The following is a 71,839-nucleotide window of genomic DNA, read 5'->3' as shown; positions in this document are numbered from 1 at the left end:
GTTATTAACTACAGATAGACTTATACAATGGGGAAAAGTTGTATCTCCCACGTGTTCATTATGCAATGACCTTATAGAGTCTAGAGACCATATATTTGTATCATATGTGTATGGAAGAAAACTATGGAGAATACTACAACAATGGATTCAAGCTAAGCCAAAACACTCCATATCATGGGACCAACACCTTACAGAGGTACTAGTAAATGCAAAAGGAAAGACGAGAGTTGCTCAATTACTCAAGATGGTATATACTAAGTTTGTGCACTGCTTGTGGATAGAACGAAACAAGAGAATTTTTTAAAACAAGTGAAGAGAGACTGAAGTCATAGCTAGGGATATTGCATTAGTGTGTTGTGTCAGAGCTCCAAATAGAATTCGATCTCTTATCTGTAGTTTCAAGCTAGATTAAACATGGGTGTTGTTATGATACATTTAGATAGCTGGTTGTGCTAGTCTGCTATGGTGGTTGTAATCGTTTTCCATTGGTGATTAATGAAAATGTTAGTTACCAAAACAAAATTGTGTCATTTTTATAATTTTTCAATAATATATATATATATATATATATATATATATATATATATATATATATTTATATTATTATTTACTTAATTATTTCATCTCACTATTATTCAAAAATTGTCTCAAAAAGATCTTGTTTTTAAGTAAATATTTTGTTAATTAGTTTGGTTTAATTAATAGATTTGTATTTTCTATTTAGTTAAAAATTAAATTTATTATTTTACTTTATCAAAAGTAAGAAGCTCGTTAATTGATTAATATTAATTTGTCCTATTTAATTTAGCCGAATTCCCTAATTAACTCATTTTAACTAAATTTTTAGTTCAATTTGGCTACAATTGACCTTATATGGCCATTTATTAAATTGCTAGCCCTTTAACCTATTTTTTCTAATGCCCAACCAACCCATACATTTAATATATTCCCTAAACTAACCATTTTCCAATTCTCTCAAACCCATTACAACACTATTACTCCAGCAAACATTCCAACCCACATTTCTCATTTTCCCTAAACCCAATTCCTTTCCAGTAAACCAATCAAAGCCCAATTACATAGTGTATTCCCATTACTTACAACTTCACACTACCACTGGCCCAACAATTTCCTAAACTTTAGCATAAAATACAAACCCATTACATTCAATACACACAATCCCAATACCCAATTCCCCAACTTAATTCCCAGCATACATACCCCCACACACGTATATCAACACCCGCGTACCCCTAAAGCATACATACGCGTCTTCTTCCTCACACACGCCCAAAGACAAACGCAACCTACAACACCAACAACTCTTTCCCTACAAAATCCCCTAAAATCTGTTGGATTTCAAGGTCATCCATGTAATATGCCGTGTCATCCATGTAATATGCCGTGTTATTCTACTCTAGACTAAGTCTGAGGACCATAAGAAAATATTGAGAAAAGTGAGTTGTGCCTATTTGTACGAGTCGACCAATGAGTCGTAGGAATTCCTACTGATCATAGGAGGGAATCATAGTGTTGGCATTGAGGTTTGAAAGATGGCCAAGTCTAGAAGTGAGTGTATGAGTCTATTGATGACTTGTAAGAATGAGTCGTGGGGTCAACGTCTAAATTCTAAAAAAATATAAGCCTCACTACTTTGGCTACGAGTCAACAGGATGAATCGTAGAAAGGATCACGAGTCGTAGAAACGACTCGTAGAGACCCTTGACACTTAGCCATAAATTCAAGACTCAAAGTCATTTCTACGAGTGAAGTCAATAACTCGTCAAAGAGTCTACAAGTCGTAGAAATGACTCGTAGAAGAAACTCAGAGATTCAGAGTCTGAGAATGTTGACAGGACGAGAAGGGTCTACGACCCGTAACACTTTCTACGAGTTGTAGACTTGACTCGTAGAAACGATTATAGACTATAACTCAGTTCTACTAATAATCTTCTACGATCCATAGAAGTTTCTATGAGTCGTAGAACTGATCCGTGGAAGGCCAGAGTGAATTTTATGAAGGGTATTCATGTATTTTCCCACCTTTTTCAAACTAAAACCCTGACATTTTAGGATTAAATTAAGTCCCTTATCAGTATCCTAAACACCTAAACTCTCATTAACACTTAGACTAATTGAGAGCGAGGATTTGGAGAAGAGGAGAAAGGCTAGGGTTCGATTTCTTCAAGAGAGGTCTTCAACTTCCAATTTTTCTTCAAGTTCTAGGTATGTAAGGCTACCCATAACGTGGATTGAGTTCATCCACATGCCCTACAACTTCAGTTTCTTTTGTTGAGATGAGTTTTGAAGTTTCATGGATCGAGTTCTTGAATTATCTATCATTCCTATTGAGTTTGTGTATAAATTTCATTGTGTTATTGTATATGTATTATGATATTCCTTGATGAGTTTTTTTAGTTGAGTCTGGCTGAGAGTGCGGATTTGTGTTTGCATTCAAATGAACCCTAAGTAAGATTTTATTGTACTTTATGATTGATGAAGTTTTAAAGAAGGAGTTATGAACGTTTTGCATTAAATACTTTATGTATTTTTTTAAGTTTAAAGAATGACAAGCGTCATCTTTGATTGAGAAGGAGTTTGAGCATGAGTTGAGAAATTTCTTGAGTAGTATCTTGAGCATGAGTATTCTAAGTATAAATGAGTTGAGCAATATTTCACTAAAACGTCTATTTTGAAATTGAGTTGAGACGTCAAATTATAAATTTAATTTTTAAATGCATTCTTTGAGTTGAGGTGAGTTGACTTTTGAGCTAAAGTCTAAAAGAGATTAATTGAGTAAATTGAGAAATTTTCTTACTTAATGTATATGAGCATAATAGAGTATTTTGGGAGTAGTATTGATCACCGATATGGGGTGAGCCCATAAACTACGTGGCCAGCGTAGGATAGAGGCCAAGTCTCTCTTGTCCCATAAGAGGACTTTTATATTTGATCTATGAGGTTGAGCGTCCTTTGCCCTAGCAAGGTATTGGACGGTTGTGGCAACGACAGTTTTAAGTGTTGTATCATCACTAGCTCATAAGTGATGGTTGTCGGTTAGAGAAACTCTCCAAAAGTAAAATATTATATTTTTATATATTGAGTTGCATTCACTTACTTATGTTTTATAAAGCATTCTTCTACACATATTGCATGGTTTATTGAGTAGAGCTATTTTCAGAGTTAAGTCGAGTTGAGAATCTTTGAATAAGTTTTCTTTCACCTATTATACATACTTGTACATTTCATGTAATGATGTCATTTGACTTGCATTGTTTTATGATGCAGATATAGCTTACAGAGGTCCTCAACAGGCGTATCGTTGAAGACTAAACCCCGTCCAGCTTTTGGTGAGGTCTCCTTGCATCCGGAGGACTTCATTTATATTTATTTCATTGATTCTTCTTTTGATAGTCGGTTGAGGTAGCCTTGGACTTATGTTGGCATCTTTCCAGTATTGAGTTAAAGACTTCATGGACAAAGTCAGAGTTGAGTTAGATGGATTTCTTTCAAAGTCTGTTTTTGAAAACTTAATTCTATTATTGAGTATATGACGTTGAGTCACATAATGCTTGGGTATTTTTTAGCAGATTATTTCACTATTCATGATGTTTTGAGTGCCCACTTGAATTATCTGTCTTTGGAGTCATATTAAACCTTCCGCTGAGAGTTTGGATGTGTGATTAGACCAAGTAATTCGCTTGGGGATCAGCAATGGTCTTTGAGTGCTGGCCATGCTTAGAGTATCCTCTCGGGCATCTCCCTAAAGTCAGTATGGGAGCAGGTAAACCCATCCCTTTGTCAGCCTTTTCTTCCTACTTTTCTTAATCTGTGGAATTTTGAATTCAAACAAGATCTTGAAGAAGATTTTCCCCTCTCTCAAACAGCTCTTTTGAAATTCAAGCACTATTTTCGGCTATAAATTATTCACTTGTTTCCATTGAAAAAGGGGGAACGGGAGAGAACTTGGAGAAGATTGGAGTTTTCATACTCTTTCTTTCACTAATTTATCTATTATTCTTTCCTCTGTTTTGATTTCCGACGTAATCACTCAGCTCTTATTATTTTTTTTATTTACTTTCACTCTAAATTGGTGTTGATCATCCTCGACCTCGTTGTTCTGGTTCGCTGCCCATAACCAGGTAATTTTCTTCCTCGACCTTACGTTTTTTAATTTTAGTTTTCAATTAGTTTGTGTATGCACTTTATAGTTGCGTTTGCAATTTTTAGTTTTAGGCATTTTTCACCCCGATTCTGTAAAGTCAGTGTTAAATGTTTGATGTTTGGTTATTATGTTTTCCTCTCATTTTGCTCATTTTGAATTATAACACCTTTTGTTAGTTATATATTCAGCTATTTGATTTCAGCATCAGTATTTTGGTAGTGGTGGTTAACACTTTAGTTCAAATGATTTAGGATTTATTGTTTGTAGATTGAATAGAATTTATATACATCTGTTATGCCCCATTACGCCTATATATGTTTATATGATGTCGAATAGAAGAAGTATCAGTTTAATTTTCTTGTAGCTATTCTATCATCGATTACTTGGTTTAGTTGTTAGTTTTGTTAGTTTTCCTTTCCTCCCTTTCATTTTTGGGTACTTCATTTCTTTGTTCTGCTTTCCGCTCAATGAAATTAGTTGATGTGCTTTAAGATTTCATATTCCGTTATGCCTATTAGTAATGCTCGTGTTCCTTTGTTTATCTAAATTCTGTCCAGTTTGTTCATGTTTAGTGTTTCACCCCATTATTTGTTAAAATTTAGTTAGTGAGCTTACCATAGTTCATTTTATTTCATTACAAAATGGTTCAACTTCAAGAATGCTATATCTTTTAAAAGTTATTGATTCCAATAATAAGCTTTAAGTTGTGTCTTTTTTATTTTCACTGTAGTATCAAATGGTTTAAATTCTCTCTATTGTTGTGTATACCTATAAATTTTAGTTTCTTATTTTTTATTTTTTGATTTGTTCATGGACTGATATAACTTGTTGCAATAAGTTCCCTCTGTTCTCAATATTTACTGCCTGCTGCTTAAGAATTAGAATTGATTTCTATCTGTCTTTAACTCTTTATGGTATGAGAATTTATGAGACTTTGGTTCCAACAAGTTTTCTAATCACTTTTATGTCCAGAAATGTTTGGTTTAGCTTCATAAGAATTGAAGGGGATTTAAATGATACTCTGAACTAGTAACTTGACAGTAAGGGTTGTCTTTCTCTAACTTTGTTGATTCAACTCATATGTTATTAATCTGTTTATTGTCAAGATGTTCAACTTAGTTTACTTTTCTATCAATACCAAGTCCTAGTCTTAGTGTTAGATTCCAATGTTAACATTTTGATTGCTCTTTTTAACATGTATTTGGTACAGCTGTAATGTTGTTCTTAAGTCGTTTGAAGCATGAATCTAGTAATCAGACTCGTTGTGTTCTCGTACCCCGCTCCTTTTTTAAATAATCTTCATGGTAAGATTACTAATTTAATTCTGATCGGATTCTCTCCCTGTTTATAGCAGTGATGTAAATTATGTATGGTTTGTGACTTGTTTAAAATTCAATAGCAGTGTCTAAGCTAGTCATTAGGATTAACATCATCTCTGATTCATGCTTGCATTGCCTTTAACCGAGTGTGGTACTGGTGCCACTTTGGGGTAGTAATATTTTTTGTTTGATTCAAAAGTTATCATTAGTTAAGTTTACTGATTGAGTGAATTAACTTATCTTTGAGAATTTAAGAGTATGTATTTTTTTCTTCCCTGTAGAATATTTGAAAGAATTTTTCTATACTAATTTGTGTACCTTCGAGTCCATTTGGACTCCCTATTCTCTTGCATACTCCTTTCTTCGAGTCAACCTTCATCATGTCGCTGAAAAGGAAGCTAGATATAGGCTGTCCCAAAGGGCTGGAAGCATGAATTTCGGACCGTGTAGCAGCAAAAAGAAATATTTTAGGCCAAGAGCCTGTAATTATATCAGCAGATTCCGAAAAATTTCAGTCCCAAGTGATTGAATGTGGACTAAAACTCCAGCTATATTTTGTTTTCCTGTTTCATATATATATTTTCTATCATTACTGTGATTATTAACTTTTTAATTAACTTAGATGAATCCTCGGGGGATTTTTATTTGTCACGTTTTCACTATTATGTTTAAATATTCAAATTGAAGAAGAAGAGAATTTACTATTCATTTAGCATCTCTTTTCATAGGTTTGTGGAGTCCTAATTATATAATTGAATAACTTTATCATGTTATTTTGTTCGAGGACAGATGGTGGTCCCGAAAAATCAAAAGAGGAGCTAAGTTAAGAAAAAGGATCAAAACTTGATGATGAGACAAACAAAACGGCCAAAATTATCTCCGCAGAGTAGGAATGCAATCTGCATTTCTTGCTCTCTGATCACAGAAAGTAACAGGAAGTTTGAAGTTGAAGGACCCATGGTGTGGTCTCGCAATGCAGTTTCTGCTTTTCTTGCTTTAACTAAAAAACTACCTTTAACTTTAATTAGGACTCTAAGAGCTTTACCTTTGAATGAGTTAGATTTCTTGTGTTAACAAGAAGGAATGGCGGGACGCTAAAGAGATGGCTAGGACCGCATTTCTTAAATATGGTTTTGTATTCCTTATATGCAGTCTGCAATCCTGGAATGTGACCAAGAATGGAATCGATCAAGATAATATTTTTTGCTCTTTGAAAATCCTTAATATTGACTGCATACCCATTTTGTGGTGAGTATGCGATTGCAAAATAATAACATGGTGCTAATTTTGTAATATTTTAGCTCCAAATTTTGAGTCTTTTAATAGACCTTTATAGGGTTCTGGATCATAATCTTTCATTATCTCCAAAATTCTAAATTCGTATATTGTTGGGATAAGAAATTTTGTACTCTGACATTGGAGAAAAGTATTATTTTTGCATGATCTCTCTTGCAAGTATTGATATTGAATCCTCGGATTAGATTGTTTCTCTTCATTATTATTTTTATGAGCTTTATGTTAATTAATTATTGCAATTCTCTTATTTTACGGTCCATAGTTATAAGCAACTTAACTCTATAACTAGGATTGGGGATCATGAATGAGAGTAATGATAATGGATTTTTCACACTAAATCTTTTCATAGAGGTGTTGTTCATTGTGAATTATCGATTCTATCGTAACATTAAAACTTTTCTGAATTCTAAATTTGATTAAAAAAAGTTAAGATTAAGAAAAAGAATTAATAACAGAGATTTGGGGATATCAATCATTGAGCTAGTAATAGAAAAGTTAGCTTGAAATATATAATAATGTTACTTAATACACACAAAAGTCAGAAGGACTTAGAGTGATTTTCTTCTAATTGGTTTGAAAGACTTTAGAATAAGTATAAAGTCATCAGTTTTGCATAGTGAGAACACCTGAACAAGTTGAGAAATGATTTATCTATTTGAAATTCAACTTCTAGAGAACCACAATTCTAGTTCTCTTTTATATATTAAAAACAAGTTAGTCATCATTTTAGATTACAAATCAATCTTAAATATTTCCCAAAAACCCATTGGAATAGTGATCATAAGGTTGAATTCTTATGCAAATTGTAATTCCTCACTACACTCTTTGTGAAATTTGATCCTAATCTTGTTGGGTTCTATATTTGACAGCGACTACATTATATCAAATAAATAGTCTCCTTCCAAACAACTTGACAATTATGGAGTCTTTTGCGTAACCACCTTTTCTGTCACTATAGGTGAGCTAATATAAAAGAAATTAGGTGAGAAGACTTGTTACCATTACCACTCCTCTACTGATTGGGCTCATGACCCACTGACTTTGCTTTCTTACTTTGATGTTCTTCCTCCTCCTACTGAGCATATACCATGAGTATGGGGATGTCCATATCGGAAATCAATAGTGTAGCCTTTCATTCCTTTTTCACATGTTTACCCAATCCAGAGACAAACTTCCTCATCCTAGATCTCATATCCGGGACGATCTCTAGAGCATAACGGGATAGTTGAATGAACTTGAGGTCATACTACTTCACACTCATCCCACTCTGCTTCGTATTCACGAACTCCTCCACTTGCGTCTCTTTCATCTTTTGGGGAAAGAAATGGTTTGGGAATGCTTCCTATAAATCATCCCAACTAACTAGTTCAGCATCCTTAGTACCCGAGTTGGTGTTTGAGGCCATGCAAAAGGTTAAGTTTATTAGAGAAAGGTTGAAGACCGTTCAAAGTCGATAAAAGTCTTATGCCGATGTGAGAAGAAGAGAACTTGAGTTCAAAGTTCATGATTGGGTTTATTTAAAAATTTCACCTATGAAGGGTGTGATACAATTTGTTAAGAAAGAGAAGCATAGTCCCCAATATATTGACCCCTATGAGATAGTGCGATGTGTTGGTAAAGTACCTTATGAGTTAGAATTGCCTTCGGAGTTGGGATTGGTGCATCTTGTGTTTTATATCTCATTGTTAAAGAAATGCATTGGAGATCCTAAGTCTATTGTTCCCTAGGAGAGTGTGGGTCTTAAGGAGAGTTTGACCTATGAAGAAGTCCCGGTTTAGATATTAGACCGGCAAGTCAGAAAGTTGAGGAATAAGGAAGTGGCATTCGTTAAAGCGCTATGGAGGAACCAAGAAGTTCAAGGTGCTACATGGGAGGCCGAGGCCGACATAATGACACGTTATCCTTATCTTTTTCCTTCCGTCCCCGACCAAGGTATTTAGTTTGCTCATGATCTACGTCTACAAAATTCCTACATTCCAACTTTTTCTATGTCATTCATATGCATATATGTTCATAGAGCCGATTTTAAAGTTATGTTTTATGCTAAGTTTGAAAGTCTCATAGTTTATGCATTTTTGATATGTCATTGAATTCATGTCTGGTTGTTAGTCCTCTTTTCGTGTCTTTACTATGCTAGTCGAATCTCATTCAAGGACGAATGATCCTAAGGGGAAGATATTGTAAGACCTCAGAAGTTCAAAAGTCAAAACAAGGGGAAACTCCATGGAAAGGAATATGCCTCATCTGTACGAAAGGACCTACGAGTCGTAGGAGTGACTTGTAGGGTCGACCCTGAAGCTTTAAAACTGGTTAAGTGAGAAAGTGAATCTACGAGTAAATGTACGACTCATAGAGGTGATGATAAATCGTAGAAATGAGTCGTAGGGACAGTGCCTGATTTCTGAAAAATAATAAGCCTCAGTACTTTTGAAATAACTTAACATGATGAGTGATAGGTGTCACGCCCCGGGAGGGTACCCTAGACGTGGCCGGCACTTGAAAGCCATTTCTGGCCTTCAAGCGAACCACTTGGTCCAGTCACACTTTTATTCAATCACATTCTATCGACGGAAGACTCTATTATAAGAATACTATTCATAATTTTAGGGCCAAAGGCCAAACAAATGCCCAATCAATAACTCGATAGGATAATACTAGACAAAACGAACAATTCGACACTTCCACACTCTAGTCTATGAAGCCTCTATCAACAATCCAGGAGGTGCCAATGGCAAGTCCATGGCTACCAACAATCAAAATAAAGGAAACAAAACAAAGTTAGAAAGATAATCTCGGTATCCTCCGAAAACTGAGAGGACTCACCAACTAGCTGGAAGTGGGGAGATCTTCAACGGTGCGTCAGTTGGTGATCTCAAGTACCTGTCTCTGCATCATGAAATGATGCAGGTCAAATGGCGTCAGTACATGAAATGTACGAGTATGTAAAATGGCCGAATGAAAACAACATCAGAAAGAATCAAATCAATTCGGAATCTCAACTCAGAAAGAAGAACAACTCAATCAAGTGTCCTAAGTCTAAACAAGAATATGGTTTAGACGGGACCATTCACATACAATTCAATTCAATCCGACTCAGAGTACTATCAAGACCTATATGGGAGTTTTTCTTATCCGACAACCATCACTTATGAGCCAGTGATAGTACAACAAACCGACGTTGTTGCCACGTCCGTTCATACTTTGCCAGGGTATGAACGAATCAACCAATCATGGATCCAATCCAACCAAGTCCTATAATGTCAGGACAATAATTTTGGAGAAGCATCTGACTTTAACGGTTCAATCCCCTCCTACGTTTGGCGACGTAGTTATTAGATTCGTGTTATTACTTACTCTTACCCAATTCGGTGCTCGATACTCCTTCCAAGACTCTATGCTCATAAAACTTCATCCAATCAACTCAATCAAATCATATCGACAATTCTCATTTAGAACCTTGTCAACTCATCAACTCTATCACAATCCAACCTCTCCTAATCATATTATCCGATCAATCCCAATCATATCTTTCAAGAGTAGATTAAATATGAATTTATAACAACATACAAACCTATCCAATTGTTCCACTATTCATTTAACAAATCTTTTGGGACTCATCACAACTCCAAGGTTTTAAATCAATAATTCAAGATAAGCAACATATTTAAGAAAATTAACATTCTTTATCATAATCAACATAGTTAAGAAATTAACAATATATGTTCAACCTCTCATCTCAATCAACTCATACCAACATGTAGCACATCACTTTCTGGACTCCACAACATCAACATAATAAAAATTAGATTAATAGATGAAAAGGACCTATATGGACCTAACTCTATCAATAAACTTCATTCTTATGAACAATCAATCTCAAAGAAGATGTAAGGCACATGGGTGGACTCAACCCATGCTTTGAGTAGCCTTACATACTTTAGTGAAGACTTTGAAGAAATCTTGATATTGGGTCTTCAATGGAAAGCTTGAATTCTTGAAGTTCTTGAAGGCAATCCTTGTTGGAGAAGGATTCGAAGGAGAAGAGAGGGGATTTATGGGGCTTTTAGAGAGAGAGTGGAACTGAAAAATGGTCCAAAAATATCCAAGGCTAGTGTATATATAATTTGAGAAATGCCCAATTTGCCCTTCCTCAAAAAAAATCTAGAAAAACGGGCTAAATTCCTCCTGGCGCGATAGTGGCGCATCGCGCCACTGCGGCGCCAAGTCGAATATAGTCTTAAAACCTGCACATCTGATAGTGGCGCGCCGTGCTAGGGACCAAACTATTGAGGTTGTTTTATGGCACTATAGTGGCGCATCGTGCCCTTACAGCGCCAAGCCTATACTTTCTGAGTTCTGGAAAATAGACTTGGAAACCCTACACATCTCATAGTGGCGTGCCGCGTCAGGGACCAAACTACTGAGGCTTGTTTCTGGCGCGATAGTGGCGCATCGCGCCACTGCGGCGCCAAGCCCAGGTTTCCAGCAGTTGCCACCCAGGCCTAAAATTTCTGCAGTACTAGTTCATCTTAGGATAGTTATAACTTTTGACTCTGAACTCTAAAAATTACAATCTTGGCGGCGTTGGAAAGAAGCCTCAAAGACCTTTAATTTAATAGGTCATGGGCCACCCATATCGCCATATTTCAAAAGGTATGGTCATTAGAAGTCGACCCCTTATACGGACTCATTCTAAAGCTTAGCCAAGATGAATTCTTTAGACTTAGCTTGGTTCTAGGGATCCTTTGTGGCCCCACATCACCTCTAACACTCTTCAATTACTTGGAAACTCATCCTAACTCATGCATACACTTCACAATAGTCGATTTCGATCCTACACATATACGAAGAAGGGTTTGAATCTTAGTGAAGAATTTGGGGGGTGTTACAATAGGGTTGCTTATGAATTGTAGATGGACTCATAGGGTTGAATCTTCAGAATTTGATTTCTGACTAAGTATGGATGAAGTTGATGAATCGTTGTTATGATCTATAGAAGAATTGATAACTTGTACACACGAGTCGTAAGGGTCAAAGACAGTTTCTAGTAGCTACTGGTTAGGGAAATTGGGTTTGGCGAATTGGGTCTACGTCCCGTAGAGGTGTTTACAATTCGTAGAAGGCCATCCGTAGGGTCTTCTAGCCAGTTTAATGAAGGGTATTGTTTTCCTTTTTTATTTTATGTTGAATAAATCTAGACACTTTTGGGAAAAGTTCAGAACCTATAACTACCCCAACCCTTTAAATTTCCCCCTACTCTTATTTATTCTCTTAAATTCTATAAGGCAAGGAAAATGCTCTTCCATGAACTTCACTTCACCAAGCTAGGGTTCTAAGAGTTTCATCATTCAAACTCCATTGTTAGGGCCTTGATAGCTAAGGTAAGTGGTTTTTTATCCATGGATTCCTTTCATCCATGGAGCCCAAAGGTTTTCTTTCAAATTCAATGTTAATTTTAAGTCTACAAATTTTAAGGTTTCTGTCAAATTGCATTGGTGTCACGACCTAAGCCTAGACGTGACACGACGAATGAGACACATAGAGGTACCTCACCCAAGCCTCTTAGCATTCATTAAGCATTTCATTAGTAATGATAAACAAATCAAGCGAAAAATAAAAGGGATGTATGGGACTAAGGGGCTTCACATTTAATAAGAGTCAAAGACCACATAACATCTTTTTCTATGTCCAACCATACGTTCTACATTAAAGACTTGGCGGAGGCTAAGACATGTCCCTAGCTCACTTTCAAAATAAGTGTCAAGAAATGCCTTAATAAAAGTCTTAATGTTCTACATAATATAAGCTAGCTTAGAATAAAAAGGATGTTATTCCCGAAACATGGGAACTCACCACAAGCAATCTTTAAACTAATCCGAGCTATCCACATGGAGGAGGTCAAGGAGCAACTTCGGTTCCTACATGGTGATATCATATAGGCAAAAATATGCGTTAGTACTTTGAATGTACAAAGTATGTGAGTATGCTATGAAATGAAGAATATAAGAGAGACATGAGTAAGCAATATGTATAAGTGAATGCATGCATTAGACATCATCATATGGAGCCTTAAAACATTCATTTTATGAGAAAGTGACCATATCCGACATTTAAGACCATGCGATCTATTACATGAAATCCAACATAACCCCCTACGTTGGCACGAGGAGACTACTTGTCGGGTAGAACTCCATCAACTTTGATCATTTCTTTAACTTTGACTTTAAGGGCTAATTGTGGATCCACTAGCCTAAATAGCTTATAAGGGCTCCTATGTTGGCTCATAGTTAATGCAACATAAGACTTTACTTAAGGACCCCTTAGGTCAAGTCTCCATCTACATGCTACATTCGGTGCTAGGTCAATCCCACAGAATAACATTTAAATATCATAATAACATAAGCATTGTATAGCTTTAGACATCAAATCATCATCGGTGGAATAGCTCATTAAAACATTTCATTTGATTCAATTATGTGAGAATTGTCCTTTCACATTGAATTCTTTCTTTGGCTAAAAGCCCTTTCATCATCATTCAATCATTTCACACAGACTCCCTTAAACATAAGCATTTGCTTCATAAACTTTTATTTAGAGTCAAAACTTTCAATTCAACTTCATTTCAACATAAGAAGACTAGATGGGTTCATTTCGTATAACTTTCAAACACATTTAATGCATGAGAGTGATGGAAATGCATCATATGAAACATCTTAAAACAACCCACCATATACACTTTAAAACTACCTTTCAAGCCTTCATATTAGAACCTTGATAAACCATCAAATTCATGTAAATAAGAATCAACATAAGCTAATATAGGTAAATAAACTTCAAATATTCAAGAATCTATGCATTTGAAATCGTAGTATAAAATTCCAAAAAACTCATCACTTGAAATTGAGGATCTATATACATATATATCAATAGGAGTAAATAAAGTCTAAATATACCATAATCTATGCATTTGGAACCATCATGTAAAATCCCATAAGATTTCATCATTTAAAATTAATATACTAAGTTGAGAAAAATATTTGGGCTCCATGGGTGAAAGAACCTATCGATGAAAACCCACATACCTTAGTGAGGAACTTGAAGAGGAATTGGAGAAGACTTGATGTTAGGCCTTCAATTGGGAAGCTTGAATCCTTGAATTTGAGAGAAAATGTGTTGGAGATGATTTGAGAGAGAAGAGGATAAATTTTAGGGTTTTGGAGATGCAAAACACAGCAAAAGTGATCCCAAAGTCATCCAAGTTCGTATATATGTTATTAGGTAATTGTTCAAGATGCCCTTCATCAAAAAAAATTATAAAACAAGCTCAAAACCCTGCAGGCGCGATAATGGCATGCCGCACCATAGGTCAAACTACTGCAGCTAGTTTCAGACGTACTGCTAGCGCGCTGCGCCAAGGGCCAAACTACTACAGCGGTAGTCTTTGGTAAGATGATCATAATTTTGACTCTGAATTCAGAATGAGGCAACTTGGTGGCGTTGGAAAGATAACTCAAAGACCTTTAATTTGATAAGTTAGGAAATACCAAATTCTTTATATAATAGGATATATGGGTATTTGAAGTTGACCCTATTTTGGACTCATACGAAAACTTAGCCGATGGAAATTCTTTGAATTTGTCTTGGTGTAGAAATATTTGGAGCATTACAATTAGGCTGCCTTGATTATGATTTTTGATGATTCCTGTGACTTGATTATGAAACTTCAATCTCAATTGCATGATTTTGATATGTTTTACAATTACTCATGCATGAAGTCTTGTTCATAGTCTAGCAATTCTTCTTTTTTAGTAGGCGTATTAGCACACTATAATTCCTTGTGGTCTGGTTTCTGTTACTATCTATTACTTTCTGTACTTTGATTGTTTAATTTTATCTGGTTTGCTTTCATTATTTGCTTTGCCATATCACTTTGAACTTCTTATCCTTATCTGACTTCTTTTTATGATTTTACTGAGCCGAGGGTCTTTCAGAAACAGCCATCCTACCTTGGTAAGAGTCAGGTCTGCGTACACTTTACCCTCTCCAGACCCCACATTGTGGAATTTTACTGAGTTGTTTTTGTTGTTGTTATTGTTGTTGAATTCAATTTTGGCTATGATTTCAATAAGCTATGATCTTGAATTTTAATGATTTTCAAAAAAGGTCTTTATAAATGATGTTTGAGACTTATAAATGATTTATGAAGATTATGATGATGTTTCAATGATGTTCAAGTAAATTCTTATGGTGTAATAAGGATAATTCTCACACAATCATATTAAAGAGGTGATAAGGACAATTCTCACCAAACTCATAAATTTTTACCAATCACTATGTTAATGAGCTACTCTTATGGTTATTTTCATGATAAGGTTATTGATGATGTTGTAATAAATTCTGTTAGGATATTGACTAAGCACTGAGAGGACTTATATGTGGGGTTCGGTCCGGTAACCAAAGGTTTGTTACCCAAAGAAATCCTAGTAGCAACCTAAAATCTCGCACTATGTTACCCCCATAGGTTCCATTTATGGACTAGCTAGTGGATCCATATATATCTTATGATATTTATGATGTTCTCACGGAGTCTACCTTGGCAAGTAGCCTCTCTCTTCTCGATGTGGGATTTACATCGGATTATATGTTATAGCTCGCATGGTTTTAGATGTCGTTAAAGGCCCTATCCTACACAAGGTATATGAAATAAAGTAAGTTTTACTATGATGTTTATGATGTATTGACCACAAGTTTTAATATGATTTCAAATGCTTTTCAAGCCTTATACATGCTTTTCATTACATTGGTCATGCATCCTATGTTCATATTGATTATGTTTGTATTCTCATTGTTCATGCATATCTCACATACTTAGTGCTTTATATGTACTAACACATATTTACCGACATTATATCAAAATGTAGGGACGGACGATCATATGACATATCATATTCATGGCTAGAGCTTGCTATTGTTTTCAAGTTGGTTGGTGAGTTCTCATTCATCGAGGACGAGACTTTCTTTCATGTTATTACTTTTGACTTCTTTTATGTTAAAGTGAGTTAGGAGTTTGTCCTAAGCCCTCGTCAAGTATATAGATGTAGTTTGTTTGGATATATCACTTGAGTTTTTCTTCATTCATATCTAGACTTCTATGACTGACTATTTTTTCACTTGATTTCATTATGCTTTATTAACCTTTTAAATGCAATGTATGCTAAGATAGCTTGGTTGGGATCCTTCGGATTTTCAATCGTTGTGTCACTCGTAGGGTCTAGCTTGGGGTATGACATAGGTAGATGCATGTTTCTTGAATTGGTTCCAACAGGAACCTCAGTACTCATGGCATTTATCTGGCTAGCAATACACTTTCGAGGGATGATCTGAAATACACAAACACATAAGTTAGAATAAACTTTTATAGAGATAAACTCTATCGCACGGGCTATAATATGAAAGAAGGGTGATGCTTCCTAATATCCTCTAACCTCCCTATTATAGATATGGCGTGCTTCACACCCATAAGAAGAACTCTACTAGACACGACTTCATAGACATTCTAGAATACTTAAACATTGTGCTCTGATACCAAGTTTGTCATGCCCCAAGCCTACACCCTAGAGATGGCCAACACTCAAAACCATTATTGGTCCCGAAAGAACCCTTGTCCTGACTGACTACTGAGTTAAGGAATAAATACATGTGAAAGCTTAAAGAGATTAGCATTTAAAAATACTTAAAGAACTTAAAACATTTCATTCACAATTTATGAAAAAGTTTGAAAATAACTTTGAATATAAATATTAATAATGTCTAAAATATCTGAATAATAAGACTGGCTGACTCACTAACTTATCCACGAAGCCACCAACAAGGATTGTGGTGGAGTGGTAAGTACTCCTTTATTCTTAACCAAGAGGTCTTGGGTTCGAGTCCCCTTGGGTACGGAGTCGCCTTTGTTAGGGAGCTCTTTACCCCCAATGCGGGACTTTTCGGTGTGAATCCAGATTTAGTCGAGCTCCAATGTGAGTATAAGACACCAGGTGGGAACAAAAAAAAACATATCCACAAAGCCTCTACTAAGCTAATATAGGTGCCTAAAAAGGACCCACGACTACCTAGATAAGAAACTAACTATCTACTAATACTAAAAGACATAAACAAATGGAGTTCTCCGAAAGTAAGGAGGTCTCACCAAAAGCTGATGGAGAAAAGATCCCAACGAAGAACATGTTGTCGATCCTGAACACTTATATCTACATTGTTAAAAGATGCAGCGTTGCATGACGTTGGTACATGGAATGTATGGTATGTAATATGGTTAAATGAAATAATAAGCTAAACTAAATACATGCTAAAAGGAAACTGAAAGTAACTCAATTGAATGTAAAGTATGTAAATGTGATGAAAATTAGTAAATTAAGCTTTACAATTGGGGTAATGCAACCTATCAAATACTAAAATAATAACTTTACTTTTCTTGGGGAGCTTCTCTAACAGACAACCATCACTATGAGCCTCGTGATGATACAATGTCTTACCCACATTACCAGATCCATCCAATACTTTGCTAGGGTAAAGGATGAACTGAACTTATGGATCCATATCTAAAACATTACCAATGGTTATGTGAGGAGTCGCCTGAACCAATTGCATGATCCTATCCTACGATGGCAATGCAGTTTATAAGGTTCAAGTTATCTAAACTATTACCCAACTCAGTGCTCAATACTACTCCCAAAACATGCAATACTGCTCATATTAGTCTTTGTGTTGAGTTGATACTCAAAAATACTTCTTTGTAATCATATTGAACTTTTCTTTAACTGACTTAAACATCTTTCTAAAATTGTTTATACTTTCTTTAAAATTAGTCATACTTTTACTGCGAAAATAAGCCATCTGGAACACTTAGTGTTCCCTTAAAACTCTTCTCAATTGAATAGCTTAAACCCTTAAAACGTACTTTGAATCAAAAAACAATGTGTTAAAGTAAAGATGCAAAAGTTTTCAGACAATGTTTTTCTAACTAGGGTTAATGTGATAAAATAGGCATGAACAAAAATCAAGGATTAGAAATACTTGAAGAATTACAATCTCAATGGTAAGAATCAAAATTCAATAATAAGAAATAAAGGCAAATTCGAAATCCATGAAACTAAGGGTAAAAACCCTAGGTCTGAATCTTGCTAACTAAATTCTAGGATGTTGGGTGTGAGGAAGAACGTATTCGTTCACTATGATAGTCTTACATACCTGGGAGAACAAAGTTCTTGAAAAAACTTGATCGAGGTGCTTGAAACCCTAGACTCCCCTTGATTCTTTGTTCTAAGCCTTGCGGAAGATTATGGGAGTAATTTTATCGAACTATAGTGATAAGAATCTTAATTTGGTGTAAAACCGTTGGGATTTTGTCTTAAAATGGGTCGAAAAAGAATAAAATAACCCCTCTTAAAAATGACAGAAGTCGTCTACAGGGGCAATTTACGGTCCATAGAAACTTTTACGGGCATAGAACCCTCTTGTAGAAGTCAGGCTGGATTTCTAAGGTTTCTGAACTTTTAGTTTATGGGCCCTTTTTATGGTTCGTAAACCTTTTCATGGGTCATCCCACGCGCTCGTGAAAATCAAGCTACTATGGAGTTTTAGTACTTGAGATCTATGAGTTGGTCTACGACCAATAGAGGTTTATGTACAAATTGTAATGTCATTCCGTAAAACTTAGGGTACTTTAGTGATCTCTGAACTTTTCCTATGGACACCATCTACGGTCTGTGGTTATTTTCACGAGCCGTAAACACCATCTGTAGAAGGTCTAAAGAGAATTTTCACTAACTCTGGGACTGATCTAGAGCCTCATCTACAGCCCTTAGTTCCATTTACGGTATGTAGATGCTGCTCGTAAATTTCAAAAATTGCAAAATTTTAGACTTCAGATATTCATTAAGCTCTAAGTGGGCTAGGACTTTTGGGGTATTACGTGAGTATAAAGAGAGGTAGAGGTAGACCGAAAAAGTCTTGGGGATAGGTGATTAGACAAGACATGAAGTACCTACAACTTACCGAGGATATGATCCTAGATAGAAAAATTTAGAGGTCGAGGATTAGGGTAGAAGATTAGTAGGTAGTCGAATGTTGTCTTATTCCCTTATTTGCTACTGTTATTGTATTATCCGTTATTGTTATTATTTTTCTCCTACTATCTTATTCTTAATTTTAATACTACTCATTGTTTCTTTTGTTGTAGTTACCATATTTTGTTCATTACTATTTGTTTTGTTCTTAATTGTTTTCAATATGATTTTGCTATTGTATTTGTTTTACAAGATTTTTGATATGCTTTGCTTAAACCGAGGGTCAAATAAAATCACTTATCTATCTTCACAAATTAAGGGGTAAAATAATATACACACCATTCTTCCCAAATCCTCATTCACTCGTGAAGCTAACAAAGAATCAAAGAGTCACATATGACTGTCACTGAGGTTATTGTAAGAGATATATGCCACCTTGGCAGCAACATGTTGTTCAGTTTTCCCTTCTTAATGTTCCTAATCAAGTTTTTCAATGGAACAACTGGATGATTTTCATAATTACGAGAGATTGTATTGGAGTTGGATTAATTCGAATGACTTGGAGAAAATAAAATATGTGGCATTACTTAATTGGATATTTTTTTTTAAAATCCTTTCAATGTTTGTCTAACATGTGTTGAATACTTATATTAGGTAAAAAAAAATATGTTTAAATGGTACATGAAAATGAAATTGAAGGATTAAAATGATATAAGATTAAGTTGGAGTATCAAAATAAAATTTAGGGACAAATTAAAATATTGTGTATATGTTTGACCTTTCCAATTAGATAAACAAAAATCAAAGTTAAGATAAGATGGGTATAGATGAGTAATTTAGCTAAGTTTATAGGAAAATTTAGGGTATACTAGATGTGCTTTTTAGTTTGATTTTTGCTAATATTTATGTCTTTCAATTTTGAGTGTACATAAGTAGACACTTAAAATTATATAAAGTCGAATATTTAGACACATGCATCTTACGTAACATATACAATCAATTTGAATATATCTCACGCAAATTTTCACGTTGCATGTGTTTATATGTTCAACTTTATACAAGTTTAATGACCAAACACATACACAACCCCTCTAACTTGCCCTCATTTTTCATTTTGGCACTCTATCTTAGCCTTATTCCATTTAAACCATTCAAACCCATTTTTGTATGTACTATTTAAACACAAAATATTAGTTTTATAATTTTTTTTAATTCTTATATATGCTCTTAAACTACAATTTTTTATATTTTACAAATAAACGTACGTTCGTTAGTTTTCGTAAAAAAAATAACAAAAATTGATGGACAAACATCAATTTTTAAAAAATAATAATTTTTTAAGAATTTTTATGTATTTTTGCGGAAAAATAACTGATAAAAGTACGTCAATTTTTTTTAAATAGTCAATTAAATTAAATAACACCACATGTTTTTTTGGGAAAACTATATAAAATAAACCCAATTGTGAAATTATTTACCCAAATTAGACCCAACCCAAACTATTTACCCTTAATTAGGGGTGTCAAAATGAGCTCAAATATAAGTAACCCTCCCAAACTTTTATGGATTGGGCTCAAGATAATTTTTATTGGGTTGAATTTCAACCCATTCAAGTCTTAACCCATTTTAAAAGAATCTTCAATTGAGCCCAATTTAATCTTCAATTTCAACCCGTTTTAAGGCTCTTTATTTGCATTGTTATAATGTATGTTCTCATAATAAATGTATGAATTACTATCTTTTTTATATTTTTTAGGATTAATCTAACTATTTATAATTTTTTTATTTTCTTAAGTTGAAATTCAAATTGTGGTTAGAAAAGGTAAATAATAATATGTTAAAATTATTGAGATTAAGCGGGTTAAATTGGGCGGGTCATGACCCAACCCAAATTTTAGCCTTATTAAGCCCAACCGATTTGAACCCAAAGTAAATTTGGGCGGGTCATTGACCCAACCCAATTTTTATTTCAACCCATTTTAATATTCTCAATTTCAACTCAACCCGTCCATTTGACACTCCTACCCTTAATGGACCCATGACCAAATTATTTACCCTCTTATCCTACTTTCTCTTTTTTTTATTCCGCACATGATAGTAGCATGACATCAGCATCACTGCTATGAATTAATCATCTATGATACTCCATCAGTACATTGATACCATATTGGTATCATATAGGACTGGGCTTAATTTTTTATGATACCCCATTGGTATATTGATACCCTATCGGTATCATATAGAATCAGGCTCATTTTTTAAGAAATAAAAATGAAACAATTAAGAGAAAATCATTAAATTCACAATCTTATTTATTAAACTCAAAATTAGTAAAAAAATATGTTATTTGTGATACTCTGTCGGTATATTGATACTATATCGGTATCATACAGGACTGAGTTTAATCCTCTGTGATACTTCATCGATATATTGATACCCTATCGGTATCACATAGCGTGGGCACTGATGTCAGCATGATGTCAGGGCGCGAATTATAAAATAAATCTATGTCATTTTAAAATAAAAAGGGGTATGAAAGTAATAAGACATTTAAGAGCAAATACTTTCCTTTTTGGGGTATAAGTGTTCTTTTCCCTATTTTTTTCATGTCCATGCTATCTGGATTTAACTCAAATACTAGCTTTTTAATTTTTAATTCAACTCAATACAAGTAAAAAAAGTAAATTTTACCTAAATTTCATAGTGATTTTTTTCATTTACACTTTATCCCTACTATTTTAAAAATTATCTGAAATCTCTTCTTTTTGGTCACTTTTGGATACATCACAAACGTCCTGATACATCACGTAAAGTGTTGTATCCGACGTCTTGATACATCGTGTAAAGTGATGTATCCGACCGATACATCATGTACAATGATATATTAGAGAATAAGAGAGTAGGGATTTTTGTAATTTTTTCAAATGATAGAAAATTTTAGAGAATATGGTAAAATAAGTTGTGTATTTAGGTAACTTTTCCTAAAAATAACCCATCTTTAATACGAGTAAAAAATGACTCTTGTTCATTGCTAATAATACTACTAAAAAAAGGTTAAAATTCGACAGACTTTGTTGGGCTGTCATTGATTTCTTTAAGAAGACAAACGACTAAGGTTGTTCAAAATCGAGGTAACTTGAACCAAAAAAAAAGTTATTGACTTATCAATAATGCGTTATTGGTTTAACGGTTTCGATAATAATTTTGATTTTTTTTATTATCGAGTTATCAGTTTTTAACAGTTTAAAATTTTTTTCTTAATAAATTAATCAATAATTTAATAATAAATTAATAAATTATATTAATAAATCAAAACTCAAATCGATAAAATTTGAAATCGAAGCAAGTGAATATGGAGCCAATATTTAGACTTTTCAAGTCTTGCTTGTTTAAGTCACTTAAGTGGCAATTTGTTCATGGCCGTTCCAACATCTGAATTGTCCACTTCTACAGACATAAACCCGAAAGTCCCTCTTCTTCCCCACTGAACTTCACCACTTTGCTTATCCTATACTCTCGGATCAGCCCCTTTTCCATCAAAACCAGATTGCTCAAAGATGAGATAAAACCCAACATTCTCAAAGCAATAATCTTTACAGGAGCGGCATTTTGATTTACAGCCGTTCCTGCTGTACAATTATTCCCCAAATTTTGCTTCTAGTGTGTTGTAGTATAGAAGAACGAACGAACTGGAGTCAATACAAGATACCCAGTCCAAGAAACCACCGGGTAACGGTCAGATCCGATACCGATCACCATCAGCAGCAGAACTTTTAGAGCATATGCAACAGGAAGACCCACTTCAAATGGAGCATGAGAAAATGTTGAAACGTAATAGGCAACAACATGGGGATTCATTTTCTGATAAGATCCATAGATACCGTGGAGTGATTCTAGTGATTTCGGTTCCTATGTTGCTTATTTGTTTTGTGCTTTTTGTAATGCCGACGAGTTACCCTTCTGATTCAATGGGGTCAGTTAATAGGAAGTTTTCTCCTAAGTTTGGATCTAGAAATTATGCAGTTATATTTGATGCGGGTAGTTCTGGTAGTAGGGTTCATGTTTTCTGTTTTGATCAGCATTTGGATCTTGTTCCCATTGGCAATGACCTCGAGCTCTTCCTGCAGGTAATTTTTTTTTTTTTTTAGTTTATTTTTGTTCTTCAAAATGCTGCTCAAATGGAGCCCATAATTGCAAGTTATACTTTTTGGGTGTATTTGGTGTGGCAAAATTGTTATGCAGAAAATACAGGAAGTGGGAAAAATTACTCTTTTCACTTAGACTTCTGCCACTTCAACAATTGTTGTTAACCTTTACCACTTAATAGTATCATCAAGACATTATACTTATAATCTTATTCCTCATTGTTAATTAGCATTTTCCATGGTAAAACATTTCCACAAAAACATTAATCATAGAAAAATTTTCTTCATACTGAATGTACCCTGTAAGTTTGTTGCAAATGAGCACCTATATCGTGTAAAGGCTTTCTCTTGGCACCAATTGTGAATCTATAGTTGGCTTTGTCACTACAGAAAAAACCAGGTTTGAGTGCATTTGCTAGTGACCCTGCAGCAGCTGCAAAATCTCTTCAGTCACTTCTGGAGAAAGCAGAGGATGTAGTTCCAATGGATTTGTGCAGTAACACACCAGTCAGAGTTGGGGTGAGTGGATACAGTTATTAGAATTATTTCAGAGATTGAAATTTAGATTCTTTAGTCTGCTAAATATACTGATATGGAGTATATCTAGGCAACTGCAGGTTTGAGGCAGTTGGGAGGTAATACATCTGACAAGATTCTTCAAGCGGTAAAATTGATTCCTTTCTTAGACCATCATTCGTAACAGGCTTTCTTTCCGCTTGGGCATGTTTTATATTAGAATTTTAACTTATCCTTTTCTATTTTGGATTTCTGAATGCTTTGAATAACTGAATCACTAAAATCTCATTTGAAGGTGAGGGATTTTCTAAAGAGCAAAAGCAGCCTCAAGTCAAAGGGGAGTTGGGTTACTGTTCTTGACGGGAGGCAGGAAGGTGCTTACCAATGGGTATGTAATGTGAATTTCAACTTGTTCTGTTCTTCTTTGTACTTGGAACTACCATACCATTCAAAGTTAGAGGTGCTTGCTTAATTTAAATTTGAGGTTCTTGAACTTTTCTTTTGAGCCGAGGGTCTACAGGAAACAACCTCTCTAGCCCACAAAGGTAGGGGTAAGGTCTGCGTACATCCTGCCCTCCCTAGACCCCACTTGTAGGATTACATGGGGTATGTTATTTTTTATTGTTGTTGTACAGACTAGAGAGAACAAAAAAGTGAAGCAGTGGTTATATCTCTTGTCAAGGATCCATTTTGTGGTAGTTTATCCTTCATGTGATGTTGATTAGTTAATTCAAAGTTATTTGTCTCTTTATGCTAAGATGTAGGGTAATTAGAATGAAAGGAGTGAATTCTAGCTCAGGTTAAAGGAGAGAACGACCAAAAGTAGAAAATGGCCGTCATGCCAATTTTTCAGTATTACCAATTAACATCTTGAAGCTGCCTTTGAAGAAGCTTCATATGAATAACAACTCAAGTTGGAGTTGTCGAACCAGAGAACAAGGACTCTATCATCCCATATACTTTCTTGTTGCATTTGCATCGTATCCCTATAATTTCCACAGAAGTATTTTGGTCTCCTTCAAGCCTTTAGTCTATGTTTAGTGACACTAGATCAGATTGCAGGAAAATAACTGATTCCATCTGAAAGATGATATTATTATCCTACTCATTTCAGGATAATCTTCACTTCCATGGAGTGGGGATAAAGGTTGAGCTTTTAAGGTTATTGGATAACTTGAGCCATCCTAAAGATGGGGGATGAGGGAAGAGCGTTAAGTTTATCCGTATTCCCATCCTATAGTGTTGGAAGCAAAAGGTAGAATAAGCAAATTGGAGAAGGCCCTATTTTACAGTGCAACTGTCTTTTCAATGAGCTTTACAGTCTTTTTGGGGATATTTGAGAGAAGACATCATGAATATCTTGCAATATTTCTACTCTCATTAAGTGGACTTTGCAATATTTCTACTCTCATTAAGTGTTTGAGAGAAGCTTCAATGCTACATATGTTACTCTGAACCCAAAGTAAATAGGTGCATCTGAATTAAGGGACTTTTCAGACCTACAAGTCTCACAAGTGGGGTGTATAAGATCATGGCAAAATTATTGGCAGAAAGATTGAAAAGGGTAGTTAGAAACCTAGTAAACAAAAATCAGATGACATTTAAAGGGGAGACAGATGATGGATGCAACACTCATAGCTAGTGAGTGTGTGAACTCAAGGTTGAGAGGGGAAGCCCCAGTAGTTATGGGCAAGCTAGACATGAAAAAGCATATGATCATCTAAACTTGTACTTCTTTCTGAGCATTCTTAGACAATGGAGTTTGGTGATAGGTGGCTGAATTGGATTAGTTTTTGTAGTAAAACTTTTAGGTTCTCAATCCCAATGAATAAAGAACTGTTTTTGTTTTTCAATCAGAAAGGAGACTCAGGCAAGGTGATCCTCTATCACCTTTCCTGATCATTCTAGCAAGGTAAGGCTTCAATAGTTTGATGAGGATTGCAAATTCTTATAAAAAAAGTATGATGAGGATTACAATGCAGAACAGGTGGTTAAGAGGGTCCAAGATGGGCAATAGGTTAAGAGAGGAAACGTTAATCTATCATTTGCTTAATGCAGCTGACACAATAATTTTTTGTGAAGCTGAGGCAGAACAAAATAAAAAATATCAGGATGATTCTACTAGTATTTGAAGCAACATCTGGTTTGAGTGTAAATCAGAGGAAAACAGTCTATTCCCTATAAAAGAGGTGGTACAAGTGCGACTCTGGCCAACATTATGTGATGCAGGGTGGAAAAAATGTCAACAGTCTACATTGACATCCCTTTGAACAATCTAAGTCACTCAGACTCTTCACTTTCAGTGTCGCACCTCGATCGACACGATGTGAGTGTGGGTATGAGATTCGTACCATATTTGGTCAATTGATTTTGGTTACTTTGACCGAAATTGTCGGAGAAATTCGTGATAAATACAATGATTTTTTTTTGTAATCAAAACAATAAGTTAATGTGAAATTAAAGAAAATGAAATACCTTGTACGTAGAAATTTCTATGTCAGTCCTTTTCCTTATATCTCCTTCTGAGATTCTCCTATTTATCAATATTTTCTCCTCAGAATACTTTGTTAGTTTCCACATAATGTCTTATAATTTAGACATATAACTCTATTTTTAGAGTTTGAATTATTTCTAGTTGAATCCTTGTACTTGTGTCCGTATCTGGATTCATACCTCTGAATCATAAAATTTAGATCATTATTTTTGGGTTCATAGGTAGTGTGGAGAAAAAATCTTGAGGATTACATTTCTTAATATGTATAACATCTCTTGTCAAAAGAAGATATTAGTCCATCAATTATGGAGTATGCAAGGGGGAGAAGTTCTTTGGGCTTTGAGGTTTAGGAGGAATCTTCAAGACTGGGATAGAGTGGCTCCCCCTGTCCTGAAAGGAGTTTAACATTCCGATCCATAGGAGTGTCAATGGGTCTACATCCCATCATTCCTGTCTCCTCAAGAATGTCTAAGGCATACTTGCGTTGAGAAATCACAATACCTGATCTAGACTGAGCAACCTCAATACCTAGAAAATACTTCAGTCTGCCGAGGTCCTTAGTCTGGAAGTGTTGAAAAAGTGGTCGGAAACACTGAAATCGCCGAAAATAATCATCGGATTCTAACGAAATCAGATCTGATTGCAAAACAAATGGTCGGAATCAGTCAATAATTGTATGGGTAGCCTCGAAATGGAGATGCGATCTTACTGGAAAAAGAAAAGCTGTCGGAAAGTGGCTGGAACTGATCTCACGCGCCGACGCGTGGTCAGATCTAGCTGGAAAAGTCGCACCTCTTATCAGCGTGTGAGGCAGTCTTTCCCCGTGGGTCTGATTAGGCTTTTGTCATCGGAGAGTGAGGGACCTAGTGGTGGTGTTGGTTTTCACACAACACCGATGGAAAAAGATGATGACACAAATCAACCTTGACAGTTGCCGAAAATTGACGCACGGTCACCTGTTGAAAGTTTCTCACCAATGCTTTGATATCATGTGAGAAATATAAGAGAAAAATATTATTGAATTGTATAAAAACAGTATTACACAAAAACCCTATTTATAGAAACTATAAAATAATCCTGTACCTAGTAGGATATTATAAACTATTCCTATTTCTATTCTTATTCCTATTCTAAGTAGGATTGTGTACACCTATTCCTATTCTAACAATTACATTGTCGGTTAACATCTTCTTTGTGGGGAGAAATTTTGAGATGGTTTGGAGTTGAGTGGGTGATGCCGGGCATTGTGAAAAACTCAATGATTAATTGGGCTCTTAGAAGATGGAAGAGAAGAAGTAAAGAATGAGATGTTGCTCGATTGGCACTCATGTGGACCGTATGAGAGAGAGGAACATAAGAGCTTCTAAGGGCATAGAGAAATATTTTACTTTTTTGAGAAATAGTCTCTTTGCTCTTATTTCTTTTTTGCATCCATGAAGTTCCTAAGGAGGTAGGGGTGCAGAGACAGCTAGGAGGTTTGCCTAGAAGCAACTAGGTATAGAGGATTGGGTGGCTTTTGTAGAAAACCTTTTTTGCTGTGAGGTTCTCTACTTTTTGGTATATGGGCAATTTTTACCCCTATTAATATGAAAATTATTACTTGATAAAAAAAAATCATAAAATTTAGATCATGAAAGATCCGACCTCTGGATATGCACCCGTATCGGACATCTGCACCCGAGTTTGAGCAACTTAGTGGACAATAAACTCAATGCACTGGAAATATGGGATGCTATTGTGGAGAAAATGGAGAAAAAAATTAGCAAAATGGAAGGCTCAGTACCCATTTTTAGGGGGTAGACTTATTTTGATTAACTCTGTACTAGATTCCCTCTCAACCTATATTATGTCTTTGTTTCGTATACCAACTAAGGTGGTGAAGAAACTAGACACATTGAGAAGAGACTTTCTGTGGAAGGGCCCTAAAGGTGGTAAGGGACATCATCTTGTTAATGGGAAAACTACTCAACTAAGAAGAGAACATGGAGGACTTGGCATTAGAAACATGAAGCTACAAGAGACGCGCCTAATAATGAAATGGTTTTCAAGAAAAGAATACCCATCTGTCCTTCTAGTTATGGTGGAGAATTATCACTCAATTGTGTGATTCAGAGCCATATGATACTATATATCTCTGTAAAAGGATCTCTTTGGTTCAAGGCAAACCTTTTATGTTTTGAGGGCTTGAGATGAAGGCATAGGTTCTGATTTGGCACTTGACTTTTTACTTAGGCATGCTGGCAAATCCTTTTTGAAGGCCGGAAATAAAGGGATAAGTCTAAAGTAGACATCTGCCTTCTGAACTAAGGCTTGCTTTTAGGTGACTTTGAGGAAGAGAAAAGAAATGATTGCTTATGAAAAGCAGACAAATATGTTGTATACCTAAATAAGTACGTAAAAGTGTTATCTTTCTAACAATTTAAGTTTTTACATAATCCAAAGTAGGTAGAGTTATTGTAGTGAACTCTTTTTTTTCTTTATCAGAGAAGTTCACTACAATATGTCAGCTAAATATTTCCAACTACGTGACACAACAAAAAGAATCCTTTAGTGAGAGAACGTGTTGTGGACCTGTAATAAACAAATAAAAGGTAAGTTTTTTTGATGAGGCAGTTTACATAATTCAACATGATAGAAGTGAACCACATGGATAGAAACTTGATCTTTCTTGTGATAGGAGGCTTGGATAGATAAAGAAGTGGATACGTACCTTAACTCTTGATTGGAGGTTATTTAGCGTTTCCTATCCTATTAGTTTGTCTACTTGTGTTGATGAATTTGGGCTGAATTAAGAAGCATCCTTCTCTTTGTTCTTCCTTAGAGCCTATTTGGATTGGCTTATTGCTTTTGGCTTATAAGCCAAAAGCCATAAGTTAGGATTTCTAACTTATGGCTTTTGGGTCATTTTTGCTATTTTGACTTGAAAATAACTCTTGATTGGAGGTTATTTAGCGTTTCCTATCCTATTAGTTTGTCTACTTGTGTTGATGAATTTGGGCTGAATTAAGAAGCATCCTTCTCTTTGTTCTTCCTTAGAGCCTATTTGGATTGGCTTATTGCTTTTGGCTTATAAGCCAAAAGCCATAAGTTAGGATTTCTAACTTATGGCTTTTGGGTCATTTTTGCTATTTTGACTTGAAAACAAGTGCTTAAAAGAACCCTTTAATTTTATCCAAACACTACAAAAGTACTTGGAAACTAATTTTGTGCTGAAAAGCACCTAAAATAAGCCAATCCAAACAGGCTCTTAGCTTGATTCTCCCTACTCTTCAAATAGATGTCGATGTGTCGTTACCTTCTAATAGATTCATATGAATCAGAATTGTAAAAGGTATATGGCTTGCATTATTCAGAATCTAGGTCATCACTGATCTTTTGAGGCAATGGGTTTCTTTCTTTTATTTCACTTGCTACATCTCAAGTGGGCTGTGACTTATCCGGCATTTGTTGTGCTAAGATAAATGTAGCTTGTTACCAAATTCAATTCATTCTTTCTAATGACTCCCTCTCCCTCAAACGGTGGAATCTAATTTGTCCTATTCAGTAATGGTGGAAAATTTAGGGAATTCATTATAAAACGTTGAGGAGGCTTGCCTTCTTTCTTTTCCCCCTCTTTTTTCCTTTCTCCATTTTTGATAACTAACGGCAATCTTTATAGATACCAGAAACAGCACTAAGCTAGTGCAAGATATATAATGAGGCTTGGTTTACTAGTGAAACTTTCTATTTAAGATCATTGCATATGTAGGTAAAATTGATCACATTTGTATTATCTTCTCTTGATCGTTAATCCAACCACATGGATTATATGACCCATCTAACCTTGTGTTCATCAACTGACAGCGGGATACACGAGACAACCAATTGATACAGTTAGATGAATTTGTATTACAAATGTCTGTGCAGGTCACCATCAATTATTTGCTAGGCAATTTGGGTAGGAAATATTCTGATACTGTTGGAGTGGTTGATCTTGGAGGTGGCTCAGTACAAATGGCATATGCCATCTCAGAGTCAGATGCTCAAAAGGCTCCAAAGCTATCAGATGGAGAGGATACGTACATGCAAGAGATGTATCTCAAGGGGGCAAAATACTACCTCTATGTTCACAGGTCCGTCTCAATTCTCATCCTATATAAAGATGTATATGATCTCAGAAAATGTCAGGGTACCCAGTTAGCAGTCATTAAATTTACCTTGAATTTCTGGTCTGACTTATTTGCATTTCACTTGTTATCTGGACAAGTGGTTTTCCTTGTGTGTAGTGTTTAATCACCCTTTCGTTGCACATCTTTAATTTGATTTATCCATCTTGTTTGCAGTTATTTGCGCTATGGATTGCTAGCAGCTCGAGCCGAGATTCTGAAGGTGACTAAGGAATCTGGCAGTCCTTGCATCTTGACAGGGCATCATGGTATTTACTATTTTTCTCAATGCTGCTATATTCTGTCCCATAGTTGGTTCTTTTTGGTGTGATGGTCTTTTACAAAGCATCGCTTACCTCCATCTCTCCGTCTCTCAATGAATAAGTAAGAGAAAAAACCCTTTCTCTTAACAATCCACAAAAGCAGCAAGAAAAAATCCCTTCTCTGTGAATTTTCAACTTTTGTTTGCCCCAAAATCAAGGCTGGCCTTAAATGTTTAGTTATTCATAAAGCAAGTCACTCATCTTTATTGTCAAACCTTTTGACTACCCAGTTCAAAAATTTGCCAGAACTCATGTCACCAAGTGCAGATCACGTGAAATTTTACCCCTCCATATCTGAAATGTTTGAAATACGTATGGACGAAGAAAGGAAGAGATTTTTCTATTTACATAGAACTGAATTAGAATTTAATGGAATTTTGAGGAAAGAGTTCAAATATGGTACTGGAATTATTTCATTATATATATTTTCCTATAAAAGTATATTTGTCTTGACAATGTTTTCTCTACAAGGGTCCTACAAGTATGGAGGAAAGGTTTACCCAGCATCGGCTATGTCTCAGGGTTCAAGCATGACAAATTGTAGGTTGGTAGCCCTGAAGGCTCTGAAAGTTAATGAATCAACATGCACCCACATGAAATGCACCTTTGGTGGAGTGTGGAATGGTGGAGGTGGAGATGGTCAGAAGAATATGTTTGTTGCCTCATTTTTCTTTGATAGAGCTGCTGAGGTACGAGTCACCATTGAGTTAGATGCTTACCAAACTTAGATGGGCTTATAATTGTACCTTTTGCTGCTGTTCCGAGAATGGATAAATTCTCGTTTTCTATGGTGTTGCAACTAATATAACGTCTCGTGGGTACAGGTTGGTTTTGTTGATCCAAGTGTAGCTGTTGCTAAAGTTCGCCCAATTGATTTTGAGAGTGCAGCTAGACGTGCTTGTAATACTAGACTTGATGATGCCAAAGCTACATTTCCTCGTGTGGACCCAGATAACTTGCCATACTTGTGCATGGATCTTGTCTACCAGTACACACTACTTGTTGATGGATTTGGTAAGACTAGATTCACCCTTCAGGAAATACACGAATAACATATCATTTTTTGTATGTTTCAAGTTAGTCATTGAATACTTCATTGGACAGGACTTGATGCTCGTCAAGAAATGACATTGGTGAAAAAGGTGAAATACAAGAATTCCCTGGTTGAAGCAGCATGGCCATTAGGTAGTGCCATTGAAGTCGCGTCATCAATGAATTAACTTCAGAGATTCAAGATTTACACATCCAGTTTTGCCTTTTATTAGCTTGTGGTTATCAACTATCAGCTATCTCTGACCAGTAACTAGTCTGTTTGTGCTCGAGAAGATCATCCTTGCCATATAGTTGGATGCCTGGTCCAAGCAAATCGCGATTGTTTCCCCTCTTATTCGAAGGGGATGGGTGGTTAAGAATAATGATAAAATCTGTTTGTGATTATATTGTAGGGAACACTGATTTGTTTCACGAAATGAATGATAGATCCATATTTTTATCAACTTCCTCAGTATTAAAATCCATGCTGATGTGTTGTCAATATTAAAGAAAATTGTTTACTTATATGTTTGAGCACAGATAACGAAAGTAGATGAATAAATATTAGAAAAGTATACAAATTAAGATCAAAGTTAAGCTGGTGGATACCAAGGAGGCATCAAAAGAAGTTTTTGACAAGATCAACAGTAAGTAAAACAAATAGTATGTATTGAGGCATACAAAGTCTTTCCATCCTTGTCAAATTTTGTTCTTTCTTTACAAAGCAATGATTCACTTTTTAAAATTAATAATTTTGAAAATATATTAGTGCACTAGAATTTTATGCAGATCAATATTTTTTTTATATTGGATTAATCTAGGGCAAACAACATATAGTTTGAAGGTGATCAAAAAGATTCGACGAAAATCGGGCCCTAATTATTAGTATTCACAGTACTTTCGAATATTACTTCTTGTACCACATTTTACTGGTTGGATATATGTACATGTATCCGAGGAATTGACAAAGTAGGATACATGTTTAATTAAGGACTGTAACTAAAATGTTTAATTTAATGAGGAAATCACTCATTTAACAGCTTTTGAGTATATTTAGTCTAATAACTTCTAAAAAAAATTCTAACTTCTTCCATTTATTTTCTAGCAACAACAAAGTGAACAACTTTTCTTTCAAGAAATTCGAATTTGTTTCTCTGAATTTCGAGCTTCCTCTTCCAGATACACGTATCTGAGATATGCCAATAGTTAGATACATTACAAGCCTGTGTCTATTTATGTAGCATAACAGAATAGCTCAATTAGTGGGACAAATCACTCCTTTAACATCTTTTGATAATCTGTAGCATAACAACTTCCCAAAAGAATTTCAAAAATCTCGAAATCCTTTCCTTCCTTTTGTGAGAAACTGACTAAAACAATGTACATTTCATGTTTTTAAAATTTATATAATAATGTATCTCAAAATAAACACAATGCATCTGAGATAAATAAAAATTGAAAGAATAATCATAAAACTACTAAGTCAATGACCTACTAGGAGGGGGGCGCCTAACTAGCTTTCTTGATGATTCAGTTGTCTCGCCATCTGGAGTCATATAGCATCTCTTGGAAGGTTGAAGCAAAAGTGTAGAACTCATCAATTTTGCTGGTGTAGATGCAAGTTTTGCTGGAGTACTTTCAGCACTTGACAAACACGAACCATATCCATTTCATGTATCTACATGTACAAAACTAATAATACTAACAATGCATCTAAATTAAACACAATGTATATATGTAGATAAGATACATATGTAAATAGTCAGATATATTATAATAACATAACAAATACATATGATATTATTAAGATACATGATAGAAGGCCAGATATATATGACAAGATTCGGATACATAAAAGAACAAATTGTGTCAGATACATGTGTAAATCTCTAATAAATTTATTAGATATATACACACTTCATCAGATATACTGATAAAACCTAGATACATTGTACCTCAATAATGTGTCTGACACATCATTAATGTGTCAAATACATGCATAAATCTCCGCTTATTGAAATTTTTCGATTACGTTCGGGGCTGGTCAAGACATCTCACCGCGGTGGTGTTTGCTTCACCTTTGATTTGTCGATGTTCCTCGCTACATCTAGATCCGACAGACCTCCACCCAGGGGCGGAGCCAGCTTGGGCAAGGGGTGTCAAGCAATACCCCTTCGTCGTCGAAAAATTACATTATATATATCAAAATTTGATTTAATGAACATATATATATATATAATATATTGTTGACACTTCTCAACCCAAGTTGAAACTTTGGTTTAGTGGTTAAGGAATTGCAAAAATTGCTTGAGGTTATGTGTTCTATCCCTGATAATGTCCCTCCACCAGTGCCATCGAAAATTCCGTTTTTTCGTCCCTCTGACTAATAAAGGTTTGAAAAAGAAGAAGGCCTTCAAATCGTTAGAGATGAAATTTGAGTATTGTCGCAGATCGGCCACAAATTTCATCCAGGATACATTGATACATGGTTAGGCTCGCACTCGTTGTATCCTTCTTGCCAACAAATCCTAGTGATGACTAGATGTCATTAGTGCGGCGAGTTGTCGGTAGCAAGCTCATTGTCGAAGATTGGGGGAAGACTTGGGGGGTGGGGGAGAGATACTGATGGCCTTTGGGATTGGGGGTGGTTAATGAGAGAGAATGATATTTCATTCTTATTAAAACGCTAATTGTGGAGTTTAAATGTAAAGATAATTAATCAATCCTAACTTTAAGGGGTGTGGGTATCTGATTGTATCTTCAATAATATATGGTATAAAATATTAAAAGTGGTAATATTTGTAATTGTTTGAAAGTAGAGGTAAGGTTAGTATATATATGATAGTGATGTATGTCTAATAAAATAGTTTAGCCATTAATCTAGTTAAAGGAAATACATCAAATTCCCTGACAATAAAACTTAGCACTTCAATTATACGGGCCCTTTAACATCTTTCAAATAAATTAAATATCCCTCTAAAGGTGACGTGGCAAATAAATTTTTTCTCCGCGAGTTAATAACAAAAAACTGAATAGAAAAAGTAAGTGGGGCTCTCTTTGTCTTCTTTCCCGACACGCTCCATCTCTTCTTCATTCCCACCGCCTCCGAAACCCTTCCTCTCCAAAAAATGTTAATCATAATCGTGAATCCAATGAAGCTCAACCATGATGAACTTCACCCCAAACCCATTTATTCCTCCTTCATCACTGCTAAAAACTTTGAAAGTGACTAGCCTTCGTGAAACCAGCAGATCTCGTCGAAAAAAAATCATCACACCAGCGAGCATGGAGAAAATACTGTCCAACCCTTTTTCTTGAATGTCTTTCATTCTTTGTTATTTATTTATTTATTTTTATGTGTTTTCATAGTTTTTGATTTGTGTGGGGGGTTTAAGTTATTTGTTCGATTTAAGATATTTTTTTTTGTAATAGGATCCTGAATAGAAAAATAATTAAAGTGGGAGCAATATAATTATTCATCATGAAATTCACCATTTGATAGTAACAATTGAAAGAAGTTCATGTCTTTGAACTTTGGAAACAATATTTGGATTAACTCTTTATGGGTACCAAAGAAAATTTGAAGAGAATCTAATAAATGTGTTCTTCAATATGAGAAATGAAAGTTTGAAATGAAGCAAAGATCTGAATTTCTTTTAAAAAAGGAAGGATATTTTTTACTTTGTATTCTACTGAGATTATGAAGAAGATGGAGTGAGGAAGAAGATGGATGAATAGTAAAAATGAAATGAAAAGTCAAATTGTTCACTTTCTGACGTGTTGTCGACGTGTCGTTGAGATGGCGCTTATGTGGCGCGTGTGTATATCACCTTCCAATTGTGAAACTGGTATTGCATCTATAAGGTGTTATTTAATTCATTTGAAAGATGTTAAATTGGGTATTTAAACCTCATGTAGTTAAAGTACTAAAGTAAGTTATGATGTCAAGTTTTGGTGGGGGAGGATTTGATGTATTATCCCATCTACTTATACAAATATTATAGGAAAAATTACACCAGGTTTAGCCTATAACATTTGTTTACTATTTTTCTAGCCCAACTTTACAAAATTGTCCAAAATGGCTAAATTCGGATAAAAGAACCATATTTGATGTAACTACATTAGTCACGATTTATCGCTATTTAGCCACGGTTAAACCGTGGCAAAATAACGCTATTAAAAAATTATTTATATTTTTTGTTGATCTTTTTTTAAAATTTTTTTTTTCCTTTTCTAATTGTTTCACTTTTTTGTGGAAAAATAAATATTTATATCGTTATATTAGGTTTTGTTTATTTTTATTTATTAAGGTGAGTATGGATAATAGTCAAATAAATATCTATACATTACATAATTTTTTATGTAATTGGATACACAATTATACACATTTATATAATATTGATATATTACATATACACTACATAATTGTTTGTACATTGTATTTTCATATTTATATACCATTTATATGATATTGATACATTTTTATACATGATTTATACGATATCGATACATTACATATACACTACATAATTATCTATACACATTACATATACACTACAAAATTATTTATACAAATATTGGTACATTACATATACACTACATAACATTTATACAAATATTGATACATTACATATACACTATATAATTATTTATACATCATATATACATGTTCATACACCATTTATACAATACCCATACATATTTATACACTATACATTATGTATACACTACTTAACTGTTAATTATTAAAAAAAAATTAAAAAGTTAGTTATTTAGCCACGTTCATCGTTCAAATCGTAGCTAATAAAATAAAAGTAAACCGTTTATCGATTTTTAATTTTTAAATACTATAAACCAATAACAAACCAATAAGATATTTTTTATCGGTTTTCGTTTTATAGATTTTTGGTAGTTAACGGTTCGATTTTCGGTTTACCCAATAAGAAAATGCTCATAAAATAAATATATGACTTCTCACTTCTCTAATAATTGGGCGTGATACAGTAAAACAAGCAAATCAGTTGTAGGCCTGTAAATGTTTTGATATGCTGAAACAAGAAAGATAATAAGAAATTGCATCAATAAGAGAAGATGTAGTCCGAAAGCTACAATTACATGTTACAACCAAAACATAATATGTAATTTCTGATGTTAATCAAATTATAGACTTTTAAGAACTTGCAAAAGCTACAATTACAAAGTAAAACTAAAATCAAGCTGTCCAACAAGACAATCTTGAACAATTCTTAGTTCTTACTTTAATCTTTCGTTTTTGAGTAAAGACTAAAGAGGTCTAGTGGGAAGTAGAGGTATTATGAAGACTGTAGCGTACTGATATGGTGCCTAATTATGTTAAATTATTTCTAATATTTAATAATTATGAAGGGTAAAGTAGTACATTACTACTGTCTTAATGGGTTATCGGTTTATCCAATAACCTAATACTAAAAACTAATAACCCAATACTTTTTTTTATAAAACCATTAAAAACTTGTTAACCCCAATAACCCAATAACATTTTTTCGATTCAATTTATTTGTCGGTTCGGTTTTTGCACACCCCTAACTCTTATAATCTCTAGTATGTGTTTCATTCTCCTCTGCTTTTGGCAAGCTATGTGTAGTTCTATGGCAATCTTTTTCAGAACTATAGTTGGTTCTCTACATTTATGTTGGAACCTGCGATTGTTTCTCTCCATCCAAGTATGGTAGACAACGACAGCATACATGAATACTAGGATGGTGTGTTTTGGCGATTTGTTGCTTACAACCTTCGACAACCACGTGACCTCCTCTTCCCATGAGTGCTCCAGTCTTCTTATCCCTAACCAATTCAAGAATCTACGCTACATCTGAGTGGCATAGGTGCAATCAAACAACATGTGTGATAGGGTCTCAGCAGCCTGTGTATTGCACAGGACACAAGCAACATTAGTCTCTTTTGTAGCACTAACCACAGAATGAACTGATGTTTTGGGATCAGTCACTTTGCCATACTAAGTTTCTTCCATGCGACTTTAGGCAATTGTGGAAGAAATGACTTATATTAAGCCTTGTTCCAGTGTGAAAAGTTCAATATATTAAGACTTTCGTGGACTTGGCTATAGCCCATAATAATTTATAATTTCTTTGTTTTACTTATGAAAATATTAGATATTGTTATGAAATAATAATAATAATAATAATTTATAGATAATAAAGACAGAAAGTTTAATAAAGGAAGAAAGAGAGAAATTGCAAAGGAAGAGAGAGATAATTTTTTAGATTTGTCTGCTAAATTGCACACTTTCGTTGGCTATTTATAGTCAAAGATAAGTACGCCAATTTTGACAAACAAGGGGTAAGGGAAAAGTGGGGGTAGGGAAAAGAAAACTAAGGAAAGAGACATCCACCTTAAGACATTCCTCCTTGGATGTCTATGTAAAAGAAAAATAAATTTTAGTGAAAGAATAAATATATATCGTTATTCTCAATACGCATTGATTACTGGCTCATTAAAAGTCTTGCTAAGAAAATTTAGTGGGACAAAATCTAGATTAAGAAAAAAAGAGTGCAGTGAGTAGTATACTCCCCCTGATGAAGACATCATTTAATATATCGAAAATGACGCATTCCAATCTTGTATCTTAATTTCTCAAAGGTTGAAGTTGGTAATACCTTGGTGAACATATCTGCTAAATTATCACTTGAACGAACTTGTTGAACATCTATTTCACCTTTCTTTTGAAGATCATGGGTAAAGAAGAATTTTGGTGAAATATGTTTTGTTCTGTCTCCTTTGATGCATCCTCCCTTTAATTGAACTATACATGCAGCATTGTCTTCGTACAATATTGTTGGAGTGTCTCTTGTCAAAGAAAGGTCACATGTTTCTTGAATGTGTTGAGTTATTGATCTTAACCAAACGCATTCTCAACTTACTCCATGAATGACTATTATCTCTGCATGATTTGAAGAGGTGGCAATCGTAGTTTGCTTCGTTGAACGTCATGATATAGTTGTACCACCACATGTAAATAAGTAGTCTATCAGCGATCGACCTTTGTGGGGATCAGATAAATATCTTGCATCTGCATAACCAATCAATTCTGACGTGGATTCATTTGATTAAAACAATCCCATATCGGTGGTACCTCAGAGGTATCTGAATATATGCTTAATTCCACTCCAGTGTCTTCGCGTTGGGGAAGAACTAAATCCCGCTAACAAGTTTATTGAGAAAACTATATCTGGTCTAGAATTATTGGCAAAATACTGACATGCAGCAATTGCACTAAGATATGGTATTTCGACACCAACAAGCTCTTCATCATTTTCATGAGGTCGAAATGGATCTTTATTAATATCAAGAGATCTCACAAACATTGGGGTACTCAGTGGGTGTGTTTTATCCATGTAAAATCTCCTTAAAATATTTTCTGTATATGTTGATTGATGGACAAATATCTCATTTGCAAAATGTTCAATTTGTATACCAAGACAAAATTTTATCTTTTCGAAATCTTTCATTTCAAATTCCTTTTTCAGACATTTTACTGCTTTTGAAAGTTCTTCAGGAGTTTTGATAATATTCAAATCATCAATATATACATCTATTATGACAAATTCAGATCCAGACCTTTTCATAAAGACACAAGGGCAAATTGGATCATTTTTATATCTTTTTTTTAGCAAATATTTGCTAAGACGATTGTACCACATTCATCCTGATTGTTTCAGCCCATATAAAGATTTTTGAAGTTTTATTGAATAAGTTTCTCGAGAATCTTTATATTTTTCAGGCATTTTAAATCCTTCAGGAATTTTCATAAAAATATCGTTATCTAGAGAACCATATAAATAGTCTGTAACGACATCCATCAAATGTATACTAAGTTTTTCATGAATTGCCAGATTTATAAGATACCTAAAAGTGATTGTATCCACCACAGGAGAATATGTTTTCATATAATCAATGCCAGGTCTTTGAGAAAATTCTTGTGCCACAAGTCGTGCTTTATATCTTACGACTTTATTTTTTTCATTTCGTTTTCACACAAATACCCATTTGTAACCCACTAATTTTATACCTTCAGGTGTTCGGACTATCGGTCCGAAAACTTCACTTTTTTCAAGCGAAGCTAATTTAATTTGAATTGCATCTTTCCATTTTGGCCAATCATTCATCTGTCTACATTCATCGACAGATTTTGATTCAAGATCCCCATTTTGTTGCATTATTTCAATAGCAACATTATAAGAAAAACTATTGTCGACAAGTACATTATTTCGATTCCATATTTTTTCTGATGAGACATAATTTATTGAAATTTTTTCATCATTTTCAGGCGCCTTAACCTCTTCTAAGGTTTTATGAATTGTTATGTCTCCTCGCTCTTCTTGAGCAGCTTCTTTCATATCATGACCATCTTGATTATTTGCTCTTTTTTTTTGAAGATTTTTATCTTTGAAACCAATTTTTCTACCACGTTTTAAATGTGATTTAGATTCATTTGTATTAATCAATTGTTCTACTGGGGCATCAATTCGAATTAGAGCATTAACAGCTGGAATATGAGATTTAATAACTCTTGATAGGTCAGTGAATGCATCTGACAGTTAATTTGCAATATTTTATAAATGAATTATCTTTTGAACTTTCAGTTCACATATATTTGTACGATGATCTAAATGAGATAGTGATAATGCATTCCAATCTATTTTTTTTTTCAACTGCCTATTTTCTCCCCCTAATACTGGATATACTGATTCATCAAAATGACAATCAACAAATCTTGCAGTAAATAAATTTCCAATCATAGGTTCTAAATATTTTATGATAGAGGGAGTTTCATACCCAACATATATCCCCAATTTTTTGGGGGGTCCCATCTTTGTGTGTTGTGGTGGATCAATTGGAACATATACTGCACATCCAAATATTCTAAGATGGGAAATGTTCGGCTCCTGACCAAAAGTCAATTGTAATGGGGAGACTTTATGATAACTTGTTGGTCTGATCCGCACAAGACTTGTTGCATGAAAATAACATGACCCCATAATGAAATGAGAAGTTTTGTTCTCATAAGCATTGATCTAGCAATTAATTGTAAATGTTTAATCAATGATTCTGCTAGACCATTTTGAGTATGAACATGAGCAGCCGGATGCTCAACTATTATTCCAGTGGACAAACAATAATCATTAAATAACTAAGATGTGAACTTACCAGCATTATCTAGACGAATTGTCTTTATTGCATAATTTGGAAATTGTGCTCTTAACTTAATTATTTGAGCAAGTAATCTCGCAAATGTCATATTACGAGTTGATAATAAGTACACATGTGACCATCTTGTAGATACATCTATTAAAACCATATAATATTTAAATGGTCCACATGATGGGTGAATGGACCCACATATATCACCATGTATACGTTCTAGAAATGATGGGGATTCAATTCCACTTTGATTACTGATGGTCTAGTAATCAATCTGCCTTGAGAACATGCAGCACAAGAAAATTTTTTAAATTGAAGAATCTTTTGGTTATTCAAAGAGTGTCCATATGAACTCTCAATTATTTTGTGCATCATATTAGAATCGGGATGGCCCAATCGGTCATGCCAAATAATAAAATCATTTGAGTTAGTAAACCAAAGGCTTACTATGGCATGTGTTTTAACCATGCTAATACTTGTGAAGTATAAGCCGGATGAAAGAGCGGGTAACTTTTTAAGTATAAACTTCTTGCCTGATATCATTGTAGTAATGTAAAGATATTCATTCTTTTCATTATTTGTAGTCTCAATATGATAATCATTTTGACGAATGTCTTTGAAACTTAATGAGTTTCTTTGAGACATACTACAATATAATAATTTATTAATTTTTAAATTTATTCCTCCGATAAGTACAACTTTAGCTTTTTTGGATCCTTCAATTAATCTTGTGCTATCAGATATTGTATTAACATTGCCTTTTTTCATACTCAAAGAAGAAAAAAAAATTATCTTTTAAAATAGTGTGTGTTGTGGCACTATCAATAAGATACATATCATTATAATTAATTTTGGATCCAACTGATGACTGGAGAATTTTCATATTCTTCATAAATAAAAAGATACATTATAAGAACGTGAAAAATTAACAACATAAGAAACTTTAAGAAATTGCACTGCCTTAAGGAACATTTTTTTTACGAAGGGCAACATAATATCAAACATAATAGAAAAATAATAACTATTTTATAATATTTATCCCAAGTTATATGATCAATTCTTCAGTCAATATTCATAAAGTCTTCAGTTTCCAAATGAGTAATGTTTGGTAGATCTTCAAAATTATCATCTTTATAAGCAAGATTTGCCTCAATATCTTCATATTTATTTGAGGGATTTGCTTCATTATCATCATTTCGAAAATTCAAGTGCGCCTCCACGTTATTATCTCCTCTTTTGAGAGAGACTTGATAAAGTTTCACAAAATGATCGAGCGTACGACATTCACGTACCCTATGACCTTTCATACCACACCGGTGACAAATATTGAATTTACCTCTAGAATGATTATTTTGAGGAACTTTATTGTTCCCATGTTTATTTTCATCATGATGACAATAATTATTTCGTCCTCGCCCACGTCTACGACCACGATCACGACCACAGGGGTATGACATTCACGGGCTTCATAATTTTTCATCAGCAAAGTATTATTTTACTTAGCCACAAGTAAGCATGTAATTAATTCAGAATATTTCTTAAACCTCTTTTCATGATATTGTTGTTGTAGCAACACATTTGAAGTGTGATAGTATCTCAGTGATACTTAAAAAGTTTTCTTAAGTAAGTCATCATCAGTGATAGTATCTCCATATAATTTTAAAATGGAACTTACCTTGTGAATAGCAGAATTATACTCTGTCACAGTTTTAAAATCTTGAAATCGAAGGTGTATCCAGTCATATCGAGCTTTTGGTAACGCCATAAATTTTAGGTGGTGATATCAATCCTTCAAATTAGTCCATAATTCAAGAGGGTATTTTACAATTAAATATTTTTAATCCTTCATTAATATAATGACGGAGAAAAATCAAGGTATTTGCTTTATCTTAGCTTGATGCTTTATTTTTATTTTTAATAGTATCACCAAGACCTTTAGCGTCAAGGTGAATTTCAGCATCAAGGATTCATGACAAATAATTTTTTTCGGTAATGTCAAGTACCACAGACTCAAGTTTTGATAAATTTGACATGATAAAAACTGAGATAGAAATTAATTTAGAAATAACAAAGACAATTAAAATTAAATTTCTTCTGCAGATATACCTGATATAGAAGTTAATTTGTCTGGAGAAAAATTAAAATTTCGTATTGATAACGTGTTATGAAATAATAATAATAATAATAATTTATAGATAGTAAAGACAGAAAGTTTAATAAAGGGAGAAAGAGAGAAATTGCAAAGGAAGAAAGAGATAATTTTTTAGATCTGTGTGCTAAATTGCACACTTTCGTTGGCTATTTATAGTCAAAGATAAGTACGCCAATTTTAACAAACAAGGGGTAAGGAAAAAGTGAGAGTAGGAAAAAAGAAAACTAAGGAAAGAGACATTCACGTTATGACAAATATATCATAGTTAAAGACAATATTATTTCTAAGAATACGAAATTCATTATTTTTTTAAAAAAAATATGGAGCTAATTGATTAAGATATGCTTATTAAATTAATATAAATAGATTTTTAATTATTTATAAAACTAACTTTATGTACGTATAGAGAAAATTCACTTTATTTTTTCGAGTCTCAATTTTTTTTTTATCTCAAGATTTTTGCAAAAAAATCATATAATGAAAGGAAAACTACCCAAAATAAATTCAATTGTGAAACTATTTATCCAAATTGAACTCAACCCAAACTATTTATTCTTAATGAATCAATGACTCAAACTATTTACCATCTTACCCCACTTTTTTTTTTAGTCAACATCACTGCTATAAATTAATCCTATGTAATAGTACATCTGTGTATTGATATATTTGTGATACTCCGTTAGTATATTGATACTCCGTCTGTATCATATAGGATTGGATTCTTTTTTATAAGAAATAAAAATTAAACAATTAAAAGAAAATTATTAAAGTCACAATCTTATTTATAAAACTCTAAATTAGTAGAAAATATATTCTTTGTGATATTCTATTGGTATGTTGATACCATATCGGTATTATATATGATTGGGCTTAATCCTTTGTAATACTCTATTGGTATATTGATACTTTATCGATGTTATATAGGGTGAGCGCTGACATCAGCACGATGTCAGCACACGATTTTAAAATAAATTTATATCATTTTAAAATTAAAAAGGATATGAAAGTAATGAGACATTTAAGAGTAAATATTTTTCTCGTTTTAGGTATAAATGTTCTTTTCCCTATAATGAATTTACTAATATTTCTAATAATCGCCATTCGCACAATCAAAATTATTAATATTATTTACCTGACATAATATTTTATGTTATACTACATATATGTTTAAAATATTTCCTAAATTTCATGTAATCCCCCCACATAATTAATTACCTCAAAACCAAAAGACCTTAATATAAATACGAATATTGAATTTATTTGATAGCAAGAAATAGAGTGCAGTTTTCTAAGCAGTATTTTCCTGACCTCATTAAAACCTCCGATTCCTTAATCTTCTCTCTACTTTTCATCGAAGGATGTCGAGAGAGAGAGTCAAACGTGCGACTCTGCCTCCAGCTCAAGAGGTACTCAAGATGCATTTTTTTTTTAGTTTAGTTGACTTCAAAATCTGAATTAACCCCTTATTATAAAATTTATGGAAACTTTTCTTGTATAAAAATTTCAGATTTACATGATTTATGATTTGCAGAATATTGACAAGTTGGAAAAGGTTGTAAAACAAGGAAATTACTATGGAGCTCAACAGATGTTCAAGTCTATTAGTGCTAGGTACAAACTATATAAACCCCTTCTTTCTTTTTTTTTATAATTTGAGATCAAGTCTAAAAGGGGTAGTCTTGAATTCAGTTTTTTTTTTTGTATATTTGATATGATTTCAGATATGTGTCTGCTGAGAGGTACTCTGAAGCCTTGGATATTCTCAAGTGTGGGGCTTGCTTACAATTGGAGAATGGACAGGTTATGATTGATCACACTCTTATGGAAATTTAAGCTGAAACTGCATACATATTTAATTGGACGGATAATTCCTCCTTCCCCGATTTTTTGTGGCGGTATTTCATTGGGTCCCAAGAGTTTAAGATGTTAATTAGAAGTCACGGATTAGGGTACAAGTTTAGCTGGTAGTTTAGCTTTTCTGCGGGATAGGCTTGGTGGTCCGTGGTCGTACTTGGATCTTCTTTCTTACTAGTGGTATTAGCACTATTCTCGTAGTTTCTTATTTTTCGATTTCGGTTATAACGTGTTTTTTTTGTGCTTGGGTTATCGCATATTTTGTTGCCATTACTATTCTTGCCGCGGTATGTTGTGCACTGTTCTCTATTTCACATTATTTTGTTGTTGTTAATGCTCTTATTTTTGTATTCCCTTTTTCATATTGCTTGGAAATGTTTTAGTTTAAGCCGAGGGTCTATCGGAAATAACCTCTCTTTATCCCTACCTACTAAGTAGGGGTAAGGTCTGCGTACACTTCTACTCTCAATAGACCCCACTTGTGGGATTACACGAGATATGTTGTTGATAGTAGAAGAAAATATTAGAGTGATGGTTGAAAAGTTAGCTTGATACTATAAAACATTATAGATTGAACACCTTAATATACTTGAATCTTGAAAGTTGTATAGAACTAAATCGTGCGAAACATTTTAGGGATGTTCTTAAATTAAAAGAGTACGTATAAAAAATTGGATTTGAGGAGGGGCGAGGGGTGTACATTTTTTCATTTCCCAGACATATTCCCGGTAGGAAGATTGCTTATTCATGTTGTGGACAATTCAGCAGATAAACTTATCACTTGCAACAAAGGTCTACTATGTGGAGTTGGTAATGACATTTAAATATACTTGAAACTTGAAACTCAAAGCAATTTGAGGTTATTCTTGTTGGAGACTAAAAAAGAACATCTTTTGCTTCTGTATTGATAAAAGACAATCTTGACAATTTGCAGGTTACCTGTGGGTCAGAGCTTGCTTTGTTGTTTGTTGAAACTCTTGTAAAAGGAAAAATTTCTTATAATGAAGAAACTCTTGGTAAGTCTGCTCTTATGTTTTTACGTTCTGATAAATTTTCCTTTTCAATACATTTATAATTTATCAAGCTGAGTTAGTTCATGAACTATCAGTTAGTCAGTTCCTTATACTTGTTTTGTTCTGTTAATTATCCTACTTTATCATTACTTCAAATCACTCCTGTCTTTCTAGTTCTCATGTCTGTTTTCAAACGTAATTTGCACTTACATACAGAATACTAATGAGTCTTTCTGTTCTCTCACCATCCAAGTTCAGTAACTTTGATGATCGAATTATCTTTCTTAGGTGCTTCACTTTGCCAATCACCTTGAAATGGGAAGTCACAGTATCACTTGTCGCCAAGAGAGTACAGAAGTTAAAAGAGAATTTGCTGACTGTTTTGCAGAATTAGATCGCTTTCCATATCTTTTTAGTCGTAAAATATAGAAGGATAAGAAAATTATCCAGCTCCTCCACCCAGACTCTTTTATGGATCTTCTAAATTGAATGTTTCAAAAGATTTGCCCATTTCCCATCTGGAAACCTCCCTTATGATAGCTTCCTTATTTAAGAAGCTGTTTTGGGATGCAAAGTGGAGAATATGCTAACAGCTTACTTAGGCATGCCCTTAGGGAATAACACATGGATATGGAAATTTGGGATGGCATTGTGGAGAAAACAAAAAGGAGATTAGCCAGATGGAAGGCCCAATATTTGTCTCTGGGAGGCAGACACACCCTCATCAAGTCAGTGCTAGACTCCCTACCTACTTATGTCATGTCATTATTTCCATTACTCTCCAAAGTTTTGAAGAAACTGGACAGATTAAGGAGGGACTTCCTTTGGCATGGATGCAAAGAAATTAAGGGTTATGACCTTAGATAGGAGGGTGTGGAGGACCCACGTTAGGGTAGAAGGCTAGTTCATAGTATCGTTATTCTTCCTCTTTAGTGGGCGTATTAGCGCTCTATAATTCCTTGTGGTCTGATTTCTGTTATTATCTATTACTTTCTGTACTTTGATTGCTCTATTTTATCTGGGTTGCTTTCGTTATTTGTTTTGCCATATCGCTTTGAACTTCTTATCCTTATCTGACTTCTTTTTATGATTTTACTGAGTCGAGGGTCTTTCGAAAACAGCCGTCCTACCTTGGTAGGAGTCAGGTCTGCGTACACTTTACCCTCCCTAGACCCACGTTGTGGGATTTCACTGGGTTGTTATTGTTGTTGTAACCTAGTCAAATGAGAGATAACCTTGAACAACAGAGACATAGGGGGTATGGGCATTAGAGATTTGCGGAAACAAAACAATAGCCTTTTGATGAAGTGGTCATGGAGATATAATGAAGAGGGGCAAGCCTTATGGAAGGATGTCATTCCAAGTATGGTGAGTACAATACTTGGTGCAGTAATGTTAGTGTTGATGCCTATGGGTTGGGGTTTTGGAGAACTATTAGAAACTTATGGCAAAAACATGAAGCTAATATATACATTGAAGTGGGAGATGGTAGGAGAACTAAGTTTTGGGCAAATGCGTGGAACAAACAGGTCCCTCTAAAGGAAGCCTTTCCAGATGTATTCTTGCTATGTAGTAATCTAAATGCAAATATCAATGAATGTTGGATAGCACAAGGGTGAATCTGAACTTTAGGAGGTTTTTGAATAACTGGGAAGTGGAGAGAGTGGCCAAATTGCTAGAGCTATTAGAAAAATTCTTTGGCACCACCAATGCTCCTGATTCTTTGAGATGGAAACATAGTAAACATAGGCCTTTCACTGTTAGCAAGGCATACAAAATGGAAAGCCCCTGGCAAGGCAACTCTAAGCAAAGTTTGTGGAGAAAGGTATGGAGAACCTTAGCACCAACTAAGATAAAGTGTTGTACATGGTTGGTTGCTAGAAGGGCTTGTCTGACACATGAAGTGTTGAAGAGAAAAGGAAAGATTATAGTATCTTGGTGTTCATTATGCGGGAAGGCAGAGGAGACCAAGCAACATCTATTCTTGCATTGCAACTTTATAACACAAATTTGGGCCATCTTCCTTAGTCTCACAAAGACAGATTGGACCATACCCGAGCATACTACAGACTTGTTGAGTTGTTGGACAAGAAGAGGGAGGGGGGAGCAAGAGACAGAAGGCACGGTGGAGGATAATTCCACATTGCATTTGGTGGACAATTTGGAAAGAAAGAAATTGTAGAAACTTCGAAGATATGTCCAATTCCATTCAGAAGGTTAAATGGAATTGTATTGTATCTTTTTTATTTTTGGTGTAAAGAGAAAAGTTTACGGGAAACAGAGCAGATTGTGGAATTATTAGGATCCTTGTAATTATTTTTTTCTTTTTTTTTCCTTTCATTTTTTCCTGTCAACAACATATCCTTAATGCTGAAAAATACAACATTACCATTTTAAAAAAAAACAATGTTGGAAGCTTCCTTTAGTGCTACATATCTTTATCAGCTATTTTCCCAGATTTAATTCTTTCCTCCCTGCATACGGCGCACTTATCTAAAAATCCTATCTACTTCATAATCTCTTTCGGAATGCTGTGTTATAAGAACCAGGGATGGCTAGAATTATCAATTGTTCTTCCACGCATATATTATCATTGAGACTATGAGACTCCTTCCCTCTTCAGGAAGGTAGTCTCTTTCTAAGTTGCTTGGACTCGGTTGTGGGTGTCCAATACCGGTGCAGATCTAGAGGTCAGATCCTCTATGATCTAAATTTTAAGATTCGGGGATACAGATCCATGCATGGAGACGGGTGCGGGGATTCAGCTAAAATTAATTCAAATATCTAAAAATAGAGTGATCAAACCTATGAGATATTATGTGGAATCCCTGAGAAAATATTGATCAAGAGAGAATCCCGGAAGGAGATAAAAGGAAAGGGAGTGACAATAGAAGTTATATATCAAAGGTATCCCATTTTCTTCAATTTCACCTTAGTTTTTGTTTTGATTACAGAAATCATTGAACCGGTTGACCAGATCGGGTAGGGATCCCACACCCACATCCACACCCACGTTGTGTCGGCACAGGTGTGGCACCGATAGTGAAGAGTCCGAGCAACTTAGGTCTCTTTGACAGCAAGCTACCTCTTCTCAACACCTACCTACAGATACCGAAGTACTATGTCCTTATAAGTTGCATATAAGAAAGGAGTCCTAGAAATTGGTAATAGCTTGATTGCATCCCAAGACTTATGCTAGCCGTTCGACATTTTGGACCTCACAGACTGGGATAGTGTCACAACAGTTTTTAGATCATTTTATACTAGATACCTCTTGAAGCCACAAGATGAATCTATAACTAAGGCTGGTCAAATATTCTTTAGGGTCACAGAAGATAAAGGAATCATCAGCAGTATACAGCCCCTTTAATTATCTCTGGCTAGGAGACCACATAGATGCCCTCTTCCAGGGCTCAGTCTATCACTATGGTAGTACCCTCCCTAAAGAAAATAAAACTGTATCTGACAATGGTCAACTTGTATTAAATATTAATCCCCTAGAACTTCCAAAAATACCTCATGACTAGCCTTTAATGTGGTAAGATATTGAATTATCAAGATTTGTCGCTTTTCTCGCTGCACGCTCCACAAAACACTATTAGAGGCAGACAAATAATGGATATTGTGTTGACAACTAATGAAGCAGTTAATCTGGAATCTGACAAAGAAAGCCTGGCACTTAAAGTAAACTTGAAACATATGATCATGTCAACTGACATTTCATCTTCAGAATGCTGAGACAGATGGAATTTGTGGAGAAGTGAATCAATTGGTTTTTCATCTTAACTGTGAAATTTTTTTTTTTTATTAATGGGCACCAGAAGTTTTTTCTGTACACATAGAGGGATAAGACAAGAGGAACCTTTATACCCTTTGTTAATTATTATTGCGATGGAGGGACTTAACAACATACTTAAGATTGGAAGGATCTAGGGTTTTGAAGTTTCCAGAATCTGAGAAAACAGACTAGAGATTACTCATATCTAGTATCCTGATGATACTCTAATTGTGAGGATAATATTGATATATTTTGAAGGTGTCTCTAGTCTTCACATTAATTGGAGTAAGAGCCGTCTATTCCCAATTAATTTGACATCCAATATGGAGCAGTTGACCCAGATTTTGGGTGGAGTAGTGGTACCTTGCCGTCAGTTATCTTGGCATGCCTTTGGGAGCATCATCAAGACCAAAGAGATTCCGAATCCAGTTTTGGTGATATGTGGGAAGCTGCCCAGATGGAGATCACAATATTTATCACTGGGAGATAGGCTTGCCTTGATAAATTCTGTCGTGGATGCTCTACCAGCATATATGATGTCCCTCTTTCGTATCCCCATGTTGTTATACAGAGGATAGACAAAATCAGGAGATCTTTTCCTTGGAAAAGTAATAAGGAGAAAAGAAGCTTCCATTGGTAAATGAAAAAATCTTATTAGAATTAGAAATCAAGGTTGGATAAGTATCAAAAACCTTAAGAACCAAAGTAAAGCTCTTAAGGTGAAATGGCTGTGGAGATATTTTCAGGAGCTCCAAACTCTGTGTAGTATTATCAAAACCAAATATGGAGAGTTGGATTTTTAGAGAAGTTACTACTCCTTATGGTGTAAGCCTATGGAGAACTATTAGGTCATTCTACTGTCAAGGTTCACAGTGGCACCAAGACACTGCTTTGGACGGACCAGTGGATGGGTTCTGCTAGCTTACGAGATTTATTCCCTGATTTATTTTCCCTAGGCCAACATTAACACGAGACAGTAGCTGAGACAGTTAGTCATCTTTTTTCTGTGCTTCATAGTCACTGACCAGCCGTGGAAGATTTTTATTAGTCTCAGAGGCATCTCATGGACAATGCCTAATAAGATTGTTGACTCTCTTTTAGCTGAGAGCAAGTTGGAATTGGTGCAAGAAACAGAGAAAGAGGGACGATTATCCCAGCATATATTTGGTGGATCATCTGGAGAGAAAGAAATGCCAGATGTTTTGAAGATAGAAATAGCAATGTGTAGAAGATCAAGCTTAACTGTATATTGTTATTTTGTTTTTGGTGTACAAAGGCTTAAAATGAAAATATTTCTGAAGCAATCCTAGATGTTTTGGAATTTGTCTAGGATTGCAGTCTCAGTTTAATATTTTTTTTCCTCTTCTTTTTTCTTTTGTTTGTAAATATGGTTTTTAGTACTACCTAACTGCTGGCTTTAATACAAATTGTTACCATTTTCAGAAAAAAAAACTACTGATTGCATTTTGAGTTATCGAGAGCTAATAAAACAGTCACTTCAAATGTATAATATTTCATTAAAGTTAAGGGATCTATACTTGTTCTTCTGTATATGATTTCTTCAAATGACTAGGAAAGAGATACAAAATGTTCTGAAAGTTAACCAGCATGAATTAAATCCTGATGTGACTTCATATTGCTATATCATAAGGGGTAATGTCACTATGCTGCTCTTCTTTTTCAAGTATTGATGCTTAATAATTAGTTTTGGTTCTTGCTTGATCATAATGCAATTCTGCTTAGACCATGTCAGGAAAATCTACGAGAAATTTCCTCGACCTTCGGTGCCACAAAATTTGGACCTCGCAGATGATGATGATGATGATGATATGCAAAAACTTTCAGAAGCCATTGCAGCAGCCAAAACCCGAGTAGAATGCTGTTCTTCTTTCTTAAAAGCTTCTATCAAGTTAGATACTCTCTCTCTCTCTCTCTCTCTCTCTGTCGTTCTTGCACATATTCTCTATGTTCATTTGTGAATTCTTAAAAAACATATCATTTTAGTTGCTTGAATTATGTATTTGTTGAACATTTTATATTACACTACCATGGATTTGCTATCGAGTTTGCTTTTAATTTTAAAGGGAATTGTTTTTTAGTTAACGTGTACCATACTTTTTGGGCAATTGATAAAAGAAGAAATAATGAACTCGGCAAAATGTACTTAGATCTCCAGAAGTAGTGCTTAACTTTTTACACAATTGGTTGGGTAATCTTCATTTAGACTGTTCCATACTTTTCTTCAAAACTTAATCTGTGCGACCTAATTGGATAGACCATGGATTGAGCAAAAGAAAGGCCTCACCTTCCTTGCCACTCCTCAAAACTTATTTGGTCTTCGTTTTTTATGGAAATCGGAGAAGTATCAATGTGTTCCCTAGAACTCAAACCTTCACTTTTGGAGTCCCTCTCAACACTTGACTGTCCATTCTGCAGTTGTCTCTGGAGGATCCACATTGCTGTGAAATCTTCCTGCAAGACATCTTCGAGTACTCTTTTCACCTCTTGTTACGGCATGTGAAACAGTAAAGATTACCTCATCTAGCGATCTTTTCTTGTAGAACTTTCTGTCAAGGGTTAGTATAAGCCGTGCCACTGTCTCTTTATAAGAGTTCATACACGATTATGTGTTCACAGGGGAGATCTTCCCCAGATACGAATTTGGAAGCAATTAGAAATTCTCTTTCCGTGTTGCCTACTTCGATCAAGCCCGCGAAGTGCAAGTTGTCGAAAGTGATTGTACCTGACAAATCAAAAGAAGGTGCCAGCAACACTACTGAAGGTGGTGGCCTAACGAGAACAAGAAGAAAAAAAGGTGGAAACCTCACGGAAATACAAAATGCACTCTTTGCAAGCAACATGTGCATCAAGATGCTAAGTATTGTCATACCTGTGCTTAAAGTAGGGAGTATGTGCAATGTGTGGAAATGAAGTTCTTGACACCGAGTTATACAAACAGAGCAATGTATGATGAGGACATGTTGACGATCTAACTTCTCTGTTAGCACTCTTATCCTATAGAATAATTCCTACTTTGTGAATGTGATCAGATGCGATGGTAGGCAGTTGATTCTATATTCATGATTCTGCAAAATACTTAAAGAGCTTCACCCAATGAGGTGCCGTAAATTGGTGGTCTTTTGAAATATTTTTTAAAAAGTTCACAGGGAAAATTATCTTGGTTGCTTTATTAAGTGGCGACATCTTGTCCTCCTCTTTCAATGTTTTATGACCTCATTTATCTATTAACATCTTCTGATGAGAAAATGCTGTTCTTTTATAGGTGGTCAGCAGAATTTGGTGCACTTAGGTACGGATCTCCAGAGCTGCATGAGATGCAGGCAGATTATATGTATTCTCAATCTCCTGAAGTGGTATGTTCTTCAGAAAGCTTGATGCTCTTTTATGCTTATTTAAAGAAATATGAAATGCCCGTTATGTTATTGAAGTGGTTCTTTCTTCATTTCTAGAAAGAAAGATTAGTTTCTAGCATGACTAAGAGTCTAAGACGATTCATAATATAAAGAACTGGCAATAAAATGAATGATTATCTTGTTTTAGAGTCCAACTGTTGCTAATGAAAGCCTTTTTTCACCTTACTCATACTAACATGCTATATGCAACTACAACTTGAAAGAGGGTAAAGCATATGATCATACTTATGGTCTAGGTTTCCATTTACTTGACCTACTTGTAGTAGCTGTTAAATATTTGTATATTATGACTCTAGTATCTTTACCAGCAGTGGTCTTTCTGTTTCCTCACAGTACTTTGCTATCTGAAATTGGAAGAAGGTAGTGACTTCTAGTAGCTGACAATTAATGAAATTGAATTCCAAGGCCTATCATTGGAAATGTAGTAGACCTCCTTACATTCTTATTACTTTGCAGGACATGGTTAAAGTATCTTTTCATTTTGTTAGAGGAAGGAATCTCAAGAAATTTGCTTCGACTATCATAAATTTCATGGGCAAGGTAAGCACTGATTCCTGTGATTTTTTTGCTATCTTAGATATCACAAGCAAATATTACTAGGTCCAAAAGTTGGATCTCCAGTTTCCTGTGGACAGATAGTTTTTTCTTCCATTTTAGGGTTTTGTTGCTTTTGTGAGGCAACAATTTCATGAAGGTTTTAGTGGCTATTGACTTAATGATGCTATATCATAAATATAATATAATTAATTCATAACATTTAACCTGCAGTGCTATCCAGGAGAGGATGATTTGGCTATTGCCCGGGCAATTTTGATGTAAGCAGAGTTATAATATGAATAATTGTCTTGCATTCAATTACTGTTCTTCTCAGTTTATCCCGTTTGTGCTGGTCCATATTAGGAACATTGTATTTCTGTAAATTATTTTACACTTTAGCTACTCCAAGATCAGTAAATATTTACAATTTTCTGAGCACTTGCATTAGTGTAGCTCTGCATATTATTGGCCCTTCCAATGTGATATTTGGTCTTTGTGCATATTTGTCAACCAGATTAATGACTTCCGGTTTGTTCCAGTATATGGAACACAAATGGGCTACTAGAATGCTAGCTGTGTGGAACATGGTGGCAAGGCATCTTAGAAAATAAATTTGGACACAACTTTATCTAAATTGAAACCTTCTTCTGATGCATATGCCTATCAAATTTTAATTTGAGTGTAAAATACATTTGGACACAACTTTATCTAAATTGAAACATTCTTCTGATGCATATTCCTATCAAATTTTAATTTGAGTGTAAAATGTTCCGCTGAGAGCCCTAAACTAGAATATGTTTCTCTAGCTGTTTGAAACTTTAAATTATTTATTTGTCCGATGTTCAATCAACAGTTCTTGTTATGCTTTTTTTAGTTTTTAGCTTGTGGGTCGAGCATATAGTTTCATTTTGTCATTCTACTTTGGCAGGTACTTGTCTCTGGGAAATCTGAGAGATGCCAACAAGCTCATGGATGAGATGGAAAAGGAAATGCAGTCAAGGCATCTTGACTTTTCTTGGTCAGAATTAATGCAGTTTGTCAACTACCTTTTGCTGACGTAAGTCTCAGTATGTTTTTTGAATACTTTACTTTTAATGTGTTTAAAAAGTATTTTTTTATATGCTGTTGCTGAAGCCTCTTTTCTCATTTTGATTCACTCTAATATTAGTAAGTTGTCTATTTTTCAAGAATTTTACAAATATCCCTCCCTCCCCTCTGTATGTCAGATCTTGCAAAATTTGGTGCCTTCTGCACCGGCATTGAGGCCTCGTGATCGTCCTCATGTCTTTTACTTCATTTAAGTCAATGAATTAACAGTTAGAAAATTTGTAATTCAGGTTGCAGAGAGATGCCTTACCTCTCTTTAATATGTTGAGACAGAACTACAAGTCTATTATAGATAGAGATCCTCTATTTAATGAGGTAAGCTCTTCATAAATGCGAGTAATGTGCCATTCTTTCAATCTTTGTGATGAATGACTCTCTTTGTAGTTTCTCTTCTGCTGTTTAATGACTCCATTCTCCATCCAGTTAGACTGATGGTTTTCCTCCTAACTCACATCTTCTACTGTTCTGTGACTTAGTTGCTAGATGAAGTTGCAAAGAAGTTCTATGGTGTACAACGTAAAAGTCCTCTTCAAGGCATGTTTGGTGATATCTTCAAGGTAATATAATATTGTCAAAGCTTAGCAATTTAAGAATTTACTGACCAAAAGCATTGTGCTCTTTTTAATTGTGGAACAGTACCCACCCTCTAGGGGCACTTGAAAAATTATAAAAACATATATGAATAACCTCCCTGAAGTTGCTGTGAAAAATGAAACAACTCTTTCTTTCAGTAATAAGAAGCATGCTTTACTTGCCAGTATGAACAACAAAATCTATCTTCATGCCAAAACCACTTATCCATTGATGAATTAGACTTTCCCGTTCAATATGAGTAACTTTCTCTTTTGTCTATTTGTATTTTTGGTGTAAGTTATCACATGCTATCGTTATTGTTCTTGTCTTGTAAAATTTGCATATCTTTTCGTTTTTTGCCATTATGCTATATATATTGTTTCTCTCTTACTTGGGACTGTGACTTTTGAGCCGAGGATCTTTCGGAAACAGTCCCTCTCTCTCCATGAGGTAGTGGTAAGGTCTGCGTTCATCTTACCCTCCCAGACCCCACTTGTGGGATTTCACTGGGTATGTTGTTGCTGTTGTATTTTTGGCGTAAGCAAGAGATTTGAGCTCCGAGTAGATGATTGACTAGACTTTTGGAGGCTCAAGTGTGCTTGTTTTATATATTTTGTAATAGATAGGTTAGATAGGTCTCAACAAGCGAATCAGTGCTTTATTACCAATCACAAGTTTCATGTTCAACGCACTATTAATATGGGAAATTATGATCAAAGAGTTCTTTATCAACCACCATCTACTACAGAGATCCCGACATGAATCTTTTTCAAGTACAATAATTCAGTTTTGTCCCCCAAATTAGTGAATTTGACAGGATTCCTTTGTCTAGAATAAGAAGTGGTGGGTCAATTTTCATAATTATATACACATGCACGCACGACTTGTCTATCCACTAGCTAGACGACCTAGTGGGTTTCACTCACTTAAATTAGTCTTCATTCTCGCGGACCCAAAATCTAAAATCTAAATAGTTTGTGCAGAAACAGAAAGCATTATTTAGAACTCAACCTTGTTTGGCCTATTTGTTGTTGGTTATCACATTACTCAAGTTCTTACCCTTCCAGCTGATGCTCACTCAAACAATCCTTATCGAGTAAGTTTCTATAGGTTAAAATGTACTTGCCACTAGTTAGGTAGAAAACAAATTGGCTTGCCACATTCCATAAATTCAAGGTAGTTATTTGTGATACTGTGAGAACATAAATTTGCCCTAACCAAACCTAGCATTTTCTTTTCTTTTAACCAGTTCTGGTGTTTGTTTTCAAAGTTCTCTCTCTCTCTATCTTTCTGTCCCTCTTGTTTTTTAGTTATTGCGTAATAACTTCTTCCGGTTTGCAGATGATGGGAGGCGAATAGGATGGGGAAGAAATTATTTCAACATGATCTCACATCAAAATAGTGTATCCTGATAAGACTAGTTTGTTCATTCAATACCAATCCAAGTAGTCCATGAAAGATTCTCTGCAGTCAAATGGATGTGCTTGCTATAATTATTTAGGTTTGATATCGTTTTATGAACATATGTTGCAGAATGGGGTGATGAATTCTCATTGATTGCTCAAAGTTCCCTGTTGTTGCCAATATGTGATCCCCTTGCAGATATTACTATTTGAAATCCAAATATCCTTTTCCTTTTGCCCATGTCTGTTCTCTTACTTTTAGATTGAACCTCAGATTTTATCTTGTATTATTAGTCTCTGGTGTTTTTTGAGAGGTACTATGGATTAGCATTTGAAGTTCAGGCTCTTGGTTGAAACATTTGCCAAATAAGAAAATGTATCCTTTTTCTTAAGGTCAACTAAAAAGGAAAGTTTGTCATATAAATTGACGTCCTTTTTGAAGGAGTTAACAAATATTATGATGATGGGAACAAAGAGATTGAAGTTGAATCAATACAATATACAAGCAAGCAAACAAACTAGAACACCTTGAGAGATTGTTCGCGAATTACTAAAGCTAAAACAGAAGGCAATTTCAAGTTTAAATATTGCAATAGAAACTTGATAGCTAGTTATTAGAATGATTTTGGTAATTTTATTTGCTATTACTCAAACAAGCATGAAACGTATCCTTGCATATTCCTTCATAGGCCAAAAATGGATTAGATGGATATATCTTGTTCATTATCAGACAAATACTTCTCCACAACCTTCGTGTGGGAAAATAATTGTTTTGAAACTAAGAAGATTATGTAAACAGTTACTCGGGAGCTCACTTATCAAATTCCATCATGAAAACATTTGGTGATTTTTTTTTACTAATATACAAGTTGAGTTCATCCCTCACATCTAGCAACAATATTATTATCACTTAGTTGCTTTTATATCTTCACTTCTTTTATATTTTTTATTTTTTTTTGCTTTGAACCCACAAATGCCCAACAATTTCGAGTTATTCAAAGTGTCGCGCAACCATTTATTTGCAGTCCTCAGATAGCCTCAAAAACAAACTTACTTCACTTTTAATTTGTTTATCTTAACTTGACTAGAGACAGTTTAAAAAAGTAGAAAATTCTTTGAATTTTGTAATTGTCAAGTGTCAACTATACATAATGTACCAAAATACTCATTAATCTTAAAGTTTGAAACATGCAAGGTGAAATTCTGAAATTAAAAAGTTAGAAAAAGACATTCTCTTTAAAACAGATTAAAAAGGGGAAAGAAACAAATTCAAATAGAGGATTTTCCTTGTGCCATGGAAAGTGGAAAGGGATAACTCAAAATTTTACTTCCCATTAAACCAAAGAAAGAGGTTGAAATTTTCTCCCACCTTATCTACCATTTTCACTCTTCCGCAACCCATGCTATAAGATATTTTTCAAGAACAGATCGTAACTATGAAGGTAGATAGAATAATCACAGGAGGAAGTTACAAAAAGCTTTATGAACTTTAGGATATCATTATGATATATTATTTTTTGATCAAAAAAAATCATTATGATATATTTGCATCTTTTAGAGATGGGCTGACCACCACACCTGTTGAAGCTCGCATACAATGCGTTCCTAGAGCAGCAACACATGCACCATCTGTTTTTAGATGTGGTTGTACTAGCTCCCAAATCTTTTTCTTCGCTACCTGCATAAGAACGGCGTCAACCCAAAGCCAAATAGAATACCTCGCTCCTCATCCAACAAAAACTAACTATACAAGGGATATTAGGGCAGCACTCTCGTTAATGAAATGAGTAAACAAACTCAATAGATGTACTTATTTCCCCTGCTTCATTCTATGCAATATACTGTAAAGCTTTTAATAACAAGTGCTACTAACATAAGATATCAGACAAGCTATATTGATCTTTTCGGACAACATTACCCTATTTGTAACAACTGAATGAGGTGCACATTCTGAATGCTTCTCCAAGAAATCAACATATAATCCATCTGAGCAGTAAAAATTCTTCGATCCAATTTTGAATTCAGGAAATGACAGATCTTTATAATTCTTCAATGAACATAAGAAGTTCCGCCCCAAAAATTCAAGAGGTAACTATTTAGTATAAGAAGTCAGTATTCAAGAGGTTACTATGGGTTTCATGAAATCTGTCTTACAGATGAGTATCCAGTTTCTAAATTATTTTTTTTTTCATTCTTGAAAAAGGATGTAGGAACTATGGATAAGAATCTGTAAGACAGATTGCAAGAAAATGCATGATAGACCACATTTATAATATTGCAAATAGAGTTTTGGAAAGGAGGATGTCTAGTCATAGATGGAATAACATGAGTAGAGATCCTTCAATTTCATCATCCTACTATGTGACGATTAATCGCTGCTTCTCATTTCTGATGTTCTTTTTACACCCAAAATTTGTCACAAATTGCTCGTGGAGAACATAAACAGGGCTATGAATGACTAAGGTGTCTATTTTACACATGGATCTCTTTAGAGATATGGATCGTCAATAGTACGTTAAAACTCCCCTGCACCCGGTGGGTAGACCAAACTAATGAATGCACGACATGTATTTTTCACACACATTTATCACTTAACTATAATTATATGGTTAGGTGATACCTACTCTCACTTTAATTTTTACTTGCTAAGGTTGAATTGCACAATTTGGTGTAAACACCAGGTGGGTAAGTATTTAATACCTAATCTTATTATGACTCTAAGCAATTAACAATACTCCATATTCTTCACAAATTTCACAAGGCAAATGAATGAATAGAGTTCGGTATAACATGAAAAAGGCTTTTAACTTTTGTCACCCCAAAAAGTAAAATAAATTAACCGGACCTTTGCTTCAAATTATAACTACTCAAAAATCAGCTTTCACACTTCTACGTGTTCTTTTAATTTCTTCAAATCTCTCTCTGTCTCTCTCTCTCTCTCTCTCTCTCTCTTATATTGCTTCTCAAAATAGTGAAACTCATATAAATAGTTTATTTTCAATAAAAAGAGCAAAAGAAAATCAAACTTTCTTCTTGAGAAATCTAATACTCCTAAACATAAAACATAGGAGGCATAAGGCAGCGATAGATGGGTAATAAACCTAACATTTCTTTTTTGTCTTCCCAAGTTTCTAGAATATATTAAATCTATATAGTTAGCATAAAGTAGGAGAAACAAGGAGTGTATCCAAAAAAACCATTAGTTTAATACAAGGGTAAGATATCACTTGGCTAATAGTCCTTTCCTGATGGTCCGGAAACACTAACAAGTGAGGTAAGTGTAACTTTTTTGAGGCAGTAGTGAGGTAAGTGTAACTTCTGAAAATAGAAAGATCTTTTTTTAATCCCGTGGTTGAACTAGGAAAGATAGATCTTAAAAAGGTAGGGCAGTACACACCTGTAGGTGCAGTCATTCTTCAAAATCTGAATCTCAAGTGCATGTAACCTTAACTACTTAACATAGTCAAAGACTTAACCTGGATAGCGGTCCTATTTCCTCACAGTCCAATGAGCAACAATAGAGGAAAGAACGAAAGCATTTCCCTTTCCTCCCAACTCAACTACCCTCACGCTCACTATAGCATAAACTAGTTGCTTCGAGTTAAATAAATAACACACAGAAGCCCCATGGCTTTCAGGCTAGTGCACTGCCTCTTATGGGCAATCAAACTTTACAACGGAGATGTTACCTGGTTGGGTGTTGCCACATCAGGTAGATTATCCTTTTCATCAGCAGAACCAAACCATATCCTTTCCCCAGGTACTGCATCTTCAGGTGGCTCAAGAAGTTCCACATTCTCATGAGATGCATCAGACGCTGCCATCAGCATTCCATTTGATTTGACACCACGCATATTCCTTGACTTTAAATTCGCAAGAACAATCACACTCCGTTCCTGCATTTTGCAGTATGCATCAAATGCTTACTTCAAATTATAAACTGTAAGAATCTTAAACATGTCACTACAGATGGACTTTAGAAGCTTAAGAAATGCTAATGTACACACAATAATCAAGTTTTATTAAATCTTAAGATGTGCTAAATACTAGCATATTATTAACTACAGAAAAAGAAACAAACAATCATAAATGAGTTGTCCCGAGGAAAAACTAATATATACAGTTCTATTTTCAAGTTTGACTAGAAATGTGCTCCAATAATACATGAAGCAAGAGGATTTTTTAAACCTAACCACTGGGATTTACGAAGATCCAAACTCCAATCCTAGAAACTTAAACTCATAACTATTTTAAAGGTTGTTGGATATCAACTATTTATTTAATTATTTATTTAGTTTTGCTTTAAAGGGCTAATTATATTATTAGAGAGTGATTAAACTTGAGTTCAAGAGAGTAGGCAGTACTTCTCGAAAGCAAAAAAAGTGCAAATAAGCATAATTTCAATGGAGCTTTAAGTGAAAAGAGAGCAGTGAAGCACACAGCTAATCAGTAACACAAGAATTTATCCAACATATATGAATTTAGGACTTCATCACATTGCAATTACAAATTACAACTTTAAGCATCCAATGTAGAACAATAATGCAAAAACTTAAATTACACATTAGTTAAGATGTAACTTCAACAAATCCAAACCAAAATAACTTCAATCATAAAATTGATTTTCAATTTCAGTTGATCCATACAGAAGATAATTAATAAAATATAACAACAACAAAAATGCCTCAATCATAAGCAAGTTAATGTAAATTATATGAATCCTTGCTCCAAATTGCTCCTTTGACCTTTCTCACTATAAAAGAGGACAAATTGGCAACATCAATTTCATAATTAATTACTTCAGTAAGAATACTAAGAGAGTACAAGAGAATCCTGCAGAAAGGATAAAGGAAGAAAAATAACAAGAAAGAAGTAAATCAAAGGATGAAGACAAATGGTAGTAGAAGAAGAGGGATTAGAAATTCGACAAGAAAAAAAATGACGAAAAAGACAATGTTGAAGTGTTCACGGACAGGACTTCGCATACTCAAAGAACAAAATGCCTTATTAACTTCCTCCTTTTTGTTTTCTTTCAAAGTTAGAGTTTTTAGGGTAAATTTCATAAAAGGTCACAACTATGCCTTTTTTCTCTAAAGTCACACAACTGTGTTTTGTAACTTAAAAGTCATAAGGTCCCAAGATGAAATACTTGAAAGCTCCCAAGGTCCCCAAACCATCAACCCCAGCACTATCAACTATGATAATTGGACTATGTTGTGGAATAACATTCACAAAAAGAAGTTCAACTCCATCCTGCCTTGGGGAACCTTGATTCCCTTCTGCTTATGGAACATCTGGCTCACTAGGAACAACAATCTTTTTAATAACAAAAAGGATAAGATCAGTGCTGGCAATGCCATTGACAGAGCAATAGAATACCATCTTATGGTAGTGCAACAGGAAAACAAAGAGGCCAGTAAAACTGTTGTCCGGGTCAAGTGGGAACCTCCCTCTATAGGAACCTATAAACTGAACATTGATGGTGCAGTTAAAGGTAGTCCTGGAACTGGAGGTCTAGGGGGAGTATTCAAAGATCATTGTGGTACTTAGGTCCTTGGTTTCATGGGAAAAACTCGGCTCACTAACCCAACACTTGCTGAACTGCAAGCCCTTAAAAGATGCACGTGTACAGGGAGCAGAACAGGGTAGCCGATGCTTTGGCAAAGGAAGGACTGCATATGGAAGTTTTTGATGTTCCAACCATTTTTGAAGTTCCTCGGGTGTGTGCCCAAGAAGCCTTTCAGGCAGACATTATAGGAACTACTTTTGACAGAACAATTAAAGTTGGAAACATTTTATCCCTGGCCGGGATGTGGCCCAAACTATTACTACTTTGCACCCCTTGTCTACAAGGGGAAACGATAACTAATCTTTAATATAACTACTTCCTTCAGACCAAAAAAAAAAAACCTTATAAGTCACAAGATTTCACCTTAGTAACAAAAGTCATAATGTCAGAAAATCAACCTTTCTGATGCACTGATAATTTTTTACTCCACAATTTAACCATTTAAAAAAAAAAAAAACTAATCTGATGTACCAACCCAATTTCAAAAAAGGAACTGACCGACCCTACGCAACAATCATAGGTATGTCTCCATCACTTTAAATTAGTTTTTTGCTTTGTTTATATTAACTATTCCAAAAAATCTTTACCAATAATAGCATTTTGTAACTGTTTATTAATGCAAAACTTAAATATTCTTATGTTTCAAACCAAACAATCCTTAGTTGTAGAGGTTGAATGGGGCAAGTATCCCGTAGAATTAGTCGAAGTGCACGAAAGCTGGCCCGAACGCCATGGTCATAAAAAAAACAATCCCTAAATCATTACTATTATCTCAACAATCTTTATTATGAGAGATCAAGTTTTAATTGTAGAGATTGAATTGCGCTACTAAACTAAAACAAAAATTACAGTAATTTTTTATGGTGTAAGGAAAACGGTTGTAAAGATCTTAGTATTCTCTCGTGGAAAATATTATGCCAATAAAGACATATACTAATATTCCCAATGTGATTACGTTTTATTTTGAACTCCTGTTTTTAAATCTCTGCAATTTCCTCCATTAGTACTAGAAAAAGAAGAGTAAAACAGTAAGCAGGCATTTGCACATTTGATTGAGATTTGAAAAAAAAATAGTATTAGAAATAATTGAAATAAAATATATTTAGAAGATAGTGTTATGTTTGGACATGAAACATAGTTGAAGCTTTTTCAGTAAAAACATGAAAAACACCTGAAACCTATTTTTCAAGTCTCAAATTCTATAAGATACACCCCTTCTATGTGAATTTTCCATTTTCTAAAAGTATTTGATATTGTTGTCTCCTTCCTTGAGCCATAGACCTTCTGCCTCCGAGAAATCTCTTCAGACTTCGCCAACTGTTCCAAGTTTGAGATCAATGGATTTTGCAATTTTTGATGGTGATAGAGGTCTGGTTGAACCAGTTTGTTCAATCAGAGCATTAACTCACCCAAGGCTCTGCTCCTTTGAGTATCATTTTTTTTCATGGACTTCTTTGTTCCATGTTGTAATATCCTTCTTAAGGCATCTCAGTTTTTGCATTAGAATTCACACATGTGTTTCTCGAAATTTGTCTAATTAATCTTGGTGACCAGTCCTCAATTTGTCTCTTGAAGAAAAACTAAATCAATTTCCATTTCTGAATTAAATACTTCAGAGTTTCCATCTTGACACTTTCATTCAGCCCCCTCATATTACAGTTGAGAATTTTTAACTTGATTCAGACAAAGCTTTCTGGTGCATGTCCCTCAAATGTATCTCCATTAATACTAGGAAAAAAAAGAGTAAAACAGTAAGAAGGCATTTGAACATGGTTTGGATGAGATTTGGAAAACGTAGTATTAGAAGTAGAAATTGAAATTTAGAAGATGGAGTTATGTTTGGACATGGAACAAAGTTGAAGTTTTTCTAGGAAAAGCTTGAAAAACTACTAGAACCTATTTTCAAATCTCAAATTCTATAAGGTATACCTTCCATGTGAAATTCCATTTTCTAAAAGTATTCGGTAATGCTGTCTCCTTCCTTGAGCAATAGACATTTAGACTTCTGCCTCCAAGAAATCTCTTCAGACTTTGCCAGCTACTGCAGCTCAAGTATGAGATCCATGGGTTTTGCAATTTTTGATGGTACTAGAGGTCTGGTTTCACCAGTTTGTTCAATCAGCATTAACTTTTCCAAGGCTCTGCTCCTTTGTGTCTCAACTTTTTCATTGACTTCTTTGTTCCATGTTGTAATATCCTTTTTAAGACATCTCAGTTTTTGCATCAGAATTCACACATTTGTTTCTCGAAATTTGTGGAATTAATCTTGGTGACCAATCCTCAATTTTTGTTTCTTGAAGAAAAACTAAATCAATTTTTCATTTCTGATTAAAGATTTCAGAGTTCCCTCTTGACACTTTCATTCAGTCCCTTCATATTCCAGTTGGTGGGTTTCTTTATGCATATTACGGCCAAATTAGCAGGACCTATTCCTTGGAACCTCATCAATTTCAACAAAACCCCCCACATAAATCCCTATTAGGTCTATTCTGAACTAGGCTCACTTGATCACTAAAAACTCATCCATATAATTTGTCTTCTTATTCGTCACTACTTCTATGGTTTTAAGCCAAAGACCCTCCAAGAAAGGTATCACCGTTGGGAAGGGGAAAGATCAATAGAACCTGGGCTGGATCCAAGCTGGGATATAGATGCCCTTTCTCAACCAATTCTGAAAGGACTCACTCATGCCGGAAGGAGCATCCTCACTTAGTGATCGATTCGCTTCATGCAAATCCGAAGAAGTTATAACGCACAAACCATATGCAGGAAATTTTCTAAGTGTGCTTTTGGTAGGGGTTTCTAGAAGCACCTAATAACCTTTTTCTATTCCGTGCTACGCCCTTGCTTCTCACCCTTTATTTCAAACTCAAGGTAAAGCCTTGATCGATATGAGAAAGATTAGATCAAGAACCTAACAAGTACAAGGGGCTTGGGCTTGAATAGCCTTACTCAACAAACACCTTTCTTAATAAGGTTGCTTGTTTCCACTCATTGAAGATTTTAGCTACAAAAGGTCAACAATCCTATCATAGTATTCCAACTTTAGTTTTGCATTTAATCCAACCTAATCTCTCTAAGCTAAGGGCTCTCAAAATTCTCCTAAAAGAGTCAGTCTAACAAGGCTTCTTTCACTAGTCAAATTTCCTAGAATAAAACAACTCAGTCCATCTTAAAATAAATAGTCTTCTATTCATTGATCTAATCCATATCTTCAACAGCAGAGAGATTTCTGAATCGTGACAGCTCAATATATACATGTATTTTTTGGAAAGAACAACTTGAGTTCATTACTAACTTGATTTAACTACTCACACTGTGGATTTAGGAGCATCAACTCCATTCATGTGGGCTTTTGAGGAGGGTGAGAGATTGTTGGAATTTCATGAAAGTGATATTTTGTTCTTTTAGTTGTGTAAGCCTTCCGCTTCTCTCTTAGCTTTGCATTCTGTAAATCCGTTGTCTATTCGGCTCTTCCCTTTAATAGGTAAAATCACAATGTGACATTTAACGATAAAATGCTGGGAATTTCTTATAGTAGAATCACAAAACCTAAGATACACAAGAATAAAGTTTCAATTCTGAATACATGAAGTGGTAAGTCTTGAAGATAGGATTAGATTTTCCTAAATAAGGAAAGGAAACATTGGTAGGTCCGTAGGTCACTTGAATTGAGAATGGCATTGAAGAGATAATAGTCAGATGCAACCTAAATAGAGACATTTAAAGAGTAATGTCGTCTAAGGGGATAGTCGAGTAGTTGAGACATAAGAGTAGCAAACATGAAGATTTTAAGTACGAATGCCAGCTAAAACACCCAGGTTCAATTTCTTTACACACTTGTTACTCGAGTACCATAATAGAGGAACAGCTACGTCAGAAGCAATAACGTAGAGAATGTGATACAATGAATAATAATATAATGATTGTCATACAATGGACAACAGTAATCGCCTGATTTATAGGCATTTTTGTCTTTAAAACTATTCTTATCCAGGTATTGTTAATAACCATATTATTATCCTACATTCTATCTCATATATAATACATGAATTCTCACATAATTATACAAAGTTTAATATCGAAAATAGACAACACGATTAGCAGCAACAACAACAACATACCCAGTGAAATACCATAAGTGGCGTTGGGGAGGGTAGAGTGTACACAGACCTTAGCACTACCTACCTTGTGACAACATGATTAGCATAAAACAAGCAGTACAAATCCAGATTAGAAATTAGCTGTATTAGAAAGCAGCAGCAATACCTGAAGATGGTCAAGAGGTACATACTTAACCAACCCACTACAGATGATTCTTGGCTCAGCCTCACCAACATCAACCTCTTCAACATAAAGCGAATCAGCTTCTTCGTGTCTCCACGCTCTAAGTATTCTCCCAACCCTAATATCCAAACTATTCGCCGCATCCTTAATCTTCATCATCTTACTCTCCTTATCCTCCTCAACTACTTCACCAGAAGAATCCTTCTCTTGTACACTCACATTTGATGGTGCCGTACAATAGAAATTGAAGTATAACTTCGTGCTCTGGTTACCCCATTCACCAATTTTACGTCCATTGACACCAGAAATGAAAAGGGTATTGCTTATTTTTTGGTGCTGAAGTGAGAATGTTGAGGAACAATAGTTCAGCCTCGAGCGTGAAGCAATGGCAGTAGATGATGAAACTACTGCAGGAATTGAATTTGTGCGGCAAGAAAGTAAGAGAGTTCCACTTCCCTTTAACCAATTAGCTGCCCCAATTCCCATTACAGTCATTGTTGGCTAATTGCTCTTCGAGCGCGACGCACTGCCTTCGCTGTTTGTTTTTTCCCAGAGGAAGAAGGGAAGAAGAGGGAGTATGACTTGGGTTTAGGATAAAAACTAGAGAAAATGTTCATATTAGTCACTAAAGTTTTGGATATACTCAAATTCAAACTTTATTTTGGGTTGACACTTATCTCGTGTCGGAAGGTCAAGGAAGTTGGTGAACTGATAATGAAAATATTGGTGATCGAAACTTTGATGAATGGTGGTCGTAACTATAACATATTTAATTCTATACCTTGTACTAGTTTTTATTTCTCCACCTTCAAAGCAATAACATGGACTAGTTTTTATATCTCCTAGTTATTCTTGAATGGCATATTGGTTTTTTGTGAAATCGAAAGAATATCGTACATGATATGAATATGATCGTTATTTACAAAGTTAGGTAAGAGCTTTTCTTTATGCATTGATTGAGTTCAGGTACATTCATAACTTGATACGCGTATTAGAATTGTTCATCAGTCGATTGAATGAGTTTGAAAATGATCAACTCGATATTAATTTGATTTCTTAAAATACTATGACAAAATTAATTTATCTAAATTTGTATGGTTTTTTTATTTTTACTTATTCATTTTGAGTTTACATAACAAAAAGGGTCAAAGCTACTATTGTGAATATGTCGTCTTCTCTAAACAATGTGATGAATATAAAGATGGTAAAAAGATAGTCTGATGCATAAAATATCTCGTGTTCATGCAGGATTTAGGAAACGAATGCACTCAAAAGTATGTGATGTAGACAATCTACCCTAATATAAGCATTAATGATTGTTTTCACAACTTAAACTCATGAACTATAGATTGCATGGAAATAATTTTATTATTGCTTCGAGACTCTCCTTTATGAATACAAGGATGATATAAAGTTGAATTTTTTTTTTATTTGCTTCGGAACTCTCATTCGTGGGTGAACTATCTTTAAAATTTTTGTGATGGTTTTTGGATTTTGGGTGCACTGATAGTTGACAATGCTAAATTTGATTTTTCACAGTTCGCCCACAAATGGGCAAAGTATCCGTTTTGGTATTATTTTTTTTTAGGAAGGGACCGTTTTAGTCTATAGTGCTCAAAAATTGTCTGTTTTGAGGTCGGACTCAATTGAAAATACCAACTGAGCATTTAATATATATTTTTTAGTTTTGACAACGTAATATTATATAAAAAGAAATCATCTTTCTGGGTTAGTCATCTTCTGTTATGCAAAGTATTTGACCTTTTTTTGTCTTTAACAAGTCCTAATAAGAAGTGATAGATCTTGAAAAGTAATATAATGTAAAATAATTCTTTTAATAAGATATCGCAAATATGACGTTTTAACGAATTTTATGAAAGTAATTCTTTAAATAAGTTCATTTAGCAAAAAAGAAAATACTTTTCTCTGATATTGGAAGACTTTTTGATATTTTATTTAAGATTTTTACACTTATTTTCTGCGAATAGATTATAAATATGTTATAATTATTTATACTAGAATCATGGATATGTTTGATTATTAAAGATAATTTCTTTTTACAGAAATTAACACATGAGTTAAAATGCGTATAAATTCACTAGCTATTAGATAAAGATCAGAACAACTTTAATACATAAGAGATCGATTCGAAAATTTGAGTTTGCAAATGCTTGTAAAATAAATTCCTAATTTATTAATGTTAGCAAATTATGCTTCACTATTAACAAAAACCTAAATTACCTAGGTAAAATAAAAAAAAATTACTTAAATACACGTCTTGTTTTACCATAGTCTCTATTTTCTATTATTTAAAAAAAAAATCAAAAATTCCCTCTCGGATACATACCTATGCTCTCTGCTACATCACTCTCCTATGTATTTGGATGTCATATCTCCTCCCTGATACATCACTATCTTTTATCCGATACATCCTTCCCCTCACGGATACATCTCCCTTATGTACCCGGTCTGCTGATGTATTTAGAAGTCCAATGATGTATCCGAATGTCTCCTCCTTGATACATCACTATTTTTTCTCTAATACATATGTCCCCTATGTACTCGGTCTGCTGATGTATCCGGAAGTTCAATGATGTATCCAAAATACATAAATTTTAAGGAATTTTTATAATTTGAAAGAGGGTAGAAAAATAATATAATTAATTTTTAACACTATGAGATTTATGTAAATTACACAAAAAAAACCCTAAAAAAATTACAAGACTCATATTTTCTGTTTTTATGTTGTTTTTATTTTATTTTATTTTTATTTGGTGTTTGGTGTTTGGTGTTTGTTCGAATTACACATTACAGAACTCATTTAGAGTTAACGTTCTCAATGAGATTTTTTTCATACTAAGGCTCAAACCCAAAATTTTAATGCCCTACAACCTTAATATTCGACATTGGCCATTATGTTTCTATGTTAGTGCTTTGAACTTTCCTTTTGTTGCGGAGTTCAATCAACTTTTTAAAAAGCAGAACAAAGTGTCTTCTTCCTACCTTTTCTTTTTCTTTTTCTTTTTCTTTTATTAATTGACTTATAAACTTTAATGAAATTAAACTGAATTAATTTTTCGAAGAAGATGCTAGATAGTAATAGATATCTAGGGAAATTCACAAATGCAATTATTGGTGGATTTAAAATATATTTTTTTGTGACTAAAAGTCTAATATATTTTTTTGAAACTAAAAGTCTAACTTATTTGTAAAGAAAAAGAGAGTTTAAAGTGATTCGATATCAAATAATATATTTAGCACCTAATTACTCTATTAATTTTAATATTAAAGCTCCACCATAAGAGAATAATTAAAAAATGTACTCTCACATAATCAATTTGTTCATGGATTTGCATGAATATTATTATAAAGGCGATTTTAGTTAAATTAATCCTAATCCTTTTTAAACAGTTATTGATGAGATAGTTTTACTTAAATTCTTATAATACGTTGAATTATAGGTTTTTACAAAAAAAAAAAAAAAAAACTTTTAAACTTCAGTTATTTTTCACATATAAAACTGTACTTTATATATATAAAAGTTTTGATCAATTTTATCATAACATCAGTGTATTTAGTGTAATTTCATAAGTAGGATCCGGAAAGAGCAAAGCTTATCCCTAAATATATGCTACAATGATCAATGCTAGGGGTGGAGTTAGTGTGTTGATTACATGTTTGGTCGAACACAATAACTTTGGTTCAAATTATGAATTTGTAATAAGTAATTCATTAAAAATATGCAAAACTACAAATTATTAATTTTAAATGCAATAACTTTTTTAAAAAATCTGAATCTTTGACTCCGTCTCTATAGTTTGTTTAGTGTGAACAATAAAAACACGGTTGGAACATTAACAAATTGGAATAGAGTAACATTTTCTAAATGTTAAAGACCAAAACATAATACATTTACAATGTGAATTATATTCTTCTGAATAATTAGTCAACCTTCTTGTTTTCTCCACTTTCTTCTGCTTTTTTTAAATATCTAGTAGTGAGTATATGGTGGAGTATTATGAGAAAATGACAAAAATGATCTCTAATGTTTTTTTTTTTTTTTTTTTTTTTTTTGGGGGGGGGGGGGGGGGGGAGGGAGGGGTATGTTCAAAATAATTCCAAAGTGTGTTTTGAATAATTTTGATCCTTTAAATTTGTTAATAGTGGGAGCTTTTCATTTTCATGGAATATTTAACAAAATATGTATGTTAGATTTAACAAGAAATTCTAAAAAATAATAATAAAAAAAGAACTGAAAAGATTTAGCATCTCGATATCGATTTTTTGCCATGTGGGACGGTATATGTTTTAGTGTGAACTCAGATTTAGAGGTATGATTTTTGCAGTTTCTGCTATTTTCACTGTATTTCTAGTGGTTGGTGTATGTTTTTTTAGATTCAATTTCTGTTATATTTGGTCTATTATAAATTTTTTGTGTTGTAATTTTTAAAATTTAATGAGATTTTCTTGATGTTTATGATTTAATCCTTCTTTACACAGTTTCCACCAAATCTAACATACATAATTTATTAAACATTTGATGCTCATTTTTGACAAACATAAAGGATCAAAATATTGAACAAATTTTTTTTTGACCGATTTTAAACCAATGGCAAACATAAAGAATCATTTTTGTCATTTTCTTTATTATATACTCCTTCGTCTCAATTTATATGTTACACTTTTCTTTTTAATCCATTTCAAAAAGAATATCATATTTTTATAATTAAAAAAATATAATTATTTTTTTCATTTTCTTTATTATATACTTTTTTCTGTCTCAATTTATATGTTACATTTTCCTTTTTAATCCGTTTCAAAAAGAATATCATATTTCTATAATTAAGGAAATATAATTATAAAATTTCTCTTTTATTCTTAATTAAATAATAAATAGTTACACAAATATTCTAGACTTGGTTTAAATTATAAAATTTTAAAAACTTTTTTTTTCTTAACTTTTATACCCGATCAAATAATATCACATAAATCAAAACGTTACAAATATTTATACAAATCAACTTTGATGCTATCAAGTCACTTCTTGCAAATTATAATACTCCATAATTATCAAACTAATTAAGGAGTGTTTACATTGGAAGAAACTTTAGGTAATTTCTCTTTTTTATTTCCTTCTGGAAGACTTGACTTGGCTATACTAATCCATTTGACTATGAGGACTATCCTTCTTCTTCTTTTTTTTTTTTAAAGTATATATTTTATTTGAAAATTAGCTTTTAACTATAAATTTTCTAAATTTAATTTGAAAAAATAGTTCTTTAAAATTTATGGTCTACGATAAATCATAAAAAATTGTAATAATAAATCATTTTATAAAAATATTAAAATTAAATTGATATTAAATACAGAAAAAGGATATTTATTTTAATCAACTTAAAAAAATATTACGTAATTTGAAACAGAA

General features: G+C 34.1%; 3 protein-coding genes across 3 annotated transcripts; 2 read left to right on the top strand and 1 right to left on the bottom strand.

The window, feature by feature from the left end:
* Positions 1-22,231: 22,231 nt before the first annotated feature.
* LOC129889010 (apyrase 1-like) lies at positions 22,232-31,991 on the top strand. Its single transcript, XM_055964108.1, has 9 exons — positions 22,232-22,978; positions 23,387-23,515; positions 23,604-23,660; positions 23,808-23,900; positions 29,913-30,118; positions 30,329-30,420; positions 30,946-31,163; positions 31,299-31,488; positions 31,579-31,991. Exons 1-9 carry the CDS (start codon positions 22,634-22,636, stop codon positions 31,692-31,694), a joined length of 1,446 nt encoding a protein of 481 aa, XP_055820083.1. The 5' UTR covers positions 22,232-22,633; the 3' UTR covers positions 31,695-31,991.
* A 12,129-nt stretch (positions 31,992-44,120) lies between these two features.
* Positions 44,121-56,799, top strand: LOC129889009 (protein GET4-like). The gene is made up of 12 exons (XM_055964107.1): positions 44,121-44,265; positions 44,391-44,470; positions 44,581-44,659; positions 45,648-45,729; positions 51,248-51,413; positions 52,788-52,878; positions 53,395-53,478; positions 53,707-53,753; positions 54,404-54,532; positions 54,813-54,897; positions 55,059-55,139; positions 56,497-56,799. Exons 1-12 carry the CDS (start codon positions 44,218-44,220, stop codon positions 56,512-56,514), a joined length of 990 nt encoding a protein of 329 aa, XP_055820082.1. The 5' UTR covers positions 44,121-44,217; the 3' UTR covers positions 56,515-56,799.
* A 1,071-nt stretch (positions 56,800-57,870) lies between these two features.
* Positions 57,871-67,015, bottom strand: LOC129889008 (uncharacterized). The gene is made up of 3 exons (XM_055964106.1): positions 66,397-67,015; positions 60,248-60,454; positions 57,871-58,236 (listed from the first exon to the last, which is right to left on the bottom strand). Exons 1-3 carry the CDS (start codon positions 66,907-66,909, stop codon positions 58,093-58,095), a joined length of 864 nt encoding a protein of 287 aa, XP_055820081.1. The 5' UTR covers positions 66,910-67,015; the 3' UTR covers positions 57,871-58,092.
* Between the last annotated feature and the right edge of the window lie 4,824 nt (positions 67,016-71,839).

This window comes from Solanum dulcamara, chromosome 5 (genome assembly GCF_947179165.1).
Source record: "Solanum dulcamara chromosome 5, daSolDulc1.2, whole genome shotgun sequence".
NCBI classification, from domain to species: Eukaryota; Viridiplantae; Streptophyta; class Magnoliopsida; order Solanales; family Solanaceae; genus Solanum; species Solanum dulcamara.
Note: the sequence above shows the minus strand (reverse complement) of the source record. Positions and strands in the feature narration are given on the sequence as shown.

What these genes read in the sequence shown, in the direction of transcription:
- LOC129889010 (XM_055964108.1), top strand. Translation starts at nt 22,634, where the DNA reads ATGCAACAGGAAGACCCACTTCAAATGGAGCATGAGAAAATGTTGAAA. An exon ending in ACCTCGAGCTCTTCCTGCAG is followed by an intron (nt 22,979 to 23,386) that starts GTAATTTTTTTT and finishes TTGTCACTACAG; the next exon opens with AAAAAACCAGGTTTGAGTGC. An exon ending in AGGAAGGTGCTTACCAATGG is followed by an intron (nt 23,901 to 29,912) that starts GTATGTAATGTG and finishes ATGTCTGTGCAG; the next exon opens with GTCACCATCAATTATTTGCT.
- LOC129889008 (XM_055964106.1), bottom strand. Translation starts at nt 66,909, where the DNA reads ATGACTGTAATGGGAATTGGGGCAGCTAATTGGTTAAAGGGAAGTGGA. An exon ending in TACCTCTTGACCATCTTCAG is followed by an intron (nt 60,455 to 66,396) that starts GTATTGCTGCTG and finishes TGCAAAATGCAG; the next exon opens with GAACGGAGTGTGATTGTTCT. An exon ending in ATGTGGCAACACCCAACCAG is followed by an intron (nt 58,237 to 60,247) that starts GTAACATCTCCG and finishes GTTCTTATGCAG; the next exon opens with GTAGCGAAGAAAAAGATTTG.
- LOC129889009 (XM_055964107.1), top strand. Translation starts at nt 44,218, where the DNA reads ATGTCGAGAGAGAGAGTCAAACGTGCGACTCTGCCTCCAGCTCAAGAG. An exon ending in TTCAAGTCTATTAGTGCTAG is followed by an intron (nt 44,471 to 44,580) that starts GTACAAACTATA and finishes ATATGATTTCAG; the next exon opens with ATATGTGTCTGCTGAGAGGT. An exon ending in TCATAAATTTCATGGGCAAG is followed by an intron (nt 53,479 to 53,706) that starts GTAAGCACTGAT and finishes TTTAACCTGCAG; the next exon opens with TGCTATCCAGGAGAGGATGA.